A 72,089-nucleotide genomic window follows, 5' to 3' on the forward strand; every position below is an offset into this window, starting at 1 on the left:
CGAGTCTTGACAGCACTGCCTCCGTCTCTCGTTTATGTATTAACTTGCTCTTTGCTAAACTCGAACAGCAGTTTTCCAAAGACTTTAGGCAAAGCGTATCAAAATCAACAACAAAAACAATACTTACAAGAGCACTGATATGCTAGCATAAACTGCAGCTAGTAGTAGTATAATCATGGAATACCTGTGTTGTTACAGAAAAAGATGTACATGCATATTTTAGGGTTTACAATATATATATATATATATATATATATATATATATATATATGTCTAGGAATTTTATGACAATTACGTCCGCGACATATAATAAAATACAAACCAACACTCACTTTACACTGTCTCTCTCTCTCTCCTGCAGGATTGCAAAGGTGAGCATATTTCACATTATTATTGTGATCCACAACTTATCCACTTACATGTGCTCGACCAACACTCGACACGCCAAACCTACTCGATCTCTGATCTTGCTGATAAGACTTACCTTTAAAGACCTTTCATCTCTGTCGTGCCAGAAGACGTCTGTAAGCAAACACGATTCTTGTAGTTTTATAATATCACCAGACTGGGAATCACGCGCACAAGATTTCGCTGGAAAAATGATGAAAATATTTCCTGGAATTTCCGGGCCCCAGCAGCATCAACACTGCCACAGCTGTCGTCTAGTCTGCGTGCAGTAGTTCTCTCCTCCTCTTCCTCCCTCCCTCCCTACCTCCCATTCAAGGTGGGCCCCCTTTGAAATAATCCCAGGTGAAAACCACTCCTCGGTATTTTTTCGCTTTGTTGGACGCAAATGTACACACACACACACACACACACACACACACACACACACACACACACACAAGCGCGCGAATAACCAGTACAAGTATGGCAGTCTTGCATGTGCGGAGAGAGAGCCTGAGAGCCGGGAGAGACGTGGTGAGAGGCCGGGGGAGCCTGGGAGACAGAGAGACAGAGACAGAAAGGGAGAGAGGGGGGGCGACAGAGACAGACAGACAGACTGAGAGGTGCAGGAAGAGAGGTGCAGAGAAAGACAAACAACTCTCCAACAAGTCTGAGACAAGTTACTAAAAAGTCCGGCGGTAGGGAGGTGAGTGGTGGGCACTGTGCAGGTGCTACACCGCACATTGCGCATGTCCCTCGGTGAAACGTGGCACAGGGCGGAGGTAAACTGCTTGGAGCTGGCAACGAGCAACACAGGCGCCTGCTGTAAGACCACCCGGCCAGAGGCACATAACATTATACTTCTCTAGGAGGAACACCCACTGAGCTGAGCTCGAGAAAGTTGTTAACATTTGACGGTTCCCATTGTCAAGGAGGAGGCGTTACTGGATGTAAACAAAGGCGTACACAATGCACCGAATCGCTAAGTGGTTAGAGCGACGGACTCTACATCAGTCGCCATTACGTATGAGCTTATATCACAGATTAACATAAGTTTTCAGTTGAGCCAACAGCAAAGTGAGGGAATTACAGCTTAGTCTTTTGTGAAGGACAAGGCAAACTCGCACTGGCTCTTGGTACTGCGGTCTTGGGGGCTAGTTGGCCTTTGGGAACCATCCCAACGCCGACCGTGTTCCTAAAACCCTCTTGGCCGAGAGAGTGAGGATGTAACTTGTAATCAAATTCTAGCGCAGAGGGACAGCAGTTACCTCCTCTGCTGTTGTGATGGTCACAGTCGAAAACGACTGACTATCATACATCGACACTTGCCGTTGAGAGTGGGGACATCGGGTTTGTTATTGTTGTTGTAGTTGTTGTTGTTTAATCTCCGAGTCGACGTAATGTACATGCTGATCTGCATTTACCACCCTTAATAAACTGAACCCCCATTACCCCACCCAACCCTACCCCTCTTTCGCTTCAGTGTATACAGGGCCACTGTTGCGGATTATCAAAATATGCCCTGTTACGAGTAACTGAAAGACTCCGTTATCGATCGGTTGGCATTTGATGGACGATGCAAACTAAAATACAATAATCAGTTGTACATTTGCATGGATCACTGTAAACCTTTTCAGTCTGTCATAGTATGCACTGATGGATCTGGAAGTTGTACTTTTGATTATTTTGCTTATCCAGTTGAAGTGAATGTGTGTGTGTGTGTGTGTGTGTGTGTGTGTGTGTGTGTGTGTGTGTGTGTGTGTGTGTGTTTAGAGGAGCTGGGGAACACTAGTGAAAGTAGGGTAGGAGAGTGAGCGGCAGTGGTGGGTTTCCCACTCACCCATCACTGTTGCCCCTACCCCACCTTCACTATTGTTCCCCACCTTTTCTAAAACTGAACACACACACCCCTACCCTCTCCATACACACGCCAATACTACCCGTCACCCTTCACCACACCCAGCTTCTCCACTGTTAACATACAACACAAACCACCAACCTTCCATCTCCGTCATTATCCACTGAGGAATCCTGCAAGCCCTTCCTCAGTTGTGTCAGTTCACACCAACCCCCCCCCCCCCCCTCCCACCGCCCCCTCACAACCCCCCTCCCTCATGCAACCAACCCACCTGATATCCCTCTTTTACTCTTCAAACTGGAAAGACTTAAGTAAATTAAAAAAAATTAAGAAGAGAAATGAATAAATAAATTAAAAAAACGACTGGAAAAGCTTTATCCATTTTCAGCATGTCTTAACTCATTGATCAATTATCATCATCCATGAGTCTGACAGGTCATTTCCCCTCAGGTCTGATAACTTTCCTCTAGGATCTTACAAGAGCTTACGTTTTTCCCTCTCGGGTCTGAGTCATCTTCCCTTTGGTCTCATGAGATTGTTATGCTCTGGTCTGATAAGTATTTTTCATTCTGTTGTAAAATCCGCCAATCTTGTCATGCCTTTCCCCTCCTCATCTCATTACTTTTCTTACTTGTCCTCTGTGGTGTTATGTCTTTTCCCGCCAGTCCCATGGGCTAACACTCGTGAAGTCTTAACTCCGCTCCCCTTTCGCTCAGAGCCATCTGTGTTTCCCCCTCTTGTCAAAGGCTTATATTATTTTACTACTTAGTGCAACAAGTGATTACTTTTATTTCAGCATCTGTTCGGAATGCACTGCCCTGGGCTATTCTGCTTTATTTGTCTCTCCTTCCAGATTTTATGTTTTCCCCCGTCTATTTACGTAAGTCCTACACTGTGGTGTAAATTATCTGTTCCCTTATTGTGTAATAAGTTTTTTTCCCCATCTGTTCTTTTTCTGTTTTTCTGATAAGAACCCCTTGCAGGGGAGGGGCGTCCATTACGAACACAGAATTACCCTGCCGTGCTCCCTGGCCCTGCGTGTCGCAAGAGGCGACTAAAAGGATTCCCTTCCCTGTCCTTTCTTCTTGGTTTCTGTCTCCCTCTCTTCTGTCTGTCCACACCTCCTGTCAGATATACCTTTCAGTTATTTTTCAGTACACCTTTTTTTTTTCTTCTTAAATTGGTTTGAGTTTTAACTCAAGTTGGCTTGAGTGAGACAAGAGTGACTGGGTCTTTTTAATTTGTTTTAAATAAACCTTTTAATTTTTTTTTTAAACTAGTCAAATAGAATATAAAATAATCAGTTGCCTCACACGACCAATGATGCCAGCCTTTAAGGATCTCTCTGTGTGTGCATCATGCAGCATTTCAGTTCAGGACCAAACATGGGTGGTGTGCTTGGTGTTCCTGTGGTCCGCGCTGGCGTGGCCTCATCCTGTCAGCTTCCACTGACACGGACACAGCGGAGCACACGTCAGGCAGTCCTGTGTGGCCGTTCCTGTGTGTGTTTTGTGTACTGGGGTCACTGACATGGCCTAACATCTCGTTAACTCACTCAGCACACGGAGCACACACGTACAGCCATGTAGGGCTGTTTTCCAATGTGCTCCCTGTGCAGGTCCCTGGCGTGGCCTGATCTCTCGTAAACTCTTAACACAGGGAGCACATTGGATTCAGTCTTGTGTGGTTGTTCAGTGGCATGCTCTGTGCCTTGGGGTACTGTCGCGGACCTCCTCAACTGCCCCAAGGCACAGGGTATGCTGGATACGGTCTCACGGGGCTGCCTGCTCATGTTGGCACAGCTGCATGCTTCCTGTGGGATGCTATAGCGCATATTCTTGAAGCTCTCGTAAACCCCGCCTCCTGAAGGTAACCTGCAGTCCCCGGCCCCCTGCTCCCCCCCCCCCCACCGCCCCCTCCACACACATCCCCTCACCTTCCCTTCCCTGCCCCACCCTTCTTCCCAGTGCCACGTACGGTCCTGGCCTGCACTGACTGCTTCATGATGCCCACACATGTTGTTGGTTTTTTTGTTTGTTGTTGTTGTTGTTTGGGTTTTTTTTTATCTTGTTTTTGTCTTTTAAGATCGATGTTGTTGTTTTCTCAAATTCCAAATTTGAATTTAAATTGTTTTGGTTTAATACTGAAAGAAAATGTTAATTTGACTGTTGTAATTTTATGTTTTTATGCCTTCTGTTATTTATCTTAATCTTTGTTGTGTTATTTTACAGCTAAATTATATTCTTTTATATTTTTCATTATCGTTTTGTTTGTTTTTTTGTTGTCTTTTTACATTATATTCAGCATTTTAAACTTTATTTTTCAGAACTTTTGACTGATTTTTTTTATTTGATGTGGACTGAACGAGAAACTGGTAAATAAGTCATTTACATTGTTTTTAATATTTTCAATAATTTTAGTATAATTTTCAATATTTTTCACTTGATTTTTTAATTTGTTTTGGACTGTGTGAGACATTGGCAAATAGGTCATTTACATTATTTTCAATATTTTTTTAGTGTTTTAGTTTTCTGTGGACTGAATGAGACAAGTGTGAAATGATTTTTTCTTTCAGTTTAATTGACCTTAAAAATTGATTTTGTTCAGCCCTGGAATGACCACTATGTGGTTGGCTGGGCAGTTAGCAATGCTTTATTTTACCTGACTGCTTTGATAACTGGTTTTAATACTTGGCAAAAAATGGATTTCAAATGAAAACCTTGTCAGGGTGATTGATACTTATTCCTATTGATTAGTAAAGAATTTTGTAAAATTAAAAGCTTTGTTTGTTTTTGTTTGTTTTTGTTTTGTTTTGTTTTTTGTTTTTTGTTTTTTTTATCTGTTATGATTGTCCCATTACGATTGGTCCATCCGATCAACCAAATACTTGGTAAAATTTTATTTCGAATGAAAGGTCCATTTCTTTACCATGCGTCTGTCCTAATACTTTGTAAAAGAAATTAAGTCAAATGAAATAATAAGAAGCTTTGTCTCTCAATTCGTGTGTGTGTGATTTTTTGAAAATGTATGCGAAGGACGTTTTGTTTCTCTTCCTCCCTTTCAATCTGTGGTTTGATCTGTCGACTGCATTACATAACACTGGAGTGGGAGTGTCTGAAAGTGACAGCAGCAAGAAAGATCAGTAATTGTGTAAAATAATAGAAATGCCAAAAAAAAAAAAAGAAGTAAATTTTGATGAGACAGATACATACATGCGATGCAAGATACGACATACAAGAATATTTTATCACGTATACAAAAAATTGTTGACAGGTTTGCTGAATATGAAAAAAAAAGACAGGAGAGTCTCTGTGGGCTTTTCCAAATACAATAGACTGAGCAACACACTAAACGCCACGTTCTTGGCATCAGAGATCTTTTCCCATTCCTCTTGCGGCCAATCAGTGGCAGCCTCTGTGCGTGTGTGTATGTGTGTGTTTGTGTGTATGTGTGGGTCTGTATGTTTGAGTGCGTTTGTGCATGTGCGAGGGTGTAAGTGTACACAAGTGTCAGGAGAGTTCTGTGCACGTGCGTATGTGTGTGTGTTTGGGGGGGGGGAGGTGCAGAGGGGAGGGGGGAGTAGATGATGAGGTATGTGTGTGTATGCATGCCTACACTGTGGGAGCAACGGAATATTGGAACGTGCGGGTGTGCATATATATATCTTTATATATATGTGGGGGGGGTTAGGGATGGGGGATATGGGCGTATGTGCGTGTGCTTGTACATGTAAGGGTTCATCTGCGCGCGCGCGCGCGCGCGCGCGTGAGTGTGTGTGTGTGTGTGCCGTGGAAGCCGTGCGATACGTAGCCTAGAAATGAGTGTGTGGAGGAGGGGGGTAGAGGAGGTGCAGGGTAATGTGTGTGTGTGTCTGTGTGTGTGTGTGTGTGTGTGTGTGTGTGTGTGTGTTGGGGCTCGTGTACGTTTATGTGTATTTGACTGTGCTTTCATATCTGTGAAACTGCATTTTTGGTGCATATCTGCTATGCATATGTGGGTGTATGTGTGAATGTGTGTCTCCATGTTTTTTTTTACATTTATTTGCTTATTTATCATCATTGTTGTCTTTTTTATTTATTTATTTTATTTTTATTATCATTGTTACTACTACTTTTTTTAAAATAAATTTAAAAAAATTATTTATTTATTTATGTACGCTTATAGTTGACTTCATCAGGTTTTTGCGCATTATACATATTGATTAGCAGTAGTAGTAGTTCTTTTTTTATGTATTTATCTATTATTTATTCACTTTTTTTTTTCTCAAGGCCTGACTAAGCGCGTTGGGTTACGCTGCTGGTCAGGCATCTGCTTGGCAGATGTGGTGTAGCGTATATGGATTTGTCCGAACGCAGTGACGCCTCCTTGAGCTACTGAAACTGAAACTGAAACTGAAAAAAAAAGGTGGGGGGCAGTCAAACACAGTTTAATCGTTCAGTACATACACACATACAATCATTCAATAGAAAAGGATTCCAAAACAGACATTAACACTATAAACACAGTATAAGCTCAACATTTTATATATATATATATATATATATATATATATATATATATATATATATATATATATATATATATATGTGACGGGGTGATAAGGTGGTGTTGGAGAAGGTGAAGACAGGTAGAAGGTGTTAGCAGAAGACAGCTGCAGCCAGGCAAGGTAGACTCGGGAAGGCAGTGCGCTGGTTTTCTTCTTTTATTCTTTCATTCTTCCAGGCCAGGAGAGTTCTCTCTTTGTCTGGCACTCGCTCACTCCTTATATTCTGTTCCGCCGAACCGCAAAGCCAGCGCCGCGAAGCAACTCACGAAACCGGCCCTCCGCGAGCCTTGAGGGGCCAAGCTTGTGTTTGTTTGACCAATTTTAGCGGCTTCTGACTTTCGGCTCAGGGAACTAACATAGACATATTATATATCACACAAAACTACAAGAGACGAGCATTTTCTTAAGCTAAACCATTTTCTACAAAATTAATGTAGTTAAAAACTTTAAACAAAAAGAGTCACTGAATGAACGAGCTTTTAACGAGTTCATGTATCATTTTTGTACATTACAACAATTAATACGTCGCAATATGTAATATAATTGCAACAATTAAGTAACTGAACATCCTGAATTTCCAACTATATAAAAATCATCTATAAAATCTGCTTCTAGAGAAAGATTTTTTATGTAAAAATTCAAGAGAAAACTCAGCGGATAGCTCCCGTGTCGGCACCGCTTGGCGGTGCTTTTGGCACTTGTGATCGACAATGAAATACTTCGTTTAAACCAACTACAACACAATTATACATGCACGATACTAATCAGATTGATAACAGAAATGCAAACATCTGCAAGACACGATATAAAAATGTGTAGGTATTGTAAAAACGTATTTTGCTCAAATCGGCACTGACGAATTCCAATAGCTTGAAGAAGAGATAGTTTTGTGGCGCCGAAATGCCGTCAGACATTTCGTACCATCGCATGCCTATAACTTAGGTGTACACGGAAAGCAGTACACGAGAAGAAGGCTTAATCATTTACATTTTAATGCACATTCTAAATTCCACGGCAACTATATCGATTTATAGAAAACGAAGGTATTTTGTATGTTTCAACTGAGTGGATTTCGAAGATCGCGCCAAAACTCATTCACATAAATATTAGTTTAAAAAAGTTATAGGCTTTCTGGCCAAATGATATCATTACAGTTGAGAAGTATGATCGTTCTGAAGTTCCATAACACAAAACTATAATCTCATCTATAAGGAAGTGTTTATAATTTAACAAATTGATGAAAATCATCAGACGGTTCCCTGTAAAGGGAGATAACTTGTGACCGATTTACAACTTCCTTGGTAACCTTCGGCGAGTCACAAAAATCGTCTGCTAAGCTGGCCCAACGAAGATCGTAGCCAACCCGGCTACATATATATATATATATATATATATATATATATATATATATATATGAGCCGAGAGAGAGAGCCAGCGGTTTGAGTTTGAGTTTGAGTTTGTTTATTCCCATTAACTCTTTTGAGTCATAGAGAAACAAGGAAACATGACAATAACAGGATGACGGCCACAGAGGAAGAGCAAGGATAATTTAAAAAGAAGAAACAAAAGGGGGGATGATACAAATGGGGGAAAATAAAATGATATAAAAGGCCTAATGTAATCATCAGTCTGGTACAATGCAATAGAAATGGACAAATGCACAGATCACAACTTAGATTTACAAAACGGCTCTGTATCTGACTAGTTGAGCCTGAACTGGAAATTGGGGTGTTAGTTGGAGCATTAGTAATGACGGCATGGTGTAACAAAATAAAATACACAATAATTTGCATGTTATTTTAGCACCCATTTGCTAGTAATACTGGGATTGGTTTGATACATACAAGAGAAAAAAGACGTATATATATATATATATATATATATATATATATTTACACACATACACATACACACACATATATACACATACATATACGCACATACATACATGATCATGCAATTACAAATGGATATGTACGGGATGCGGTGTCAAGATTAACACAAGTCATTGTTCTAATTCCTATTCAACAAGTACAGTTAAGGCATAAGTGGCATAGAATCCGGACTGAAACTGGCTCCTAACGAAACACATTAAACCCTTCTTTAATGAACTTAGCAAAATTTAGTAACTTATTCTTACTACTAATAGACAGATGAGACTCAATGTTGCATATGATATTTGTGGAAGTTGGGACGTGTAATACTTAGGTAAATACTGATTGCGGAGATTTTGAATTGCAGGACATTCCGTGACAAAGTGGTATTCGTCTCCCACTCGATTCATGTCACAAGGATGACACAATCTTGCTTCTTGTGGTATGTTCATGTGTCTCCCTTTGGTGTCGCGCATGACTTTGTCAAGGGAAATTACTCCTCCACACATTAATGCATGAACAAACTCAGTGTTGCATGCTTATTCAATGATGTTGTTATTATCCAGGTCTTCGAATATAATTAAGTTAGTCTAATTGCATGGATCGACACATTCTTTGGATGCTAGCAACAGACGTCAACAACAACAAAAACGAAACAACAACACGTGACAACCGGCAAAACAAAACCGTGATCTGATGGTGATCATGATACTGAGAAAATAGACAATAATGATAATAACGAAAAGAATTGAAGGTAGCAGTTTTCACTTACAAGTGGAGAGTTTAAAACAAAAGAAATGCGTGGTACAGGGCTGTTTATATTTTTGAATGTTGTGCTCCTCAGTCGAATTGGCTCACGGTGCTGGTCAGTTCCGTCTACTGATGGAATGTGGTAACAATTACTGACGGGATTGTCTGCATTGCCGGGGCTTTGGTACCGGAGATGTGTGTGTGTGTGTGTGTGTGCGCGCGCGCGCGTGTGTGTCTGTGTCAGTGTGTGTGTGTGTGTGTGTGCCGGTGTGTGTGCGTGTCTGTGTCTGTCAGTGCAGTGTGTCCGAGTGTGTCTGTGTGTCTGCCGGTGTAGTCACAGTGTGTCGTGTAGTCCGTCTGTGTGTCAGTGTCAGTGTGTGTCACCGTCACTGTGTGTGTGTGTGTGTGTGTGTGTGTGTGGCTGTGTGTGAGTGTGTGTGTGTCAACTTGACGTGGCTGAGTCTGTACTGACGCCGGTGTGTGTGTGTGTGTGTGTGTGCGCGCGCGCGCGCGAGTGTGTGTGTGTGACTGATCAGAATCCTTACATTTTTTTCAGTTTTAATGAAGGGCGGGCTGGATGAATTGCTTATCCTATTACCCTCAGAAATAAAATTAATCTATTCATCTCTCCCTTTTTTTCCATACCAGCACCCACCGCCAAATTGCCAATAACGGTCAGCGTTTTTACTGGGCATCAAAGTTAAGAAGTAGACGGAAGAAGCAATCGGGAGTGTCTGTGTTCATTGTCATTTCAGGGGCAATAATTATTCATCATATCCTGTTGAACATATTACATCCCCTGGTAAAATGGCTGCGTCCTTGGTTCGCTCTGCATTTGAGGGCGTTAGACTATTGAAGTTTCTTCGCCCAGTTTTGATTCCCAGCACAGGTACTTTTTTTTAGTGTGATTGTGAGCTGATTCTAGATATGGAAAATAGGGTTTACGTGCATTCGCACTTTGTATTCTCCAATCGAAATGACGTCGACGTTGCACACGCACCAGGCGGCGCTGATCACAACAGGACTGAATCAGTGAACGTCTGCTGCATGTTTTATTAATTTTGCTTTGATTTTGCTTCGTGACTTCTCCTGACGAGTCTCGACAAAATCCCGATATCACCGTTTTAATTACACATTCATGCTGATAGCAGTGTATGTATTCTAGAATTTCAGTGTGAGACGTGGCGTTTATGTCTATTGTTGGAATGAGGGCATGTAAGCAAGTGACGCTTTCTCGTAATCTCACGCTTTTCCTCACTTTAAGGCGAGAGAAATCGCGGAGGGGGCACCTTCGCTTCTTCTTCTTCTTCTTCCACTTAACGACCAACATCAGTATGCTGATGAAAATTGTCGTGTTGTGGGAGGTTGATGTTGGGCGCAATTTAGCTGGGCTACCGAGGGATGTTCTGTTAACTTATTGTGGAGATCGGGCGCAGTGCACTGGTGTGTTCGCATCTCCAGCAAGGCCAATTCGGCTACCGTGGCGGTCCCCGGGAATACACCCGAACGGCACAGCCCTACGACACTACTTACCAGTGGGAAAAAAAAATGTGGGGCTGGGTGGACTTGCTGGCTGGTGGGGAGGGGGACATAAACAGACGTGTTAGAGGGTAGTTGTGGAAGAGGTGGGGGAGGGGGGAGTCTACTCCGTTGTGTCACAGGCAGGAGGCGAGTCTAGACTTGAAGCAGTCCAGCCAGTCGGCTGTGACAACCTCCTGGGGCAGTGTATTCCATTTCCGGATGGTAGGGGGGAAGAAAGACATATGTCTGTACTGCGTCCTGCAGGCAGGTATGTCATAGTTGCAGCTGTTGTTTTGGCTGGAGCTCAGCCTGCTGTCTGATGGTGTGGGTAGGTAGACTGAGTTGATGGAGATGAGACTGTTGTGACCCATCTTGCTACTTGGCGCTAGACCTTTTCAATGGCCTGGATGTCACTGGCTGTATAGGGATCCCACTTTTTCTTACTTTCCTCTTATTTCTTACTCTTTCTAGTTTCATCATCATTTTGGTAACATCCAGTTTTATCATTATCCTAAATTCCTGGAGCTACGTGCATGGTTCATTTCCTGTATAGGGAATTAGCGATGACGTAGTATTACTAAGAAAGCGGAGCGATGTCCGCCATGATGATAATACAATGATAAGAGGTCGGTGTTTCCGGTCCTTTCTGGATCTGGATTTGTACATTGCAGGACACATGCAAGTTATGCATTCCTAAAGGCACAGTACTGCAATGGATAGATCAGACAATAATGATGCCCTCTAACATTAGATGGCTGGGTTGGCTGGGATCTGAACCCCTTGTGGGGAACTACTAATGTACTATAAAGATTTTAAACTTGAGCAGCTGTAAAGTTTGGGGAAAAGACCAGTCACATGATACCATATTACTGGATGATTCCCCAAAACTTGACAGAATGAGTTGTGTTTGTAATCCTGCTGGCCTTATACTGTCACATGTCTGTCCGTGTGCAGTGTGATTCATTTAAGATTGTATATATTATTTTGCCCTTGTGCAACTGATCTGTTTACTTTTGTCTGCTTGATCTAGTGATCTGACAGATTTTACCTCGCACGCACACACACACACACGCACACACACACACACATATACATATATATATATATATATTATATAAACACTGTATATTTGCATTTATCATTTTATGACACAGTCTTGACATATTTTCACAAAGGTATTTAAAAAATGACCATTTTGACAATGTGCTGAACCATCCACAAATATTCATTCATTGCAACTAATAACATAATGAATAGTACATGTATTCTATTTTAGACTCTCAGCATGGCAATGTATGTCTAAAAAATAAATTCAAATAGTTTACATTTGTATGTGTTGGGGGAGCAGGGGGGTTATTCCTTTTATTTAGTTTATGGTTTATTGCATATTGCTGTCCGCATTGAGATACAAAGAGACAAGTCAGTCAGAGAGAGGAATTCTTATTTGATTTAATCATATTTCGAATTTGTGAACTGCCTGTTGACTGAACTGATTTAACAAATTACCATTCATTTTATTATGGGGAAAAAAAATCAGATATACAACTATTTTGATTACTGGATTTTTGGTATTTTAAGAAATCAGATTAAAAACAAAAACAAAAAAACAAAAACAGCAACAACAACAACAATATTTATTCCCAAAGAAAGAGAGAGAGATTTCATCTGAAAATCATTTAGACTTGTTCAGAATTCACACACACACACACACACACACACACACACACACACTGATAGGTACACAAATATAATATTGCACAAAAATCCTGTCAAACAGGTTGGGGTTTGCTGCTGTTCAAGAATCCAACTAGCAGATTTGGTGTCACTGTCATATACATGGATTTTTCTGATCACCTTCCATCGTCTTAAAGTAATCAAAATTAATGGTAGGGTGTTATTGGTTTAAATTCAGTTACGTCTCCTTGAGAATCAAACAGAAAATGACATTCGTGACATACACTCGTACAACGCGGACATTCCTGCACACAATACTCATCAGCCACCACGACTCTCACACAAAACACACACAGAGGAAAATTGGAAAATGTAAATCCCCTTAAATACCTCCCTGACAGTGTCTTGAACTATCACGCATACCATCTCAAATGTGATGATGGTTTTGCATGTGATCGCTGCAGTCTGAACTCGATATCATCATCATCTTGTGACTTCTACGTGCTTTCATTTCTTTCCACTTTAGAGAATTGGAAGAATTTCATTCCCACATCATTTTTCAATTCTTTGATCATGCAAAGCGTTGTTGCAATCAGCAAGACATCAGCGAACTCATAGCTCTGAAAGCATCAACAATGCCTAGGATCACGGACGTGCAAGTTTGTTTACAAGTTGCGTGTTACCAGAATGGTGAACGATCCCACAATCCATTGCACTTGACGTCATTCACTCGTTCCCTATATTGCAATACAGACATGAAGTATAACATAAACGATAATCATTCGACTTTGTCATCCACTTTGAGTAGGTGGTGTCATAACCCCATACTAATCTGATAGTGATAACAATGAAATACGCTTTCCTGCACAGCCGCCAAAACTGCAAATATGGGAATGCATGTACTGTCATTATCGGGTTAGTAAGGGGATATGACGGTGGTTTTTCAGGCAATTTACGCCACAGTTTACCTACTCAGAGTGGATGACAAAGATCAAATGAATGTTATTTACTTTATACTTCATGCCTGCATTGCAATATGCACGAAATATACTGTGCATAGAGCTCAAGGAATTTATTATGCTTAAATTGGATGTTAGTTATTACCCATCATTTCAATCATCATTGTGATTATTAAATCACTCAAAACAGGGGACTGAGTCTGACCTTTAAAAAAAAAAAAAAAAAAAAAGGCTGAACCATGACCATTATCTTCTTCAGTGCCAAGCATCATCTTGACTTTTGCTTCCAATTTGCCAGGCAGTTCGGGGTTTCGGAGGGTAATAATTAACAAAAATAATTCTAGCATGTAAACTACCACAAGAAAGTACACATAACCCATACTTTTCTGAAAGGAAAATGAACAGACTATCAAATTCTGATAGAACTTTTAGAGGTTCACTTAATCAATGATATGGATTATGTCTTTTAATTGTAACTCATGCCTTTGCCATGCCCACTTACGTCATGTTCACTTTCAAACATGATCTAAAACGTTAATATAGTCTCAGACATAGCTGTTTGATCAGTGCTACCATGCTTTTCTTAAACCATGCTGTACATCCCCCTCATCACTCTCTCTCTCCCTGCCCTGAATGAGTGGATGGTTTGTATATTTGAGGTCAACTCTGTGACAGCCAAATATGATATAGCTATGCTGGACCTCATGTTCCGCTTTCTCTCCTTTGCTGGCTACATCTAGCTCTTCAGCTTCCCCCACCCTCCCTCCACTCTGCAAATCATCATTCTAACTTTCAGTCAAGCGAACCTTCCGACAAGATTTTGCCATAGCTAGCCCTCAATTCATCGTCAGTGACTTGAAAAGTATCTGCAACATCTTCTATGGCAAAATCTCAGTTTTTGTTGTAACACACTGCTGTTTCAAGCCACAAGGGTAAGGTTGTGGTCAGTCTTCCACCATTTTGAAAGCATCGTGATGGAGGTATTGATGATAACATCCAGAAATTATCACACACAGCATGATTGGCTGTTGCTTCTCATGGATAGTTGTAGTAGACATATTAAGTTTTCTGATTTGTGACTGCTGGAACATTTCAACTTTGGTATAGAACTGTGAAAAATCCAGAAATGAGCTGTAAAATAGAACTGAAAAATCCTGAAATAACGCAGATGAATATATACGTCATGGGGCAAGTAGGGATGCATTTTTCATGACGTATATATATATATATATATATATATATATATATATATACATCATGGGGCACTGTAGAGGTGCAGCACCTTCAGCTGAGCCAGGGGAGCCCAGGCCCCCAAAAAACTGATAAGAGAAAAATGCTGCCCTACTGAAGTTTGGAAGCCCTTGACACAAAAATTTTGAGTCTTTGCCTCCACTGTGACTATGTTTTCAGGTAAACTGTTTCGATCCCTGATGGTCCTTGGGAGGAAGAACTGTAGGTACTGGGTTTGACACTATGGGAGCTTGAACTGTTCTTGTCTATGACCACAGCGTTATGGGAAAGCGTGGGATTTTGAGAAAGAGTGGTCATTCCCTTCCCACACTTTCCCAACACAAATCTTTGAGAAAAATGAGAGAGAGAGAGAAAGAAGAGAGAAAGAGGAGGATGGTGACAACGACAGTATTGATTTATGGCAATGGTGTTTGCAAAGACATTGATAGTGATGATACTGAAACTATATTTCACATGAAACAGATCATTACAATGCATCGACCACAAATTCAACATTGGAATCAATAGCAGACAACAAAATTATGGCAATGTGTATCACTCAGACAGAAATATACTGACTTGAGCCAAATCTTTGTTGAGGCATGTTGGGAATAACATCCAAATGAGTCTACTTTCTACATAAATTGGACAGAAAATGTGTTTCACAATACTGTACCCTTGTGTGGAGAGTGTGAAAATGGGACCAAATTAAGTAATCGTGTTCATTTATGGTGCAGCCATTTCTGACACATTTTTATTTAGAATGTTCCTTCATTCCACACTTGTTCATATGCTCATCTGTTTGTTACCATCCTTGCATATGTAATGTTGCACTGAAAATAGTTTCTGAGTTTCAGAGAAGACACTCAGAACATAATATTTCAAAAACAGAGCAAGAAACATTGTCAATGATCAGCATTTAACAACAGCAGATGTTATAATGCCACCATCTAGCACTGAACAATGTCAGAAGGTTCCCTTTTTTTTTTTTTTTTTTTTTTAAAGAACAACAGTGGAGTGGAGCAGTCTGATGATGATATCAGCTTCAAGTCAGCTGGCTTCAGACGCACCAGAACCACCACCACTAGTCCTACAGGTGTACAGCCTTCTCCCTCCACCCCCTCCACCCACAGTCAATCTTAACTTCAGCAACGTACTTATCCAGATTCAGAAATGTAGGAACTCAAGACTGTGTGTGTGTGTATGTGTGTCTCTCACTGTGTGCATGTATGTCACTGTGTGTGTGTGTGTGTTCATGCACGCATGTGTTTGTGATAGAGAGAAAGTGTGTATACTGATTTGTTCTGTGTTTCTTCTATTTTTCTTCTTTTCTTCTCTTTTGTTTGTTTGTTAAACAGATGCTTCTCTCCTTTTTTTTTCCACCAGTCTCATTTGAGAGTATAAGGGGAGTGAAGCGATACAAGCGGAGTTACCTGAAGGAACTATATCACCGACGTCTTGAGGTTGGGCCAGAGAAGCAGCGACACCGCTCAGAATGGATCAACTGGTAAGTCGGACACTTTGGTATTAAATGGTAAGCGGTTCAGAAATGGGCAGCAGGACAATTTCAACTTCTAGGTGACAGTTGACACATGAATCAGTGCAGATTTTCAGATGTTTAAGAACCACATGTTTGACAAGGGTTGCACAGGTATACTGTCATGCTACTAACCCATGCACACAGATAAACCGACATATAATGATATATGTATGTGTATATAATACACTGGCACACATGCGTACAATCCCATGCCAGAAGAAAGTAATTAATACCAGAATACATTTGACACAAACAGTGTGCCCTCAGATATATACAGAAATGTATTTTGCAAGTTTAATGTTTCTTTTCAAAATTCTTGTCTATATTTGAGTTTGCATTGCCTTAGATCATTTATTATGAATTAGTGTGAAAAGTTGCTTCAATATACTAAGCATGTTTTGAATATATTCCACCTCCATTCATGGATGTTTTTCCCCCATTTGAAAATGAAATGTTGGAGGCTTTTTGCAGAGCAATGGAAATGATTATTTTTCTCTGATGCAGGAACTATGGGGCAGAACTGTATGCCTTTGGGAAGCGTCTTGGGGAAGACTTCTCCACTGACTCCTTGCAGAGAGCATTCACACATAGGTACAGAAACTTTTGTTCTGAAGTGACTGCATATTGTTTCATTTCATCACCCAGACTGGAACAGACAGGGTTCTGCCTTGCCTTGCTATGTCCTGAATCTCTGTAGTGGTCAAGAGGTGATGATTTTATTGATATATAACTAAGTATATAATGTTTGTGTACTGATGTAGATGATTGTTTAATCTTCCTTGAAAGAATACTTTGTATTATGTTGCTTTTGTGTGTGTGTGTGTTCATGGAATTTGCAGAGATGTACATATATGAACTGAATGTCAGCAAATCTGTTTTTAACCAGCAAGATGTTTGCAGGTCTTACATAGAGAAAGAGGAGAGGCGGCGTGAGGAACTTGGCATTGACACAGATACAGTGCCCCTGGGGCTGACAGACAACGAGGACCTGGCTCAGAAAGGTCTCTTCTTTTTCCTCTAGAAAGAATAGAAGAATATGTCTTTATTACCAAGGTCACAAGGAATATTGGGGGGGGGGGGGGGGTGTAGTACAAAACAAGATGCGAACATAAATCGAAAATATTTCACAAACACAGATACAGTAGAAATTAGGATATATACAAGTGCATATCAATATAAAAACTTGTGCATACTCACACATGCACGCACTGCACACACACACATGCACACACATGCACACACACACACAAACTCTCTCTCTCTTTCACATATTAAAAATCCACTATTTTGCTGTTTGACTGTCTCTGCATCTCTCCTGGTCTCTGTCTCTGTTTCTCTCTGATTGTCTGTCTGAGTGTCTCTTTCTCTTTTGGGACTGTTTAAATGTGTGTTGACTTGTGAACATGTATCACATGTCTACATGTACACACTGCGCCCCTAGGGTTGACTGACAACGAGGACCTGGTTCAGAAAGGTCACATCTATTTCCTTTCTCTCTCTGTCTCTCTCTGAATGTCTGTCTTTCAGTCTCTCTCACTCTCATGTTACTGTGTTTATGTGTGTGTGGACTTGTAGGCACATGCATTTATGTGTAGACATGCATGCATGTCACAGTGTGCTTGTACACATGTATACACATCTTTCTGTGCATAAGTAAGTTTATCTTTTGCAGGCTTTGAGTGTGGAACTATCTTTTGGTCTGGGCCGAGATATTGGCCAAGCTACAAGGTTTTTAACCAAATATGAAAATGATTGGCTTTTGTGGTATATTTGTTATACTAGTAGAAATATAGCATAATAATACTTTTAAGAAAAAATGGTAGTTTCATTTCATTTATTTCATGGGTGTTTAAAAAAGAAATTAATCTTCATCACATACTCAGGGGTGCAAGTGGTTCCGTCTCATACGGATTTCCGTCTTGATGAAATTTCGATTTTTTTTTTTTTTTTTTTTTTTTTTTTTTTTTTTTTTTTTTTGTCCCTATGCTTTTGGTCCGGGAAAGCTTTGGTCGGAACTTGAATACTGAACTATTCACCGGAAGATGGAACTCTCTTGACTGGTTGACCAGTGCTTAGCTAAACTGAAGCCAGCGCCAGCTGTGTCTGGCCGCGCGCGCTGTGTACGACTCCCATTTTTGCCGCTGGAATCCGGATGGGACTGTTCGTTGGAAAGCGAGAACAGAGAGAATGTGTGTGTGTGTCTGTGTGTGTGTGTGTGTGTGAGAGAGAGAGAGAGGCACACACACACACACACACACTGTTACTTAGCCATGAAACTCTGTATTTTACCGAGAGAAAAAAATCGCCTAGGACGGAAAATCATAGAAGCAGTCCGTCCCCGGGACGGACAAAAAATGAAAGGGGGAGGAGAGACATTACTGTTTCACCCCCTATTTCGTTCGAGTAAAGTAAACACAGAGTGGTATATCCCACAACCAAAGGAGGCATCACTTTTTTAATGAAACGTCAGTATAGGTGGCTGGCCTACGTGACTCTAAGCATGTGCTTTCAGCGTGCTTACTGCGTGATCGTCAGCTTCTCGAATCTGATTTGCTGTTTTTCTATTTTCTGAAATGCAAGGGCCAGCAGTTTGGCTTCACTTCCCGCGCTAGCCTAAGCTCTGTCTTTGCGAAGGGGAAGCATCTTTGCTTTAATCTTCGGGTAGCGGGAAGCAAAACTGCAAGTTTTTCACATGCCAGAATGCCGTTTTTGGAAGTTTCTGACGAGAGAAAAGCTCAAGAAATCGACAAAGATTGTAAGAACAAGTGGAAAAATGAATGGCTCAACCATGAAGACAAACTGAAACGGAAATTCTCGATGTGGTGCGCGAAAATTGACGCAAGTGGTTTGGCTATTTGCAAATGCTGTAACAACACAAAACTGAACTATGGAAAAAACGGAAAGAGATCGTTGGTGAAACACAGTGAGGATCCAGACCATCTTCAACAGCTCGCTTCCTACTCGCACACCTCCACAATGCCTTGTGCAAAACCTCTGTTTGCTGGCCCTAGTTTGACGGATAAAGTCATGGACCTTAAGATCAGAATTTGTTTGTTTCTCTCTGAACACTGCCTTCCATTCAGTCTCTCTGAAGACCTAGTGGACTTAATAAAGACTTCAGCTAAAGACACAAAGGCTGTAGAAAGCCTTCACATGTCCCGACTAACAGCAACATATTACCTGACACACGGCATTGCACGTGCTTAGTCCATTAAAAGCATTACCTAAAATCCATAAATTTTCCTTGCCAAAAATATAAATATTTTCTTCTTGAAAGGTACTCTGAGAGGCCCTGAGAGAGCAGGAAAATGCATGAAATGCGTTGGCGGCCGGGGCTCCGCCCCGGACCCCGCTGGGGGAGCTTACGGCACTCCCCTAGACTGGACTTCAGTCTTGCCACTTTTTTCCACTTGCACCCCTGCATACTATTACATGTATTTGATTTTGATTTATGTGTGTGTTACTTTGTCTTCAGGTGAGGCCACTGCTTCTCGCTACATCAAAACATATCTGAGACATCTGTATCCTGCTATGTTTGAGGAAGCTGTGTAGTAAGTCATCATTTGAGTGTGTGTGAGAGTGAATACATGAACATTCATGTGTGTGTCTCTGTTTATGCAAGTGTGCATGTGTGTGCTCCTGTGTGTGTGTGTCATTATGTGTGGATGTGCACATTCATCATATCTTCTCTTGTGAGGTTGCACAGCAGGGGTCAAAGAAAAAGAAGAGACAGGTTGAAGGGTCAGAAGGAAGTTGATGAAAAAGTAAAAGAGAGTGACTGAAATAAGACTAAAAAATAACTGTTACTGTTAGAAATTTTTTAATAGCATGCTGTTCACAGATTGCATGTATATCTATTCAAAATCTGTCACAATTTTTTCATTGATTGTTCCTGTGGTGTGCTGATTCAAACAAGTAAATAAAGAGAGGAGTTAACAAACAAATTAACTGATGAATCTATCTCAGAAAAATGTCTCGGACAATTCATCTGCCTTGGTGAAATGGACTGACAATTGGGAGGGTGCAGATTAGAGCCCCAATCAAAGATGGACTTTTGTTTAGCCGATGTCTAACTCCTGCCTATTGTTAAGTGTGCTATGGGCTCAAAAAGGGAAACTGGGACCACTCAGTCAATAGTCATCCACTTCATGGATCATTTGGGGGCGTGTTGCTCAAACTTTGTGGCCAACACTGCAGGTTTCTGTATCGCACAGGCCTGGTTGATGATACTGTGATGTATTATGGAACTGTATTGGAAGGAAGAGTAAAATACAGCCTCGTCACATCAAAAACCTAAATGGCTTCTTCTCAACCCTCATGCACCAGGCCTTCCAGTAAAAGCTTTGTCATCGTCATCATCCATGTTCACATGCTCATTGAATCTTCTTGAATCCTACATATCATTTTCAAGGCTCTTGAATCCCTTGAAATCCAGGAATTGATTGTTTTATTCTTGAATCTTCTTGAAAATTAAATAGTCAGCAGTTGTATTTGCTGCATTTGCAACTGAAATAAGTAAAAAGGAAAACATTGGCCTGGTGTGTGGCTATGGCTTTGTTCCATTTCAATTGAAATGATGTCTTATGATGCCATTAGGAGTCTGTCAGTTGGCCTGTCTGTCTTTCTAAGTTAACTTTAGATTGAAATGAATGTTTATAAATATACTTCAAATAATGTATTATGACTAATAAGTATGCTCCATCTATGATATACAGATAGACATAAGACATGTGGAACAATGATATACGGATAGACATAAGACATGTGGAACAACTTAATAACTGACAATGCCAAAATGTAGGATGGAATGGTGTGGGCCTGTGGACATTGAAGATTGAACTCTTGTGTTGCAGTGCAATTCACGATCACCTGATGTCAGAGGACACGCTGTCCTTTGTGGCCCGTAACATCGGCATTGGAGACCTCATGCTATGTGCTGTAAGTACCTGCCTCTGCTTGCTAGATATGATATGTTAAAAAGTTAAAAGGTCCCATAGCCTATTATAGCCATCAGGGCAGTGAATCCATATCCACTGTGTCTAGGGCTCGGCTTAGGAAGGTGAGGTCCAGTCTTCTTCTGCCATTTTAACCGCCCCAGTCTATGTCAGGTACCCATTGACACCTGGGTGTAGTGAGGAAAATCCGAATTAAGTGCCTTTTCCAAGGACAGCACAATACTGAAACTGGGAAGCCTCAAACTGATAAACTGATGAACACTGGTTCAGAAATCAGTGCCTGACTGCCATGGTGCCCCATTTTAGATGTTTATGTTGATGGATTCATTGAAGACCTAATTTTCACTGAGATTATGATTCCCTGTGATGTACTTCTTTTTTTTTTTTCTTTTTTTTTTTTTTTTTTTTTTAACTTTAAAACATCAACAGAAGAAACAAAGGTATGCAAAACAATCAACATGTTTCTTTTCATTTTTTAACTCTCTCCGGACAGCGGAATGCTTGAGCATTCCTACATAAAATGTATTTGGATTCAGATGACGGAATGGAATAGCATTTTCCAAAAATAAAAATCCATCATGCGCTGCACACATGATTTTGTGATTAGAGTGCACTATTCTGGATCACTCCACAACCGAATGGTATGATTAGCCAGCCTGTAATGTGTGGCCTGTCTCACACACATGCTGACAAAGTCACTGACCCGCCTGTTTGCATGCCAAACTGTTAGCAAAGTGGTTCTGAAGCAGGTTCTTCTCAGAATGTTGCGGAGCGAACAAGGCAGCGATAGCAATGTTTTAGTGTTGCTGAAGTACTTGAAATGCTACTGACTTAAGGGTCGGACATCGAAGAGATGGATGATTACGAAGAAGAAAGTGAATTAAGTGCAGAAAGCAAGCATTGGTATGGTGATTCGGGGTGAAAAATTGGCATTATTTTCTACATAATGGCAAAACTGTAAAAATAAGATGAGAAATATGATTTTTTTTTTTTTTTTTTTTTATGTAATGGCCCAACACGTAACAAACCATTTCTTAAAGTTTCATTTTCTTACTCTGTATTTTTTGTAATTTTTTTTTTCCAAACCCTTACAAATGGGCCATCTGTTGAGAAAAGCAAGGGAGAAAACTTGCCATCCCGAGTGAGTTAAACAATGAAAGTCAAGTGTACTCTTTTAGGGAAAAAAAGAAACATTTGAAAATGTTTGTGTTATCCCCAGTCTTCTGTGTTCCAGGACTTCCCTCCAGAAGCCTCCTCTCTGAGGAGGAATTTCCTGGCTGTTGTTGGTGCCCTTGAAGCCGACCAGGTGGGTAGCCCACACCTGGTGGTGTAGGTGAAACTGTATTTTCTTAGTCCCTGTTGACTGTTGTTCTACTGTTGCCCTAAATTCCCCCATTTTCTCTCTTGTCTCTCTCTGTCTTTGTATCTGACTGTCTGTGTCTCATGTGTTGTATTTATTGTATTTTTCTATTGTTTCAGCAGATTAAAAATTTTGGATATTTCATATTGTATTATTTTCTCTCTTTTTTTCGTTTTTTTTTCACAAAACAGTTTTAATGTACGATTTCAGACTGCTCTTCCCTTGTTGTTTCAGTGCAACTGCAGTAATTCTTGTATATTTTCCTCTTTGATTGAACTATCATTCTTAATCAACAACATGGATGAAAGTACAGGTGGTTCTCTGGAAAGTATAACACAAGACTGTTGCGTCCTCATTTAACATTAATAGTGAAAGTGAATGTAAACCTTACAATTCATTATTCCCTTCCCAATAGGCCTCACATTTTGAGCACTAACACAAGGACTGTCAGTATACATTGCTGTGTGTCACATAACTTTTTTAAGGGTTGCACATTCATGAACATGCGTGCTTTGTTTTCTTGTTATTGTTACATACAATAAGGATGTTCTTTAATCTACATATGTGTGTAAACATAAAACAGACCTGTAGCAATATCAAGTATGTGTTAATGTTGTCAGGATGAGAGGCAAGCAGAGGACCTGGTGCACTCCACAATTATTTGTGTTATCAGGATGAGAGGCAAGCAGTGGCACTTGTGCATTACACAGTGTATGTGTGTGTTATCAGGATGTGAGGCAAGCAGAGGCACTAGTGCATTACATGGTGTATGTGTGTGTGTTATCAGGACATGAGGCGAGCAGAAGACCTGGTGCACTCCACAGTTATGTGTATGTTATCAGGATGAGAGGCAAGCAGTGGCACTTGTGCATTACACAGTGTATGTGTGTGTGTGTTGTCAGGATGTGAGGCAAGCAGAGGCACTGGTGCGCTACACAATTATGTGTGTGTTATCAGGACGTGAGGCACTGGTGCACTTCTTGGTGTGTATGTGTGTTGTCAGAGGCACTGGTGCACTACATGGTATATGTGTGTGTTTGTGTGTGTGTGTGTGTGGTTAGGATATGAGGCGAGCAGAGGCACTGGTGCACTACAGGGTGTGAGTGAGTGTGTGTTGTCAGGACATGAGGCGAGCAGAGGCACTAGTTCAATCCAGGGTGTCTGTGTGTGTGTTATCAGGACAAGAGGTAAGTAGAGGCATTAGTGCACTACATGGTGTATGTGTGTGTGTGTTGTCAGCACATGAGGCGAGCAGAGGCACTGGTGTATGTGCATTTGTGTGTGTTAGGGTGTGAGGCAAACAGAGGCACTGGTGCATACACAGTGTGTGTGTGTGTGTGTTTGTGGTCAGGATGTGAGTTTACTTGAGGCGCTGGTGCACTAGAAGTTGTTTATGTGTGTTGTCAAGACATGACGTGAACAGATGCACTGGCACACTGTTTGATGTGTATGTGTTGTCAGGACGTGAAGCAAGCGGAGGCACTGGTGCGAGACCTGGTGGTAGCCCAGCTGATAGGCAAGGATCTGGGGGACCTGTGGACTGTGGTCAACCCCATGGGTCTGCTGATGGCCCTGCTTCACCTGCACAATCGGGGACCCCCTGAACCCAGGTAATTACTGACCTGCACCTGAGAGCTGTCATGTTTTGTAACATCAACAACAAACTGTTGCTCCTCAAAATAAGGGTTAACGAAAAAAAACAGCTTCACCCTCAGATCACAGCAAAGTGCAGACATAAACTGGAAAAAACAATCTGCACCCAGTAGTTTTATTTCATTTTATGGTAATGATTTACACTGACCTATCCATTTGGTGTATACATCAGGCATCTGCTTCCTTTTGTTTTTGTTTTTTTTCCAAAAACAGATGTGGAGTTGTGTATATGGATTAGTCCACACATTTTGACTTGAAACTGAAACTATATTTGCTGGCTGAAGGAATGGTGCAAAGCTCAAAAGTTGTGGACTTTACTTCATCCTGAACCTGTGTATGTTATTGAAAAAGTGGTGGAGGTTGGGCAGGGGAGGGAGGGAGCAATGCACGGCTTTCCACAAGGATTTCAGACAGTCACTCACCAGTCATGCATGTTCCGTGCATTGAAATCTTACCACAGACAACCCAGAGATTCCCACTTACCCTATGCATGTGGTTACTACATAGTTACTTGTAAGTAACATCTGTATTTTGCAGGTGTGCGTAACATTACATAGTTTTATGAGGAACAGCTAAATGAAAACTGAAGGGTGAGGAAAGAAGGGGCGTGAGGGGGTGGGGGATCAGCATGTTGTACAAGTTTATAAAAAGAGAAGAAAGCAAAGATTATTCTTACGCACTCAAGATTGTCAACACTTATACTGTCTTGCCACCATTTATTCCCCTTTGTTTTTATGACAGAAAAACAATTCTGTCTGAAGGAAAGTTTGATGTCTCTGGATGTAGGCACAGCATGCGGTTCCATCTTGAGTATAATGAACAGGTAGCAAATGTCAGGAAGTGCAGTGAAATGAGTGTGTGTGTGTGTGCAGACTGCAGTGGCAGGCAGGGCAGATGACTGTGATGTCGGTGTACCAGGTGGGAATCTATAGTGATCAGCAACTAGTTGGTCAGGGTAAGTGTGCTCAGCTGCTCTGTTGTCTTTGTCAGTGAAATGCCTGTCATCTGAGTCATAATGTTTAACTTAGTCCATCATCACGCATCTGATTGTGTTCTTTTACATTGTTATATTTTAATCATGCTTCAGTCCTTGTAAAAGGTTCGTTTTTTTTTTTACATTTTTAGATTTTTATGACTTATGTTTAACTAATATACAACAGAAAAGAGGGGGATGAAAAAATAATTATTGGAATTATTGGATGTTTGTTTTTTTAATCATCAGCTCATACATTTTTACCAAAACTGAGAGCTGTCAGGTTAGACTATACATCCACTGTCCCCATTCTCAGTTTTCCCTCTTTTCATGTTTTTTTCTTTATCATTAGACCCTACTCTTTTGAGGCTTCACCTAATCTTTTCCTGTGTTGAAACTACTCTGTGGAGAACTGCAGAGCAAACGTTACATGCAGATATAACCAGTGTTAATATAAACTATATTTGTTAGAATCTAACATCTTAATCATTCCAGTTCAGTTAAAGAATGATATCCCAATAATAATACTGTTGGTGTAATACACATACTTATTACTTTAGTGGCAGTTCTTCACAATCTTCATGTTTAAATTACACATACTTAACCGTGACTCACTAGTGCAGACTCCGGCAGGGGTCTGACATTCCTGTCCTGCGTAAACTACTATCCGCCTATGTGGAGAAAACGAAAGTAGCTACGGCCGATAACTTCCCGGAAGTAGGTAACCTCCCCTTTGCCCCCCTGATTAGCGCCCTCTTTTTCTGGCAGCCATCATGACTCCTGTTCCTGTGCTCTTCATACGGCTAAGTTTTTTCTTATCTTCACACTCTTGTTTTTTCCTGAGCAGTCTAATCTTTTTTTCTTTCTTTTTTCTTTTTAATTGGTCAGTCTTGATTATCTCAAAAGCAGAAAGATGTTATTTTGTTATGATTTGAATGGAATCGTCAAAAAAAAGCTTCTTTTTAATTTTTTTTTAAACGTAATTATACATAAATAAAAGGAAACAAAATTCATAATTTTAACTATCTTAGTGTCCAATCTCAATGAGTCAGGTCAGTAAATTAGTCTCTTTATTGTCTGAAACACACAGTGAAGAAATTGAGAAAAAAGAAAGAAAAAAAATCTACAATCATTCCCCCCAAAAATAATTCCCATAAAACCACCAGGACAAATCATCCACAGGACGATGTCGTAGAATCACCATCACAATGAATTCAGTTTTCAGAGTATATGGTGCAGAGACACTCAACATGAATAATTATCAATTTACACCCTCCAAAATGAAAGTCTACTTTTAATTTTTACCATCCAGTTGTCTGATAAAGGGGATGGGGATGAGGGGATCTTTCTAATACAACAGCATTCACTGACATAAATGTTTACCCTGATTTGCATTCTGTCATGCCTACCACTAATGACTGTCAGTGTCCGCTTACTGAAAATAAGTAAAACGCACAGTGTGTTCCTGAAATACGGGTCTGCACTGTCCTGATAATACTGCTTTTTAGACAAACATATTTGTGTCATCTTCTGTTTCTGAAAAAGATTCTGCTGTATTCATGCTGTCAGGGATTTAGGTTCCTGTAAAACATATTTACATCTGCTTTTGTTTCTGAAAATAGTGCTAAAAAAATACATTCATGCTTTCAGTGATTTAGTTTCCTGTAAAACAGAAAACCTGGTTGGGATGTGTGTGCACTTATAAAGTTTTTTTCCCCTGACAGCTGCTGGGGAGACGGTGACCATCGCAGAAGAAATGGCAGCACACAACGCCTTGCAGAAGCTGATGGGCCTGGGCAGCAAGCCCCTGGCCTTCCAAGCACAGGCAGAAAAGATGGAGTTAGATTACAGCAAGGAAAACATGCGGGCAGAAGATGTGCTGAAGCGGTTTGAAACAGCCCAGAAACAAAACTCAGTTGTTTGAGACTTCAGGGAACTGAACCAGGGGTCAGTTTCATGCATGGCATGTGCTTGAAGACTGGATAGTTGTCTGAATGGTGGTGGTTTTTTTCTGTGTCACAGTTGTCAGTCTTTTGATGAACACTGCTTTTTTGGTTTGACGATTGCCGTACAGGTTAGGTCTGTTGATCAATACTGCTTTTGGTTTGATGGTTACAGGACAGGTTAGGTTCTTTTAGAAAAGGTTGAATGTAGATTCTAGACTCCCTTGTTCAAAAAGAACTGATCAGAAAGCTGTACTGTTGTTTTTTTTCGGATTGTTTGTTGTTGGTTTGTTGAGTTTTTTGTTTGTTTTTTGCTGTATCTTAATCTGTGCAAAGTCAGTTGAATTACCCCTAAGCTGCTCTTTCCAATTCCCCTATACTCAGCCACACCTTGATTTGTTTGACAGTTCAGCAACAGCATTCTGTCAGGAACTATCAATGTTTGATCACAAGGAGGCCATACATCAACATACGCAGAACACTACATACTAAGCCTCTTACCAATGACAATAATCACTTCTACATACTAAGCCTTTTACCAATGACAATAATCACTGCAAGTTGTAACCCCAATCATTTTGGCATATGTAAAATGGAGAATATTGTCTTAAAAATTGATGCATTACTGGAAATATGTCTTGGAAACCAAATTATGGGTAATAATTGATGCTTTTATTATTGACTGGTCTGAATACTGCTTAACCTAACACCCTTAGTCCTGATATGGCCCTTCATGGTCGGCTGGACTATCAGTAACAAAAGATTTTAATTCCTTGGGTACTTCGAAAACTAGCGGCGGAATGTGCCTTAATTTGCTGTTTTTGGGTGCACTTATCTGTTTGTGTTTTATCTGTCTTGTAATTCACAGCACAACAAGAATGTGCACATTTAAAAAATCTGTTTCTCTTAACACAAAGTCAGTCTGCAGCAAACAGTGTCATCGGTCTTTTCTTATTGGTTTGGTTACAAAGGTGTGTTACAAAAGCATGCTACAGAAAGAGTCAGGAGTGTGACTAGCTACAGACTGACAAAACACTTCAGGCCTTCAGGTATCAGCCTGCATCAGCATTCCAGATGACTACATATAACTTTTCACTTCACCATTTTACACGATAGCAAGTTGTTTTTCACATCTTCATGACGAGGACTTCTGGTGGCTATGAAGCAGTAGACACCAGCACAAGAGAGATGAGCTCCCCTGTGTTGGTGTCAAAGCCGCCACCCACATGGCTGCTCCAGGGCGGTGGTCAGTGTCTTGAAAAGAATCACATGCAACGTGTGTGGTTCAAAGCATATTATGCAAACTGTGCCCAGAAGAACTTCCGGCTTTGAAAAAGCATAACCTGCACTTACGTCACCTTTCTGTTGGTATGTTAGCAAAGTATGCAGCTGAAAGAGTTAGGAGGAGTGTGACTGTGTACATACTGACAAGACGCTTCAGGTATCAGCCTGCATCAGCATTCCAGATGAATACATATAACTTTTCACTTCACCATTTTACATGATGGCAAGTACTTTTTTCTGCGCATCCTCATGACAAGGACTTGTGGTGGCTATGAAGCAATATAGGCCTGCATGGGGAGAAATGGACTCCCCTGTGTTACCATTTACACGATGGCAAGGACTCGTGGTGGCAGTGAAGCAGTATAGGCCTGCACGGGGATAGATGAACTCCCCTGTGTGTCATAGCCACCGCCCATGTGGCTGCTCCTGGGTGGTGGTCACTGCTGCCTTTGGAATAATCGCATGATTGTGTGTGGTTCTAATTATATTATACAAACTGCTTTGCTTTGCCTGGTTACAAAGGTGTCGAACAAAAAAAAAAAGTTTCCAGTCTATCCTACAGTTATGCCACTACACTGTTGGTCTGTTTCATAAGAATGCAGCACAAAGAGTTAAGTGTGTGACTGTTTACATACTGACAACACTCTTCAGATGTACAGGCATTGGTCTGCAGCAGCAGCAGATGGCAAGTATTTTTTCTTCACATCCTCAGTGGAGAGGTGAACACTCCGGTGTTGCTGTCATAGCCACAGCCCACACAGCTGCTCGTGTCTGGTGGTTACTGCCTTTGAAAGAATCGCATGGATTGTGTGTGGTTTAAAGTGTATTATGCAAACTGTGCCCAAAAGAAATCTGCCGGCTTTGAAAAAGCAAGAGATTGTCATGGTCCTCATCTTCAACCACCCATAAAAATATGGTTGAAAATGTAGCATTGTTTGGTTCAATGACAACTGTTTCATCTGACTGACATTTTCAGCATTGATGTTTATTTAAATGTCTTGGATTAGAGCAGTGACAACTTATCACAAGCACTGAAGTTCTACTGTTCATGGTTGGTCATTACTACAAGCGCGTTGGGTTATGTTGCTGGTCAGGCATCTGCTTGGCAGATGTGGTGTAGCGTATATGGATTTGTCCTGAACGCAGTGACACCTTGAGCTACTGGTAATGATACTGGTCATTCCAACACACAGTGCATGCATAGGTCTAGTGTGTGAACTTGCAGTGTCACGATTTTGACTTTAAGAAGAATTTGGCATACACTAGGGGTATAACCCTGATGACATTCAAGCATCAGAATGTGCCTTAATTTGTCTTTGGATACACTGAGGTGTGGGTTTTATCTACCTTGTATTTCAAAGCATAACAAGAATGTGCACATTTACACAACCAGTTTCATTGAGCACAAGTCAGTCAGCAGCTAACAATGTCATAAATCTTTTCTTTTTGCTTTTTTCTAATTACAAAGGTGTCAAACAACAAAAAACAAAAAGAAACAGACAAAAAATTTCAAATATATCCTACAGTTATGCCACCTGGTCTGTATGCTCACCATTGTCTGTTACAAAAGTATGCAGGAGAAAGAGTTAGGAGTGTGACTGTGTACATACTGACAAGATGGTTTAGACCTTCAGGTATCAGTCTGCAGCAGCATTCCAGAAGACCACATATATCTTATCACTTCACCATTTACATAATGGCAAGTAATTTTTCTTGACATCGTCCAGACAAGGACTTGTGGTGGCTGTGAAGCAATAGAGACCTGCATGGGGAGAGATTAACTCCCCTGGGTTTCTGTCACAGCCACCACCCACACACCTACTCTTAGGTGGTGGTCACTGCCTTTGAAAGAATCACATGCAGTGTGTGTGGTTCAAAGTATATTATGTAAACTGTGCCCAGAAGAACTCCGTTCAATTTGAAAAAAGTATGAGATCATCATGATCCTCATCTTCAACCATCCATAAAAAATATGGTTGAAAAAATAGCATTGTTTGGTTCAGTGAGATGAAACGTTTCATCTGACATTTTCAACATTGACATTTTATTGAAAAGTCTTGGATTAGAGCATGGACAACTTACCACAAGCACAGAAGTTCTACTGTTCATGACTGGTCATTCTAACACACTAGGTTTAGTGTGTGAGCCTGCAGTGTTCTATGATTTTGACTTCAAGACTGTTTATTGGCTTCAGCTAGAAGAATGTTATGCGAAAGGGGTGTTAAGATAATGTTGAATCATCAGCCACTCTGCATCTAAAAATCACAAAAACCATGGTGGCTCAGGCATGCTCCTTCTTCTCCCCCCCAGCCCCCTCTCCACCACCCTCCCTGAACACACCCCTCCCCGCCCCCCCACCACCCTCTCTCTCTCTCTCTCTCTCTCTTCAGCCCCATATGACTTGAAGGGGGTTGCAAATTAGTGTATCATACAGTTCTGTCACCCCGAACGTGTATCTGGTTTTCGCTATCTTGGGGTGGAAGTTACATAATTAGTTGTAACAATCACAGGGATGTTGCAAATATATCCTGTAAAACGTTCAGCATAAATACTGGGTTGATATTGTGGACTAGTGTTCGGTTGTATAACCCATGCTCTTCAACAAGGGAATAATTATGATTGAGTTATTTGGGGAAGAATGTTGTGTGATGGCAGGAAGATACTGTTATTGTTAGCTGAGCATCTGTGTGACTGCATATGGGAGATTAAAGTTAATGTAAAAAAAGAAAAACTGAGCCCGTGTAACATGTGCAGGTGCTTCTGTTTCATGTATTCCGTTGCTTGGTTTTAAAACTGGTGAAAGTATGAAAAAAACAAGTAGTGCAGTTGTAATCGTTCTGTTTCACATTCATTGTGTGTCACATCCTGCACTACATTTTTTTTTTTATTTTTTTTTTTTTTTTATGTTTTCTTCATGTGTCTCAAAAGTGCACGCAGGTTTACAGATAAAGAAAAATAATTTTTAAAGCGCAGAATGTAAGACTTACATCTACCAGGTTGTTATCATTTGTAATCACATCAGGCATATAAATACATTTCATCTTTATTCATCATTTGGAAATTGAATTGTGCATCCACAAGCTTGTCACTTGTGCGTGCGCGCACGCACACACACACACACACACACACACACACACACAAAATGCCTGTGGGCATTTAGCATGTCCTTAGCATAAAAACAGAATACAACATAATCAGAATGACCCATTATCACATTCAGAAAGAGACAAAAAATATTGAGTTTTCTAGAGTAAGTCAAGGTAAATGGATCAGCAAGGCAGAAAATATAAAAAAGAAGCGATGACAGAAAGAAAATAGACCAGAAACAAAAAGAGTGATGGAATTAAAAAAGAATAAATAAATAGATAAAGCTATCACATGATTTACAAAAGGTAGGGATACTGTAATTATAATGAAAAAAATCCCCTGAACCTCACAGGATGTTACGTTTGTAAGACTTGGGAGGGTTTTTTGTATTTGCTGCCTCTTCATCTGTGCCAGGTTAGTGGCATTACCCCATAGCTTCTCATTCTGAGTCCCCCTTACACAACTGCATCCACATTTGTTTGACAGTCCCAACAGCAGCATCCTTTGAGGAACTATTGATGTGTGGTCACAAGTAGGCCACACACAACATACGCAGAACACTACATACTAACCTAAGCCCTTTACAGACAATAATCACGTTGAGTTGTATCTGAAATCATTTTGATTCATGTAAAATAAAGAACTTTGTCTTAAAAACCAATGCATTACTGGAACCATGTCTTGAAAACCTAACCCAAGGGTAATTGTTAATGCTTTTATTATTGACTGGTCTGAATGCTGCTTAACCTAACACCCTTAGTCCTGATATGGCCCTGCATGGTCGGCTGGACTATCAGCAACTAAAGGTAAACTTTATTTCTTGGGTACTTCAGAAAGGCAGAATGTGCCTTAATTTATTGTTTTTCATTTACATTTAAAATAAAGTCAGCTAACCACTAACAGTGTCATCAGTCTTTGCCCTTTGTCTAGTTACAAAGGTGTCGAACAACAAAAAACCAATCCAGTCTAACCTACACCAATGTTGCCTTTCTGTTGGTCTGTCAGAAAAGCATGCAGCAGAAAGAGTCAGGAGTGTGACTGTGTACATACTGACCAGATGCTTCAGGTATCAGCCTGCAACAGCATTCCAGTAGAACCACATATATAACTTTTCACTTCACCATTTTACATGATGGCAAGTATTTTTTCTCCACATCCTCATGACCAGGACTTGTGATGGCTATGAAGCAGTAGACACCAGCCAGAGGTGAGATGAACTCCCCTGTGTTAGTGTCATAGCCACCGCCCACACAGCTCCTGTGTGGTGGTCACTGCCTTTGACAGAATCACATGGAATGTGTGTGGTTCAAAGTATATTATGCAAACTGTGCCCAAAACAACTGCTCCAGCTTCGAAAGTATTTTTTCTCCACATCCTCATGACAAGGACTTGTGGTGGCCATGAAATTGTAAATGCCTGACAGAGGCTTGACGAACTCCCCAGTGTTATAGCCACCACCCACGTGGCTGCTCCTGGGTGGTGGTCACGAAAGTCAAACACGAACAAATTACAGGCCTTCACCACTAGATGCCTATGCCATATTTCAAATGTCAGTTGGCCAGAAACCATATCAAAGACAAACGCCTGCCTCTGGGGAAGAACCAACCAGGTGCCTATCAGTGAGAATGTTAGCAGGAGGAAATGGGGCTGGATAGGTCATTCCCTTCAAAAGCCTCCAGACGACACCACAAGCATTTGAATCGAACCCCCAAGGAAAGAGGAAAGTGGGCAGACAAAAGCACACCTGGAGATGAAGCACGGAGGATGAGATGACGACAACTGGATGGACATGGCCCGGACTGAAGAGGACAGCCCCAAACTGAGTCCGCTGGAGGAGTAATGTTTCAGCAAGGAGTCGAGAGGCATAAATCAAGTCTGTCAAGTCACATTAACTTTTCACTTCACCATATACAAGATGGCAAGTATTTTTTCTTGACATCCTCATGACAAGGACTTGTGATGCAGGAAAGCAGTATAGACCTGCAAGGGTGTGTTCGTGTCGTAGCCTCTGCCCACACAGCTACTCCTGGGTGGTGGTCGCTGCCTTTAAAAGAATCACAAATGACATGTATTGTGTGTGGTTCAAAGTATATTATGCAAACTGTGCCCAGAAGAACTCTGCCGGTTTTGAAAAAGCATAACCTGCACTTTTGTCACCTTTCTGTCGGTCTGTTATAAAAGTTAGAATGCAACTGAAAGAGTCAGGAGTATGACTGTGTACATAATGACAGGATGCTTCAGGCCTTCAGGTATCAGCCTGCACCAGCATTCCAGATGACTACATATAACTTTCACTTCACCATTTACACGATGGCAAGTTGGGTTTTTTTTTTCATATCCTCATGATGAGGACTTGTGATGTAGTGAAGTAGGAGAAACCTGATCAGGGAGAGATTAACTCCCCTGGGTTTTTTTTAATAGCCACCATCCAACAGCTACTCCTGGGTGGTGGTGTTCACTGCCTTTGGAAGAATCACATGCAATGTATGTGGATCAAATTACATTATGTAAACTGTGCCCAGAAGAACTCCACCAGCTTTGAAAAAGCATGAGATTGTCATGATCATCATCTTAACCATCCATAAAAAATATGGTAGTGTTTGGTTCAGTGAGGAGAACCGTTTCATCTGACATTTTCAGCATTGACATTTTGTTGAAAAGTTTTGGATTAGAGCATGGACAACTTATCACAAGCACAGAAGTTCTACTGTTCATGGTTGGTCATTCTAACACACATGGTATTGGTAGGTCTGGTATGTGAGCCTGCAGTGTGTCATGATATTGACTTCAAGACTCTTTATAGGCTTCAACTAGAAGAATTTTGTATGTGCAAGGGGTGTTAAGATAACATTCAATCATCAGCCACTCTGCATCTAAAAATCACAAAAATGCTTCCTCCCCCCCTCTCCCACACACATGCGCGGAAACACACACACACTCTTCAGCCCCATGTGACATGAATGGGGTCACAGATTAGTGTAGCATACAGTTCTGTTACCCTGAACATGTCATCTGGTTTTTGCCATCTTCTGATGTAAAGTCATAAATGGTATCACATGGATGTTGCAAATATATCCTGGTAACATTGAGCCTAAATACTTGTTATTGTGGCCTTGCGTGTGGTTGTATAACCCATGCTCCTCAGCAAGGGAATAATTATGATTGAGTTATTTAGGGAAGAATGTTGTGTGATGGCAGGAAGATAATGTAAGCTAAGCATCTCTGAGATAGCATGAGGGAGATTAAAGTTAATGTAAGAAAGGAAAACAGCCTGAGTTGACATATGCAGGTGCTTTCGTTTCAATGATTTCATTGCTTGGTTTTACTGGTGTTAGTATGAAAAAAAGCAAGTTATGCAGTTTTTGTCGTCATTCTGTTTCACATTGATTGTGTCACATCATGTACTACATTTTTCTATTTTTAAAATGTTTCTTCATGTGTCTCAAAAGTGTACACTGGTTTACAGATAAGAAAAAAGAATTTTTAAAGTGCAGAATGTAAGACCTAAATTTAACAGGTTGTTATCATTTGTGAGCACAACACACTCTCTCCCTCTCCCTCACCCTCTCTCTCTTTCTCTCTCTGTCTCTCTCTCTTGGATATGCTTGAAAAGATGATTACAAGTATGCAAGCTCAAATGCAGATATACCCTAGTATTTACTTATCATCATTGCTTATAGCCCAGCCATTACACAGTGGCACAGCAGAACTGAAAATACTTCATTATGGACACCACAGAATCTGAAAAGGAAAAAAAAAACTAAAAGCAAAAAAGACAACTGGAAAGAAGGCACAAATAAAGTCATATGCCATGTAGGTAGACTAGGTCCTGTCTAATGTTGATTTTTCCATCATTTATTTTGTTAGTGGATTATAAAATAAAATAATTTAATTAAAAAAAATAACTACCGAAAAAAACTCCCAGAATTGCACAGGGTATCATGTTAGTAAGACTTTGGTGGGTTTTGTTTTTGTTTTTGCTGCCTCTTCATCTGTGCCATGTTAGTGGCATTACCCCTGAGCTGCTCATTTTGAGTCCTCCATACACAACCAGACCCACATTTGTTTGACACAGTCCCAGCGGGAGCATTCTTTGAGGAACTATCAGTGTTTGGTGTCAAAAGAGGCCACACACCAACATACGCAGAACACTACATATTATGCCCCATACTGACAATAATCACATCAAGTTGTATCTCAAATCACTTTGGCTCATTTGAAATAGATAACTTTGTCTTAAAATTAATGCACTGCTGGAACCATGTCTTGAAAACCTAACCCAAGGGTAATTGTTGATGCTTTTATTATTGACTGGTTTGAATGCTGCTTAACCTAACACCCTTAGTCCTGATATGGCCCTGCATGGTCGGCTGGACTATCAGCAATAAAAGGTAAACTGTATTTCTTGGGTACTTCAAAAACTAGTGGCAGAATGTACCTTTATTTGTTGTTTTTCATTTTCATTTGACACAAAGGCAGTCTACAGCCACCAGTGTCACCAGCCTTTTGATTTTCTTTTGTATGGTTAAAAAAGTGTCAACAGCAAAACAAAAACAGAAAATACTTATGCCATCACTGTGTTGGTCTGTCAAAAAAGCATGCAGCTGAAAGAGTCAGGAGTGTGACTAACTACAGACTGACAAGACACTTCAGGTATCAGCCTGCATCAGCATTCCAGATGACAACATATAACTTTTCACTTCACCATTTTACGCGATAGCAAGTTGTTTTTTCTCATCTTCATGACGAGGACTTGTGGTGGCTATGAAGCAGTAGACACCAGCACAGGAGCGATGAACTCCCCTGTGTTGGTGTCATAGCCGCCACCCACATGGCTGCTCCAGGGTGGTGGTCAGTGTCTTGAAAAGAATCACATGCAGTGTGTGTGGTTCAAAGCATATTATGCAAACTGTGCCCAGAAGAACACTGAAGATTATAAATTAAAAAAAAGCATGACATACACTTATGTCACCTTTCTATTGGTCAGTTAGAAAAGCATGAGGCAGAAAGAATTAGGAATGTGACTATGTACATACTGACAAGATGCTTCAAGCATGCTCCATTATTTGCCCCCCTTCAACACACACTCTTCAACCCCACATGACTTGAAGGGGGTCGCAAAGTGGTGTATCATACAGTTCTGTCACCCTGAACATGTCATATGGTTTTTGCCATCTTGGGGTGTAAAGTCATATGAATGGTTGTAAAAATCACAGGGATGTTGCAAATATATGACCCTGTTTAATTTCAGTGTAAATACAGGTTGATATGTGTGTGACTGAGTTCGTATTAGAGGAAGAATGTTGTGTGATGATAGGAAGGTACTATTATTGTTAGCGTCTGTGTGATTGCATATGGGAGATTGAAGTTATTGTAAGAAAAGAAAAACTTGAGTATGAGTTTACATATGGATGCTTTTGTTTCGTTGGTTTGGTTGCTTGGTTTAAATTTTTCCTTTGATACTGTGTTACTTGCTTTGGTTTAAATCTTTACTCTGACAAGGTGTTACTTGCCTATGTTTGTTCTACATTTTCTTCTTTCAATTGAATCAGCACCACGTGAGTGTTACCCAACAAATGAACAATAAACTACATTCACTTGATAAGTAGACTACACTTGCAGAATTAAAATATGAACATGTACAATCAGTCAGTACTTGGAATATCTAACACTAACACTATTTTTTTCAAATGCTTTTTTCATGTCTCAAAAATGAACGCTTTGGGGGGGGGGGGGGGCAGGCAAAGGGAAAAAAGTGCAGAATGTAAGATTTAGACTAACATACTAAGGTTGTTATCATTTGCGAGCACAAGACACACACACACACACACACACACACACACACACACACCCCTCGTGAGATGCCGGAGGTCTTTCAGAAAAAAAGCATCCCTGCCTTCCGGAAATACGTTAGAAATTTCTTCCATTCTATTGCGCTCTTAATTTCTGCCTTTTTTTTTTCTTTTTTTTTCTCACTGTTATGCCCTTTTTCTGTCTTCCCAGGCCACTCCCCTTTCTTTTTTAAAGCAAACCTTGACACTTGTTTTCTTTTTTTCCACAGACTATGATGTATTATTTGTACTGCTTTGCTCTATTAGGTGGTGAAATTATAAAGACTGGGATGGGCACTAGCTGTCATTTCTGCTGTGTTATTTGCCTATTCAGTATTTGGTCTTTTTATGTATTGTTTACTGGCTTTGAAGCATTAGTGTTTTTGGGGGGTATTTTTTACAATTTTTTTGTAATTTGGGGATAAAGGAAACAGAAGGGCTGACGTCCTCAACATGGACTAGTCTTATTTGCCCAAAGGAGCTAAATGGTTAAGATAATGTGTCATGAACTGGATTTGTGGGTTTGTCTTAATGAAAAAAAAAATATATATATAGATCTGACAGTTTTGTGTTGATGCGGTTGAGCATTTGTATCGTTTGATAGTCCTGATATGGCCTTGTACAGTCGGTTGGACTGTAAGCAACATCACACACACACACACACACACTTCTGTTTGGATATGCTAGAATTCATGTATGCAAACTCAGTGCAGATTTACCTTTGTATTTGTTTATCATCATTGCCTATTGCCCAACCATTTATTCAGTGCCATGGCAGAACTGAAAATACCATGATATGGATACCCACGGAATCTGAAAAAGAAACAAAAACCGAAAAGGAAAAAATGGGGGGAAAAAGGCGTAAGTAAAGTCATATGCATGTACATAAATTTAGGACCTGTTTGACGTTGATTAGTCCATCATTTATTTGCCAGTGGATTTTTAAAAAAAAAGTACTCTGGACATAATCATACAGATTACACAAAAATGTATGCAATAAAAGGCATAAAACATCACTACCACCACCACCAACAACAATAAAATATTCTTGCAGACATCTCGAATGTCCTAAGCACAAAAACAGAATACAACATAATAAGAATGACCCATTATCAAATCCAAAATAAGACAAAAGCATGTTCAAAGTTGTTGTGTTTTTTTGTTTGTTTTTTTGTGTGTGTTTTTTTATAGACAACATCAACATGAATGGATCAGCAAGGCAGAAAATAAGAAAGGAACAGATGGCTGGGGGGCTGAAAAGAAATGAACAGATGGCTGGGGGGCTGAACATCTTAAAATTCTATCACTGAATTTACAAAAGGTAGGGATACTGTTTATTGTGGAAAAATCCAATGAATCACACAGGGTGTTACGTAAATAAGAGTGTGTTGTTGTTTTTTAGAATATAATCTTCAAGCTAATTAACTGTGCAATTTGTCAAAATTGGATTCCAGCCATTTTAGAAGTTTGGCATCATTTGCTTTTCTCCGCTTTTCCATGACAGTGTTGAAGGTATACATGAACGGATTGAGGGCAGAGTTTAATGGCAGTGCAAATACGGTCAGTGCCACGGTCACCTCCCCAGGGATAGGTGTTCCTGCCAGCGCCAGTATCCCACACATTCCAGTGGGAAACCAGCACATGAAATCTGTGACAGCGACACTGATTAACCTCCGAGCTATGGTCATGTCACGTGACTCTTTCGTGGTGTTGGCTGTCATGGCGTTTTTCTGTACAGACCAGTAGATGAACGCTTGTCCTATAGAAATAAGTATAAACAGAATAAAATTCAGTATTATTAACACGCTGAAGGAATACATTCGTCCTTTGAACTCACGCCTCGTAACTGGTAGGGGAATGCACATTCCTGTCTGGCTGAAAAACTCCCAGTGTGACGTTGCTGGAAGTAAAGGCAGTGAAGCAAGCAAGCAACCAACCAGCCACGTCACTGCGCAAGCCGTTACTGCCGATTTTCTCTCAAATCGTACGTTACTGAAAGGAAAGCGGAGAACAAGGAAACGATCCAGTGTGATGAGCCAGATGATCAGAGCTGACACTTCACTGGACAATAGTGATAGAACCCCAGCCATTTTACAAGCCACACTGGTTTTCCATGTGTCATCATAATGGAGATATCTGCCTCGGTATCTTTCATCAGCCGCCCCGATGATTGCAGTGTAGACACCCATCAGAAAGTCAGCCATGGTGAGGTTGATGACAAAGGCATTGAAGCCACTTGAAGAGGAAGTCTTCCACGCATACAAACGTACAACGAAACAAAAAACGTTGCCTGTGATTGACAAGCAGCTGATCAACCAGAGGAATGCCCGGTATGCCCAAGACTGCAATAAATCTTCACACGATGAAAGTTCGTCTTTCGGGGAGTGGCAGAAAGCATCATCAAAATTTTCTGGCAGGATCTCATTGCAGCACAGTTTATAGTTTTGTGCGGATATTAAATCTAAATAGAAAAGACCTTTCAGTATGTCCGGTGGAAATGTTTTCACCGGACTGTCATCCAAAAGCAATTCAACCAATTTTGGTATGAAGTGAAAACCACTAGGGCCGATAGTGTGCACGTCAGTGTGTGTTAAATCGAGCTTTTGCAAGTGTGAGAAACTTTCAAACACTTTTGAATCAAAGACTGTCAGTTTGGTGTGTGACAGATCTATCATTGTGAGTGTGTGTTGTTCAACAGTAGCGTCATCAGCGTAGAGTGAGGTGATTGGATTGTTGGACAAGGACAGTGTCCGCAGGTTGTGTAATTCCACAAAACGACTTGTATTGATATGCTGAAGTGCATTGCCAGAGAGATCAAATTTCCTTAGATTGAATAATTTCATTACTGGCAAGGTCGTCAGTGAACAGCGAGCGAGAATCAAGTGAACAATGTATATATTATCACTGACATCAAACAGTGTCATTCCTGTGCCCGAAGCGTCCAAAGAGCGTAGGTAAGGAGAACGCACAGCAGAAAATGGCTGAAAGCATAGGAAAACGTGAGCTTGACAAAGACAGCCAAGAGGACACGTCACACCACAAGCGAGTTCATCATCATACAGGGGGCACTGAGGCTGGCCATCACACAGGTGATCACCATGCAGACATATCTGGGAAGATCTGCATCTGAAGAATCCTGGACATTTCATTTCGTCACAGCCTTCTTCGTCTTTGCGGTTGATGCAGTCATACATTCCATTGCATCGTGTGAAGACAGGGTGGCAATCGCTGAAATCATCGGGGCACATATAATGAGTATCAGGACAGGGTTCATTGTCATGTTCTTGAGGTTCGTGTGGCGCTGTCATTGGGGCCATCAGTTTAAACGTTGTACAAGTGCTTTCATCTGATTCATCGTAACAGTCAGATATTCTGTTACATACATTGTCATAGGAGACACACTGACCGTTAGTGCAGGTAAATGAGTTGACACACTGAGGATGGCTACAGAAAGATTCATCACTATTATCCTGACAGTCGACTATGAAATCACACACCAGGGTATATGACAATGTTGTGGAGCCACCATCACATGGGAATGTGGGGACTGGTGACATTTTACTATCTGGTCTTTCATGGCTCGTTGAATTAGATCCCTTGTTCACGTGGAGCAAATAATCAGAAAACATACAAGGCTTTTTATCCTCCTGACTACACGCGCTATTCTGGTTAGAACTGCAGGAAAGAAAAGTAGGTATCATATGGCCACCAAAGCATGTTGTCAGAGACCCCTTTTCTGTATGCAACAAAGAATGTGTCCTGGTCGACAGAGTCACTTCAGAACCACGAATGTTCTTTTCCGTGTCGTTTGTCTTGAATTCACATACCACTCCGTATGATAAAGTGCGAGTGTTCATTGTACACTTTTCTGTCCTGTGGGAATTAAAGATTTTAGAAGTGCTGATACACAATTTTCTGTCTGGGTAGACGTTCGTGTTGAGTTCACCATAGTGATAAAGAACCGTCCTGTCTCCGTGCACTATGCGGTGTCTGTACATGTTTGGCAACGTCATGTCACCAAAGAATGCATTCACCCAAACTTCTCCAAGACGAGGCAGACGATATTTTGTCAAAGTACGGAACTTTCTTAGCCATCTATATGTACACTTGGGGGTCCCGAAAAACCCTCCAACAGAATTACAGTATGCATTCGCTCTTTTGATGATGTCAGTTTCACCACTCTCAAAACTGTGCAAGCCATGGAATATCTTATAACAACGGTTGCATAACGCAATCAGTCCCCGACAGCCAGGACTGCTGAAGGGACAGTGTTCCGTTTCATCCCGCCCATCTTCGCATTCTACATACATGTTACAATCCAGATGGTCCTGTAAACTGGGGTAATGTTTCACTGAACAGTTGAACAAACCACTTGACAATTTTTGCAGCACTTTATTTGGAGAGTGAAAGGAATATATGAGTCGAAAACAAAGTCTTCCTTCGCACTCGCAGCTTGAAAATGTGATATGAAGTTTATCAACTTTGTATATGAGAGCTCTGTTTGATGGAAGGGAGGGAGAAGTGCTCCACAGCTTTGTTTTGGATCCATTGGCGCTGATGGCATGTAACTCGAGACTCTTGATAGCCAAAGACCACTCCCTAAAACTAACCATTATTGAATGGTTAGCTGGAATATTCATAGTCCCCCACAGTCTACCGCATTCCTTTGAAACTGTGAACATCATAATTTTTCCGGATGACGGGGATGACTTCATGCGAAACAGGCGGTCTGTGCCATTGTTTGTTTCAAACAGCCGCCCTGAACACAGTGTATAATGACTGAAATAGATGACAACCGAATATCCATGCACCAAATCATCAACAACCAACCGCACATCCAGTCAGCAAACAAACCAACCATGCAAGCAAGCAATCAACTTAAAGAAATAAATAAACAGATAAAAAGGAAAATATATCGGGAGAAAAAACAACACCGTCACAATATATTATGGTAACAGCACAAAATCATTCATTTGAAATTTATGCCTTGCTCATTGAGTGATATATCAAATGACTGTCGTAATTCATTAGCACAGCACGGTTGAATTGTGCTGTAGCCGTTTTTTGTTGTTGTTTGTTTTTTGTTGTTTTTTTTGTTGCTTTTTTCTTCACGAAAACAGCAGAATTGCATGTGTGATGCGATGACGGATGTTTTGCCACAGTGAATAAAATGATGTTGCTTGGCAGTCAACAGTTGTGAAAGTTAGATAAATATTATACAATAAAATGAAATAAAAATGTTCGCGTCGTTTACAATGCTAACACGATGGAAGTTTTCGCTCCAAATATGGCTTTGCGGAGAGCCTTTATTTGTTTTTGCGACACAGAAGAACAAACACCTATACGGGCCACTATCTACCATATGTTGATCGACATCGAAGTACAGAAAGATACATCAGAAAGTTGCTAGGGTAGCATTTATCGGGTATTATACAATGGCACGACAGAAAAAGATGACGACATTGGTGTAGGGATTGCTGTTGATAGGAGCAACGCACGCTGTTAGTAGCACTACTATGTGTCGCAAGCATTGTGATACGTATCATGGCAAAAATTTAACATTGCGTACTTTTCTTTTTCTTTTTTTTCTTTTCGTTTAAAAAAAAAAAAAGAAAAAAAAAAGCAAAGCTCAGTGCTGCCCACGCAGGGATGGCTTAACGTACCGACAGACCTACGGTTACTGAGCGATCAGTAGTGCTGTCGGCACGTTGCTAGTACCATTGCTACGCCTTTGAACTGATTGCGACAGTTTACTCACACCTCCAACCCCACTTCTCTCTCTGTCTCTGTCTCATTTTGTCTCTGCGTCTATCTCCCCCCTCCCCCCCCCCCCCCCCCCCCCCCCCCCCCTCTCTCTCTCTCTCTCTTTCTCTCTCTCTCTCTGTGCTGCGTCAAGTAATCTTCATGTGAAATTTATTCTAAACAAATATATAAACAGCGTCCAGGTGTGTATAGATGCTGTTTATTGTTGGCGTCGGCTGAAGACAATTTTATTATACTTAGTTACATGGGGAGACAGTACAGCCTCACATTTCTCAGTCCACTCCCTGATGCGAAGTTGTGAATTCACTGTCATCTGCAAATTTGGTTTTCACAGGTTGTTCATAAAGGGACAACGACCCTACAAAAATAAATCATTTGGATTGATATGAATCTCAATCTCTCTCTCTCTCTCTCTCTCTCTCTCTCTCTCTCTCACTCATTGTGCTGTTCTTTTCTGGAAGCCTGTACCCCTCTTTAGGGCACGAACCAGACGTTTTTTGGGTTTTTTTAAACACACACACACAAAAACGCCCCAACTCATCCATTAGTTACCCTCAATAATACAGATGTTATCTTGTGTCTTGCATCATTACCATGTGATCACATGCATGTGTATGGGTGTGGGAGTGCACGTAAAAACAGTCCAGTTATAAAACAGCGCACGATCAGACAACGCTTTTCCATCTTTGTGAACCTTTAAGACCTGAAATAAGACAGGCTCAAGTTGTTTTTTTCCCCCAATTGCATTTAAAAAGACTAGAAAGCACATGATATAAATAACATGAGCCTACGTTTGTTTATTTTTAAGTGGCATTTAAAAAGACAAAGCATATAATGTCAATCTTTAATACTTGCTCGAAGTGGTCTTATGACACTGACACCTGCTGTATGCTCTCTTACATATTGTGAAGCTAAAGCTGACTGGACAAGGGAAAAATTCGTCATCCAAGATTTAGTAAGAATCAATACCATCCACTTTATTTTAAAATCTGGTCAAGCCTCTGGAATTTCGACAATCTTTCATTTTCTAAACGGAACAGTCAGTCCCATTTCAAACAACGCTGGCAACACACACTTCAGATGTCATGAGTGGTGCTGGCATTGCTTTTGAAACTGATTGGGTGTCCCAAAAAGTCTTCATCTTTTAAAACACCTATGGTGGAACTCCTGAGAAAATAATTGGATATACTTGTTGGTTTCTTGTTGTTGGTTTTTCTAACAACATAAGACTATCACTGTTAAGGATGTTGGTGTTCATCAGTGAAATGTGACACTCTATGTTGCATTCACTGGAGCGCGGAGCGCCCTTTCAGCGTAAACAGCATCCACATCCTCCAGAAATTCGCTGCTTGAAAGTTTTTCTTTTCTGTCACTCCCTTTCTATCAGGACACACCGTGGCAGAGTCTGTTAAGCGCTGGACTGCTATACAAGTCATCAGAGCTTCACGTGTCCTTTACACAGACACTTTATATTCCGATGTTCCTCACTCCACCCAGGTGTGAATGGGTGTATGAGTTTGGTCAGAGAAAGGTTAAAAAAACGGGAGGATGGAGAGGATTGGGCCCCGCCTTCCTAAGCCGAGCTCTTGACACAGTGAATATAAATTAAGTGTCCCTATGACCGTAAAAGGCTATCCAACCTCTAACCCTTTCTGTCTGACCGTTTCTTTTCTTTCTCTTGGCCCTTTGTCTTCCCTTGCTTCTGTGCTTTCATTTCAATCCATTTTAACTATTTGTAGCCCAACAGACTGCAGAGAGTAATCAAGGCTGAAAATACGCGAGAAAAGGGGACAAAACAACGTTAGAATATCCGTGTAATCGAAATGATCAAACGACAAAGAAATTCGAAACTAGGTATGTATCTGTCAACCTATCAAGATAAATGAAAGATACCCACTTCCTTCAGAAACTGAAACATTGTCTCACGTGGAACACCAAACAAAAGGAACTAGCAGTGGAGTTTAATTTGTATCTGGTATCGTGCCAGTTCCAGCAGTCAATTACAGGTGTTTAATGGGCCACTGGGAGGCGTGCTATGAGGCACACTCCATGCACCGTGTAACCTCGAACTTTGCCGTTATCTTCGAAAAAACGTTGAACTTCACGAATCGTATGTCTAATTGATGAGGAATCAATGTAGAACTTATCTGCACGTCTTTTTAAATTTTTTTTTAAATCAAAGTTAATATAAACGCGACGAAACAGTGTGAAATAATTATGAATTTAAATGATAAAACCTCAGTAGAGACTTCCAAAAGAAAATGAGCACTCCCCGGCGAGCACTCCCCGGCTGGCACTGCGTACACGGAGCTGGTACCGCGTCACACGGCGGGAAATTAATTAGTTTTATTACTTATCTGTTGATTCGTTTATTCATCATTACATCATTGTATCTTATTGTATTTTCTCTCAGTGCCTGGACTGATCTGAACTTTCCTGACTCAGTGCAGAACGCCTACATTTACTTTACACTGATCTTTTCTTGAATAGATCTCGTCGCTGAGGAGAATCTGAACTATCGCCTCCATGGAATGTTTTAGAATGAGTGTTAACGACAAAGACTATTGCATCGACACTTTATGTCACTCGGCTGAGGGTTGAGCAGGGGATCCGTTATCAATTCTGTCTGAAAGTGAAGATAACACTGAGCAGTTCGAGGATAACGGCACCACAACCGTGTCCGTGCTTTGAAGTCGGAAGTGCGTAGGAAGTACGCACAGCCTGCAGATTTCAGCCTGATTATTTCCAATCCGCATGCAGCCTGCAGATTTCAGCCTGATTCTTTCAGATCCGCATACAGCCTGCAAATTTCAGCCTGGTTCTCACAGATCCGCACACAGCCTGCAGATTTCAACCTTTTTCTTTCCGATCATCATGCAGCCTGTAGATTTAGATTCGGTCTTATTTTCTCCTTGACTGTGTACCTATAGATTTGGGTGGATCTGGAAGAATTTATTGAGAAACCCATTCTGTTTGCCAGATAGAAATGGAAGCATGGTGCGTGAACGTTTTTGATTTGTGGTATTCTCGGAAATTAGATCAACCGGCTCGATCATTTCCTCGAATGCCAACATGACCAGAAATCCACGCGAGAACAAAGTGAGAACCACGACTTTACAGAATAGTGTGTGTATCACGCAGTTCATGAAATTAATCCAGCTTAAGCGGATTGATTTCTGGCAATAATGGCCTAGAGAGTGCAACTAGTCAGAGGAGATCAGATTTTTATCTGGTGAGATAAACCATTCATTGTTCGTTTCAATATCACGGTGAAGGTGCCCTGATATATCTTCCCAGTTGTTTGGAGTATGTGCATTTGCAAAATTAAAATTATAGCTGTTCTATTTGTGACTGAGAAACCGGCCAGGATTGCGCCCGGCGTCGGTCCTTAGTAAATATACTTTCCAGCATAACTTCTTACCGGTTTCTTTTTCAGTGGTAGTTCCTTCGCAGTGAAAAATTTTCCCTCCTTACTGTTTTTTTCTATAAAGGTAAGGTGTGTGTGTATGTGTGTGTGTGCGTGTGTGTTTAAATGAGCTTGTAAGAAACTTACACTCTGATGTTTGTCATTTAGATACTGAAATGTCGTTATTCCGGAATCTCTAAGTTTTAAAGTCCTCTAACATTTAGCTGTTCATATTTTATTCATCTAAAATTACTTCCTTTTTTTTTCTTCTTTTTTTTAATTGATAGTTCTTATGATAACTCATGTCGGTAACAACATGCTTATTCATAACAATAATCACAGTCCAGATACATAGTAAATTATAGCGAGGTAGTCAGGGGAGAGAATCTGAATCATATCAGTTGCCTCCTGACTGGAGGAGACTGGCAGCGGACAGACAGACGGCCTGTGTGCCATCATGCCTGGTATGTTTGGTGCCAGAAGTCTCCGGGCTTCTAGTTTCTCCTGAACGACGATGTTTGAGCGTCTTCGAGCGACGCCGAGGGAAGCTCCTGAGTGGCATAGACGAGCGGAGAGTCGTTGTTCGGTGGACGTCCTCAGGCTTCTTGAGCAGAGATTTTTTCCTGTTTTGTTTTCCTCTTCTCTCTCACAATACACTCTATCACCTTTCTCACCTCCATTCTCTTTTGTCATTTTCCCCGTCACCCGCAATCAGTCTCGGCTTCTGTCCTTGGCTGGCCTGCAGCAGCAATTTCACAAAAGGGATCACACGTTTGTGCCCTGTATATCGCTTACAGACCCCAATGGACACGACGTCTTGTGTGTACTGTGATGCTTGGTGATCTGTCTCCAAGCACTTTGAGTACTCTCTCTCTCTCTCTCTCTCTCTCATTTTCCATCAATGAACTTGCTAAGGAGCGGGTTACCCAAAAAGGAAGACATGGTATTCAACTGATTCCTGGTGCTGTTGAGATTTTGAGATATTTTTGCTTTTGTTTGCTGATGACACAATTCTTTTGTCGGACACTGTAGTTGGCTTACAAAATCAAATAAATGCTTTAAAAGAGGAAGCTGACAGATTGGATCTTTCTGTAAATCTGGACAAAACAAATGTCACGGTTTTTCGTAAAGGAGGGCATCTCTCAGTGCATGAAAGATGGTTTCATGGCAACAATGAGATTAACGTTTCAAACTCTTATAAATATTTAGGTCTTTTATTCACCACAAAGCTGAGTCTTCAGAGCACATGGGTAGAATCCTGTAGAAAAAGGAAAAAAGGAACAATAGAAATTATAAAATTCTTAAAGAAACTAAACTGCATTGACTTTTCCATTTTTTGGAAACTATTTGATTCACAGGTTGTACCAATGTTGTCATATGGGGCAGAAGCATGGGGTTTATGTAACAATAGTGAAATGGAAAAAGTACACACATATGCTATAAAACGTTTTCTTTCAGTACCACTGCATTCATCAAATAAAATGATTTATGGTGAAGTTGGTCCTTACTCTTTATTTATTACAACTTGGATTGAATTAAATGTATTAAATACTGCCTTAGACTAACACAGCTTCCGTCTGAAAGAATATGCAGACAAGCGTACAACGTGATGTTAAATCAACTTGAATCTGGAAAGTATAACTGGGCATACTATGTGCAGAATGTTTTGAATGTTCACGGTTTCGGGATCGTTTGGATGTGTCAAGGAGTTAGTGATGTGAAATTATTCTTGTCTGAATTTAAATTTTATTTCTTCATACAAACAGGATTGGCATTCTCATTGAGAAAATTCGGAAAAATATAGCTGGTTTCTTTCATTCAAGAGTATATTTGAGACGGAAAAATATATTTCAGTTCTAAACAATAAATGACACAGACTTAGTCTTGCTCGGTTCAGGCAAAGGGTATTGGGGCTGAATGCCAGTAAAAGATGGTACTCCATTGACACATCCATTCGACCCCCATGCCCTATGTGTGGGGCGCAGACAGAAGACGAAATTCAGTTTCTTCTTGTGTGTAACGCCTATAGTGATATCCGTAAAAAATGTGAAGTTTTTAAAGAAAGTGTTTCAGTTGAAAGGGACATCATTCATCTCCTTTTGTCAGATAATGTAAAGATAATTCGGTCACTTGCTAAATTTATTGCCCTTGCTTGGCACGTTCGTAGCAAGAATTGCTCTACTTGTAAAGGCATACACAACAAAAGAATTGCAGTCTCGGAAGTTAAAAAATCACACTAAAGTTTTAACTGTCATAGCGTTTAGGTTGGATGGTCGACTCAAAGAAGCCGACTCTTGTATCGTTTTCTAATATGCACGGAGAAAGTACAAATTAACTGAATATACATAGGTTTACTTTTCTTTTTTCATGCTTTTCTTTTCGGTTGAGCACGCCATGGGTTTGTCGAACGTGGGTGAAATCGTTTTCGACGCAAGTGTTTTTATTGTCTTTAACAGACCTTGGGATTTTCTTTGCAGGGTTGTTGCTGCGACTTTGATTCATGTATTCATGCTGTTTTTGTTTTGTTAGTTTTTATGTTGTTAAACTATTATTCTGATATGCCCCATGACAGTAGGACTGTAATGTCAATGGCATTAAAACATTGTTCAGTTTCTCTCTCTCTCTCTCTCTCTGCGTGCGCGAGAGCGCGCGCGCGTGTGTGTGTGTTCTTTGTGTTGAATCCTGGCGCTGAACATACTGTCCTTCAGCGTCCTTTCCAGAGACTCAGTAGTTCCGGTGATAAACACAAACCCCCTCCCTGTTCAAAAACGGGTCAATTGTCCGTGTGATTAGCGCAACTCACAACATGCTTTCACTGACGAGAGTGTATTCATGCAAATTCTTAGTCCGCCACTGAAATTGGTACACAATCGATCCAGACTTTTCCGTTTATGGTTTTCAGTGCTTATCCAGAACCTGTCCTGAGGATGAAAGGGTTATTATATATATATATATATATATATATATATATACATCCTCCTCCTTCTCTCTCTCTCTCTCTCTCTCTCTCTCTCTCTCTCCATCTTCTCAGGTGGATGGATGTCAGTATTGACACCTTTCCATCAATTCATACAGCTGTGCTGGTGCCAGACATATCGCTCCGCTCTGCTCTCCTCTGAATCGCATTAACAAGGTCAAGAGGGAATCCCTGATAATTGGCCTGGCAGGTGTCCATACTGTATGGCAGAGATGCGAGAACAATGTACTTCAGACAAGACAAGAAGCTTAACTCTTAACTGTTTTGTCTCGGACGCATCCTGGGAATATCCTCACAAGACGGGGGTTCCGTCCACACCCTTGTGATGTCAGTCACCAGCAGCAGCACTGATATGTCCGATGACTGGGCCATGTCCATAAGATCAGATCAAATCGGATGACATTCGCCGTACCTCGTGGGTGAACTTGAACTAGTATTCACACTCTCATTTGAATCTTCATAATAGTAAATTTTGCAGATATTTTGGAATTTGATGACTTCATTCACTGTTGATTATTTTTGCATTTTCCACCAAAAATGACAGTGTTTGTTTGTTAACAAACAATGAATTCTATGTATCAAGATCAGATCAGATAAGAACTTAATTATCTCTTAAAGAGAAATGGATGAAGGAACACGTACCAAAAGACCTTCTGTGGCTTATTGAGCTTATCAGACGTTCATACCTTAACAATTAAGACGGATACAAAAGAGACCAAATCTTGACTACCACTCAGCATTGACAGATCCGAGAAGTAAAATATTTCCGATGGAGACGGACTGTGAAAGAGGGGAACACGTCGGCTGAGGAGAGATGAACCACACGGGCCGTTCAGAAAAGGTGACGAAGGAGGGTAACAGCCTGCTGCCGATCCAATTTCCCAATGCGAGGCCTGCAACAGAGACTGCTGTTTCAAGACTAAACAGTTCAGTCAACGCATATTATATATGCCGGTCAAGTTTGAATACCAACAAGCACAGTCAAAAGACAAACGTTGAAGCTATTGCAAAGCTAAGTGAGAGAAAGCGTGGGGTCGCCCAACCGCTTTCTCGTACAACCACACTTATGAAAGCGTGGGATTGCAAAAATAAAAGCAAAAAAAGCGTGGGCTTACAGACCCTCATCATTTGTACCTGAACGAAATGAAAAAAGGGCACATTTTTACAAATCTATGCCCAGCTCAAGAGCTACAAAGGAACTCCATTGCTTCTTCTTCTTGGTGTTCATAATACTGTGATAAATGCATGATAACTTGGTTTGTTAGAGAGCGCACGCTGGTCAGGTATACCTACTTTTGTCTTCAGCCCTCTAAAGAACATCGCAAAATACGTATTCTTCTCATCTTACTATTAAATACTGATGGATCTCTTCTTGGAAGCAATGAAGTTGGTGCTTTTTTGGTCATTCCCTTATGCATGTAGAGCAGACAACATCTTTCATTCTTTATTGCCGTGTTAACTGCCAAACAGATGGCTTTGAATAGCCTGTTTGGTGTTTCTAAAATCGTTTCATACATTTTCAAATGCGTTGACTCAAAATCATTAACACAGCTCTTGGCAGTTCTGGATTTTATGGAACTTGAAATATTTCCTATATTGCATCTGACTTGGTACCTTCTGACCATAGATCGTAGTTCAACGAGATGATTGACAAAGCAGCAATATATGAGCAAAACAAGCAAGCAGTTCATATATACATATATATGAAAAAGCAAGATGTAACTGGATGCCCATGTGTGACATTCTGCTCATGACTTTGATGCAGTCGAAACATTCGTGTCTAGATGTCAAAAGCATTGTTTCACACTACCGTGTTTCTTTCATTCACAGGATTAGACTCAATGCAATTAAAATAAATGAAATAAAGTCACAAGAATTCATAAAATAACTTATATATCGTTTGAAATAGTTTCTCCCCACCATTCATGGTAACTCTGGGTAATATTTAAACCAGATATGGGTAATTATTAAGCACAATTCTTTGCCTTCCGTGAAGCAGCTTTATCATCGATGCAAACACCAGTTTGTTGTACCTTGTAAAAAACATAGCAATCTGTGTCTGAAGAGCGTTACTTTTCAAAGGAACGGGGACGTAGAGGGGTCGGGGAGGGGCTCGGGATAGTGATGGTCAGGAGCTCAGTTAAGATTCATTTCATTGTTGCAGTTTCCCTTTTTCGTTATGACAATTTTTACTTTGGCCTACTTTGATTTATTGTCTCATATTTTATATCTCATGAAGCTGACACAAACACACGTCTAAAGGAAGGACACACACGCGAGCGCGCGCGCACGTACGCACACAAACCGTTACCCCACACACTATTAAAGAGCAATAAATAATTTCTTCCGACAAGAACAGATGATTAATGACGGATGGAAAAGGCTGTAAGAAAACCTTTCATCTGAATGACAGTTTCTGATTTAGGAGAAGTAGCAAGAGGAAGAGTTATCGATTACGTTATAAAATGTAAACTAAACCTTGTGCTGACTGCAACTGTATTGACGCATTGCACTCATGGTTGGTTCGGTTTAAGCGTGGCGGTCTCCACGGTGTTCATGCTGTAGCAATTCGTTTGATGTGTTCCATTGTCTCTTAATTATGGGCACTATTCACTCGCAAATGTATGCTCGAAGATTTTTTTTTTTTTTTTTAAAAGGGGGGGAAAAAAAAAAAGAAAAAAGTCTTTGATTAAATGTCTTTGCTAAAAATATGAAAGTAAAAACCGGACTGACGTATTTATTTCTTGAAACCAGTGAAGATTTACCACATTCACCGAACTCCTGGTGGTCTGAAGCGGAGACCAGAACACACACTCCAAGGTTTATCGCCGGACCAGATGTCAAACCAGCTCAAGTTGCTCAAGTAAAAGGAGAGAAGAAAAAAATCGAAGGCAGAAAATAACCTCATGAGAATGAAATTTATCAAACTCACCATCCTTCTGGGGGAAAATGACTGAAATCGGAAGTGGACGAGTATTTTTTTTTTTTTAATTTTTAAGAAAAAAATATTAAAGTAACATCAGTTATAATACCAGCATGGAAGAATGGCATAAGTATTTCATATAAGGGTGTATTTTCCACGGATAAGGACAGCGGTGTTAATTCTGATGACTTCGATGAGTACTTGGACAGACATCTGATGATCTCTTCGATGACGAAGAATATGTACTTTAAAGTGACATTTAAAAAAACGACGAGGTATTGTTTGGTCTTCACACGTTGAAGATGGGTAAAACACGTGGACTTGATGTGAAAGCCATAGAATTGTTAAAAACTGGTCATGGAATTCCTATACCATTTTTAGAATATCTAATGCTCTGTTTGTTAAAGGACTCATGGAATTCCTATACCATTTTTAGAATATCTAATGCTCTGTTTGCTAAAAGACTATCCAAAGTCATTGGCTAAAGCTAAGTATACCTATTACCGTTCCCTTTATAGTGTTTTTTTTTTTTTATTTTTCAAGGCGATATTGATAATGTAGATAGCTATTGATAGGTTTCTCTGTTTAGTATTGTTCTAAGTGCTGTTCAAAAGTGTTGGACTGTCGATTGATTAATGGCTAGAATAGAACGGGATGGTTTCAGAGTCACGCCGGCTTCTTGAAAAAGAAGTACTCAATCGTTGATCAACCCTTGTATTCAAAATGTCTATATCAAAGAATGAATTCATACGTTGCTTTTGTTGATTTTAGAAAAAAGCATTTAATTCTGTAAGACATGACATGATAAATTCTGACAGTATCAGAGACCATAAAGTATCTGTCGGATACTTGATATTAGGTTTCTGGGAGCGATTATAATTCATTTTTAGCAGGTGTCAGGGCTAGCTGTCGATACCCCTTTTTTTTCTTAGTCAACATTGGTGTCAATGTCCGACTTTAGTTTGTATGTTCATTACTTAGAGTGCTGAGCATATATCTCTGTGTCAGGCAGACATGCGGTTCAACTGCTACCAGATATACTATCCACACTGGTTTTTTGCTGATGACATTAAATGGTTAAATTCTCATTGCCTGTTACGGTCCTAGGGGTTGTGTTCATCCTGTCTAGTGCTCAGCATAGGCAGGCGTGGCTCAGCCCTTCCCTTTCGCCGCTTTAACCTCCCCGATCGAGGTCAGGTACCAGTGCACACCAGGGCGGCGTGAGGAAAATCGGGGTCAGGTCCTTTCCCAAGGATACAAGACCATGCCGAAAATGGGCCTCAAACTCACTGGTGAAGATTTGATCAGAAGTCAAACGCCTGACTCACTGCCACAGCGCCTCAACTGATGATATCGTTTATTGTAATCAACTCTCATAGGACTCCAGAATCAATCAAATAGTCTTAAATCATACGGAGATGTGATGAAAATGAAGGTCAATATTCACAAAAGAAAAAAAAAAAGATGTTTACAAAAGGTGGAGTTTTACGCACGAGAAGTCGCTTTTTGGAAACAAGGAAGAAAAGAGGCAGTAGATAAATACTGTTATTTGGGATATACATCCACATCAAAGAAATATATAAATTTAATTCGCAACAATCCACCTCCTCTTTTTCAGATCAGTGTCCTACCATCTTAAATAGGTCTGTCCATCTGGCATCGAATCAAGCCAAACCATACTGTAAATATGCCATTTCAGAGCAGTCAGTCAACAATATTTTCTGTTAACAATCTGAATGAAACATTTCAAGATCACAAATTAGCCACTATGCACTCTGGATGCCATCGTGAACGTCAGGAACTTATTTCATTGAAGGCCTATTTTACACACACACACACACACACACTAACACTAACACACGCGCGCGCGCGCGTGCGCACACACACTGACACACACTCACACGCCCCCAACACACACAGCAATCCGACGTGATATGTTCAAGCCAGTATAACACTACAAATAACGCCACGCCTGGAATGTCCCCTCAGGAGACGCTTGGTGACCCAGATCGTCCCTTGGGGGAACTTCCTGCAGTCCAAAGGGTCCTCCATAGGACATTCTGGGTTACAGTAACGTGCCCCAGATGACGTACATGGGTACGGGACGTGTGTGACTCGACTCGGCTTCATTTGTTGTCATGAAATCCTTATGGATTAAATTAACAGACACAACAGAAGAACAAAAGGAACAAAGAAAGAAACGGTCATCTAAGACGCATGCGATGAAAATATTTGGCGAGTTTTTTTTTTTTTTTTTTTTTTTTAAACTGTCATCGCAGTTTGAATATGTCAGTTATGTGACGTATGTGTGTGTGTGTCTGTGTGTGCGTGTGTGAGTATGCGTGAAGAGTGGTGAGAACTGTTAGATTTATATATGCGTTTTATGTTTTTAGCATGTGATCGCTTTTCTTACAGGTTAATATCTTGCATAAATATTTTATAAGACTGTATTTCAAGGAAGAGATGGGATTCTTGAGCAAAGTGTATGAATGTACGGGAAAATGTATTAATGAAAGTTTTAAGGGGAATCCAATGGCCGTTTTTATAATTCTGATTTTTAACTGCTGAGAAGAGGTCAAGAAGAGGTTGTTAAAAGGAAGTCTTAGTTTCGGGAGGATAGTTCCCTACACATACTGGAGAAAGGTTGACATTCAATCAAGGAAATACAAAATTCCAAATGAAAGAATGAGTCACCGCGACAAAAGAAAAAAAAAAAGAAGAAAAAAGAGAGAGTGATCAAAGGTAAGAAAATCGTTTTCTGACAAGGTGTGTTTGGGAATTCAGGTTGTGACAGGCATGGGGGAGGGGGGGGGATAGGGGGAGGGGGACCCTGTTGTTTAATATTCCCATGATTGTGCTCTTGAAGGTTCGTCCATCCCTAACGTTGTCTAATTCAGTTAAAGCTGACAACCTGGTCTAGTAAAGAGAGAACCCGTCCGGACTTTTGTGTTGTAAACGCAATGAAAACTCAGATTTCGGGATAAAAATACAACTGTGATAACAAACAAGAGAGGCAAGGCCTTCAAGATTCACCTGTGATACACTTTAAAAAAATCTATTCGTTAAAATGTGTTCTGTATTTGTTATTATAAAGCTTCGGGTTTAAATTGTTTTCCTCGCTGCACTGTTGCGGATCCATCCATGGCGTTCAAAAATTAACATTTGAGCATGCTTTTTTAAAGGCGATAAATCGATTGCGGTATTCAAAGTGAGAACGCTGTTTAAATCATATTATTTTGGTGTATCTCGGGCATTTGAAAAATCTTCAAGGGCAATTAAGAATTCTTCAAAGTCCGCAGTAAAGGAGACGTGGCTATCGCCGCAATCACACTGCAACATTTACTGAGCTGTTTTTTCTCTGGATCTAGGTAATACATATATATGTATGTATATGTGTGTGTGTGTGTGTGTGTGTGTGTGTGTATATATAGATAGATAGATAGATATATATAGAGAGAGATCCCACTGGATGCTCCATACACAGTCAATAATGTTGTGAAAACAAACATGCAATAAAAGATCTACCAGCTTCCAGGTACACACAAGCGCGATGTGCATGCAAACAAGTTATACAATGTTATGTGCTCTTGTCTGAATACAGAATTAGACCATTGCCTTTTCTCTAATCTTTTCTGGTGTATCTGTGTACATAATGAAGGGGACTACCAATCCTCAGACAGAATTTTTTTCAAAGATAACGTTAGTTGTCCTGGTCTGGATTACTTCATGAAACGAACCAACTCAAACATAGCAACGAGTATCTTGAAAATCAATGTGTCAGACTGTAAAAGCTACCGACGGACATTCAGACAACAGGAAACGGTTGTGTACGGTGTGTGTGATGATTCCACAAACTTTTGTCACTTGCATGTAAACTTGCCACGGGATGTGTTTGTGCAAGTTCATGTTCACAGGTCAGTGTACTGGTGTGACGGCAAGTACTGGGAAACAGAAATCAACGATTTGTTCGATGGAGATAGTTTTTCTTTGGATGCCTTGCAGTGCAGTTATCATTCTCTCGAAGACAGTATTTATGAATCGTCAGAAAACCACATGTCTGTTATGAACTATAACAATCCTGCAGTTGAAATTAATATCACTGCTGTCACAAAACGTACAGTTGTTCTTAATTATGCATCGTCACAATATGGATGCATGGTGTTGCCATACAGACACGATTATCAGTATAAGCCCTATTTTGAATACTTTAAAGTTCCCGTTAATTTCGTCATGTTGGTTCAAATACGGCGATCAACACTAGAGACTTCAATAGGGAAGCTTAGATTGATATACACGAAACCAAACGACACTATCCAATACACACAATTTGTTGATGTGTACATGCGATGCCACAGGCACTGCATGTATTTCACAGTAATTCCCGCGTCAGACCTGGAGGTATTTTTTGAAGTATCGACTGAGTGGTCCATCTATACCAAAATGACAATCACGTTTACTTTCCTTTCTGCAACCAACGCACCACAAATGCTGAGCAGGCAGTTGTTCAACTGTTCTGTGCACTACTACTCAACATTTCGGCATCACCTGGACTGCGATCTTCAGCGACAATGCGAAGACGGACAGGATGAAACAGAACATTGTCCCTTCAGTAGTGCTGGTTGTCAAGGCTTGGTTGCGTCACGCAACAAGTGTTTCGATATAATCGTAGTACAGAAACGTGTGCCAGGAGCACTCGCATCATATACGTGCCTGAAAAGGAATGGTAACATAGCTTCCATAAAATCGAGGAAGGAGCAGGAAGATTTTCTGAACATTTTTCAAAACTTCAGCTCATTTTCTGTTGTCATAGGTTATATATCTGGCTGGTACCGTTCACCTTTTATGTACAGTAAATTTCACAAATGGTCTGACAATTCTTTAATCTACAACATAGATCTTTTTCGGAAAGATGAACAATACTATCCTTCAAAAAAAATTGAAAATGCGAATATCGTTTCAATGATTTTGACATTTGATATGTTACAAAGTAAGAGGAATTTTTTTCAAACGCTGATAGTTTGTGAAATGAAACCAAAATCAGAACATATCACTCAGGGAAACATTTTTTCTCCTCGTATGCCCTCGCCATTTTCCATCTTCAGACAGACACAGCAGATCCTCGGTGTTAGTTCAGAATCAAATGGTCAAATAACACACAGGTTTTTTACATGCGATCCCAACTCTCATCGTGGAAAATCTGTGTATGCCAACATGTGTATGTTTCTTGAAGTGACTGATCTAAACAAGACTTCTGTTCTAAAGACTACTGACAGCAAAGCAATGTTTGGATGTGATGACGTCTCTGCAGTGCATTATTCTCAATTGTGTAATTTCATACAGGACTGTCCAGATAACAATGACGAATCATTCTGTGAACACAAATCATGTGAAGGTTTCCATTGCTCAAACGATCAGTGTGTATTACACAGCCAGCGTTGCAATGAACTCTCAGACTGCGTGGACAATTCTGATGAAGTCAATTGTCCTGAGGACTACACGTTCCATGAGGGGACAAGAAATCCTCATAAAACCCAGAGATTTGTCATCAACTTGGACGGCACAGGTTACTTCACCCAAAAGCTTATGAAAGCTGACGATGTCTGTCCAAGTACTCATTACAGCTGTGCATCTGCTTTCTTGTCCTGTCTTCCGATACACACTCGATGCAATGGATTTTCTGACTGCATCTATGGTGAGGATGAAGAAAACTGTGTGAATGTGACTTGTCCTGGTTTGTACCATTGTCGACATTCCGGAGTCTGTGTCCATGGGGATCATCTTTGTGACGGCTGGGCTCAGTGCCCACAAGGGGATGACGAATGGCTGTGTGACAGAACCTGTTCTGAAGGCTGTCTCTGTGAAGGTCACTCTTTCCGGTGTCGGGATTATTTCCGGGCTGACCTCTTTCCTGAACTCCGCTACATGGACGCTGCAGGCTCAAGAGCTACGCTGACTGATTTCGGAACAAATATCTATACTGTTTACCTTGATATGTCATATTGTTCTCTTGTTAACATTTCAGCAGTCAAACTCCCCAATTTGCTGTTCGTTGATCTTTCTAATAATTATCTGAGATCAATCGATATACATGTAGTGTTAAAACTACCCAACTTAAGGACTCTAAATTTAAGAAACAACCCTTTAAAATCAATAAGAAAAAGTTCGGATAAATATGTTCATTATACACTCAGACGACTAGATGTATCAAAAACTCATCTCAGTTTTATTGACAACGAACCATACTTTTATTTGCCTCAACTCCAATATTTGAATTTATCATGTTCCTTCATTACAGTTGTTGATTCTGTAGGCTTTAAACATATGCCACGGCTAACTGAAGTGGACATACGAATGAATCCAGTGAACAAATTTCCTTGGGACTTGTTTCTCGTGTCAAGTCATTTAAACGTCGTTTATTCGTCAGATTACATGTTTTGCTGCTCACACCTACTTCCTAGACGGTCAAGTAATCTGCGGTGTTATGCACCAAGCGCCGTCCTTTATTCCTGTCAAAATTTGATGCCAACTGAAGTGCACAGATTGTTCTTTTTCACAATTTCCTTTTGTGCTGTGTGCGGAAATACAGTTTGCTTCATAATTTCATTTTTAAAGAAAGACGTATTTGGCAATAATTTCGGCACATCTATCGTTAGTTTACATCTTGCAGATATATGTATGGGAATCCAAGTAGGTATAACTATGGTAGGTGACAGAACATTGCATGAGAAGTACATTCAAAACGAGAAGATGTGGATCCAAAGTTTGAACTGCAAGGTGGCTGTTTTTCTCTCCTTGCTGTATAGTGAGGTGTCAGTGTTCATCAGCTGGTTCATCACTGCGGACCATGTCATCTTCCTTTGCTGCGGGTGGAGATTCAGCAGACGATCCACCACAGCAGCTTGTTCAGTGGCGTGGTGTCTGGGGGTGGTGTTGTCGTCAGTACCTCACCTTCCTGGTCAGTCACACCTGGGGCTTGACGGTCAGTCTGGGCTGTGTCGCCTGTCTCCGGCTGACCACTATGCTCCCCAGCAACAATTTACGTGGTTCCAGGTTATCGTGGTCAAAAACTTTATAATGTGCACACTGATTTTGGCAGGTCAAGTTATCTCGTACAAGAAAGTGCCCAAATACCGACTTCTAATCGATCCCCTTAACAGAGGCATTTATTCATCAGTCCATCTGTTGATAAAAGTGGTTGTTACAGACACAGTTTGCTGGTTCACACTGGGCGTGACCATGAAGATGATCAAAATCCACCGAATTCTAGTTGTGTTCATGTTCCCACTCAACTGTGCGCTCAACCCGCTCCTGTACATGTGGACAACTGCGACACTGCAATGGCGGCAAGAAAAGGAAAACAAGTTGCTGAAAATAATCAAATCACGACGTTTGCTGTCACAAAAAACATTAGCGTCGTCTTAGAACACTGATACAACTATTTTCAGATGACACTGTCAAACATTGACAGCTGTACAGAATAACATAATTCTGAGAAACCTGGACATGTACTATCTCGAAAAGGCTGGGAATAAGGAGAAAAGAAGGAAGACTAACTGCACAGAACACACACACACACACACACACACACACACACAGAGAGAGAGCTCGGAATTTTTAAGTGTACATCGGCCTTGGGTCACAATACAAGTGGGACCAGGTCGAGCAGAGAGGTCATGACAAAAGGTTTGTTTCAAATCAAGCAGAGAGTTGACAATGGAAACCACGCTGTCAAATTATTCGTACACTCCCGTAAACATACTCATACATAATACAACCTGTAATGCCATAATACAAACTGAAGCTGTAAAATACCACATAAGACTGATGATAAACATATCATTTAAAAGAGAGAGAGAAAAGAAGAGAGAGACCCAACGCCAGCGATACAAAGTGAATATATCCATGTTAGGCCACCATGAAGCCACCCATCAGAGGAGACCCGCACTGCTGTGTCACTTTGGTGGTGTTCAGTGGTGCCTGATATAGTTCAATGCACGCAGACACCACCTTCTTACCACCATACTGACAACAGCTGTCGCTGAGTCTCGCAGACAGTCTGAGTGACATTCCCCATGAATCTGCCAACACAGAGGAACCTAGTGCAAGGCATGGAAGAAAGAAAGGAAATTGAGGTCATCAAGACAGCTGGGCTGAAGGCCACACGATTGGGACGATGAGTGTTTTATCTTCAGTTTAACGTCTGTTCACTATCAGTGTTTTTAGACGGAAAGGAGTAAAGTAGTGGATAAAGGAAAGGGAATGCATGTGAATATTAGTGTAAAAAAAAAGTGTTCATGTTATGTATCAGAGGAAAAGTATAATTATTATAAGAAATCAAAGTCTAAAGAGATTGTGGTGTGTATTGAATGAGGTGTCATGGGAAGGAGAATATGTATATGCGTATCAACAAGTATTAACTTACAACATTATAAATATAAATAACGACATTAATTAATACATCAAAGGAGGATACCAACTGGACTGGGGGGCGGGGGGGGGCGGGCGGGGAGAGGCGGGACGTTTGGAGAGATGATAATTTATGACAATATTTGATGATGTCCAGCAAAAGAAAAATAAAGGGGGGGTCAATATGATATATCTTCTTGTCTTTATTCACAGTTCTCTCTGTCAGTCTTCTGTCTGTTTGTCTCTAACAGCGGTGACAGACGAGGCTTGCACTGACTGCTTTGGCCATCAAGCTGGATGCATTCTCATGTTTTCCGCCCAACATGTTAGAGGATGAGCTGGCATTTCATAAGCGTATGGCGACGAGACGTAGTGTCCAAGGACAAACGAAGAGAAGACTCAGAGCACGATGGTGGCGATGGCGAAAAGCAAACGACCGCACAATGATATTCTTGCAGTCAGCGCTTTCCCGGCGTGGAAAGATCAGAGCTGAATCCTGTGTATCAAGGTTAATTTGCACTGTCTTGCTCATTAGGATGTTGTGACAAAAGCTGTACTCATCATGCTTAATAAGCAGACAAGTGTACCTGTCAAATAAGCAGACAAGTGTACCTATCAAATAAGCAGACAAGTGTACTTTTCACGGATGTAGCGTATACTGATGCCCCCCTTCCCTTCCCCGCCCTGCCCCCCATCCCCTCGTCACCCCCCCCCCCCTCCCCAACCTCCTTCCCTTCCCCGCCCTGCCCCCCCCCCTCCCCTCGTAATCCCCCCCCCCCCCAACCTCCCTCCCCCTCTTTCCCTTCTCTCCCCCTCCTATCCGTGTTATAATCTCGGTTGTTAGTTTAGCTTTTTCACGTGCACTACGTATTCCTTGCGCAGGCTCGCGCTTTAAGTTATTACTTCGCTCAGTTAGGAAGTGAATGCTCACCAAACACACACACAGCAAATACGTTCGCTTCCAGATCTTTAACGGCGTCTGGTCGCCTGGAGTTCCAACACTATGTAGAATGGATCGGGGTATACTACATGTTCATTCAGGTATGCCCGAAAGATCCCTTGTATCTATCCGTCCCTGAGGTCTCTCTTCACTGAGTAGAGTGTAGAGAAGGAAGAGTTCCATATCCCATCTGGAACTGGAAAGGAACCCCAGTCTCTTTCAACAGTTTCCCCCCTCCCCCTCCCCCCCTCACTGGCCAGAGTGTGGCACTCGGACTCGTCACCCGGTCTCTGGGGCATGGTGGTTCTACCCATCGTCTCACCAGCCGCTGAGGTAAGCAGGTAAACGATTTGGAAGCTAGGTTCGAACTCAAAAGCTATTCCATCGTTTTCATACCAGTTATGAATAATAATATGTTACTTCAGTTATCTCTTCATTTAAGTATTGTTAGTCGGTTCATTTTCGCGGTAGGCCGACCGTTCTCACATCCCTATGTTAGTTTCGGGAGACGCGTCTGATAATTATGTGTGTATATAAATTGTGAATATGTTCCCCTCCTCCTTTTGCCATAGAATGATATAATTACTTTGCGCGCGTATACGGGGATCCTGTCCTCTCGTTAATATACTTTTTCTTCTTTTCTGTTATTTTGTGCGCGGAGTTTTCACACGCCAAGACGTGTGTGTTCCTGTTGGGAAGGATTTCGTCTTTTTTTTTCTTTTCTTTTTTTTTTTTTTTTTTTTATCTTGTCCGTGTTTTTCATGTATGTGAGCACACATTTAACTTAAACTCCGAGTAAAGGTTTGTTTTCTTATATTCGTGTCATCCAAGTTTGAACCTCGAAGCTAATAATTTTTATCCCGTTATTTTCCTGTGCATTTCATTTACTTCTTTAGCTCATTAAGAAAGTAAACTAACTCTCGTGCGCGTTGTCGTATCGTATCGTAAGCTAGTCACTTCACTTTTTCATGTTTTTCTGAAGTCGAGGTTGGCCCGGGTGAAGTAACTTGTGTGAATGCGTGAAAATGTTATATCCATTGTTTTGCTGTGTTTTTTTTTTGAATACATAACCCACCTGAGGAACAACTTGTGTACATTTTTTTAAATGAAATACTTAGGTGGTAGTGCTATTGTAAGTCCCGTTGAGGTCACAACTTCCCTTATTTTAGATACCCCTCTTTAGCTCCATTTCTCTTTTGGTGGAATCTTAAGCAAACGCAATGTAATATGTTGCAGCTGAGCTGATGTCTGACTGTTCTACCGATGTTCTCCTGCAGTTCCCTTGTTCTCCTGGTATTCTGCTGGTGTTCTCCTGGAGTTCTCCTGAAGTTGTTCTGAGGACCATGCCCCGTCGAACCCCGTGCCGCCGGATCTCTAGGATGAGTGGACTTTGTTTTTGAGGGAGAGGGTCGAGGGAGCGTCAGCGACTTCATTGGGGCATAGTTAGTTAGATTTGTTCGTTTCTTCGTTGCTTTGTTTTCCTTAACTCATACATTGTCGTCCATCACCCCTTGTCTTTGGGATCCCCCCCCCCCCTAAATTTTCTTATTGTTTTCTTCTCCTCCTCCTCCTCTTTAGCGACTGCAATTATCATTGTAATCATTCTGTCACTCAAAAAGGGGAGGAGTCTGACCTATGGAAAAAAAGCAGAACCACGACCGCTCAGCACCCAGTTCAGCCAAGGGAGCCCGGGCCCCGGAAAAAAAAAACAAGAAAAAAAGAAGAAAAATGTGCTATCCTATTGAAGTTTGGAGGCCCTTGACACGAAAGTGTTGATGGTCTTAGCCTCCAGCATTTTCAGGTAAACTGTTCCAATCCTTGATGGTCCTTGGAAAGAATGAGAACTATAGGTACTGGGTTCGACACCGTGGGAGCTTGAACTGCTGGTCATGACCACAGCGCTGTTGAGGCGGAGCAGGAATTAATTTGCTCTTGATGTAGTCAGTGTGGACCAGGTTGTGGTGGGTTTTGTGAAACACGGCCAGGCGTGCTGTCCGTCTCCTGGCCTGAAGGCTAGGCCACTTGAGATCCTCTATCATGTCTGAGGGGCTGGGCGTGTCTATTGCACCTCATTACGAAGCGGGCTGCTCTCCGCAGGATGGCCTAAAGTCAGTCGATGTTCTGTTGGGTATGAGGATCCCAGACTGAGCACGCATACTCTAGGACGGGACGTACAAAGGATTTGTAGGCCATCTATTTGATACTTCTGGAGGCTATCTTCTGATTTCTTTTCAGGAAGCCCAGGGTCTTGTTGGCTTTTTTGCACATGGTGTTAATATGGTAGTTCCACTTTAGATCTTGGGTGATGGTAACTCCTATGTACTTGATGCTTGATGAGTTTCCAGAGTATGCCGGTGCAGTTCATAGTCGGGAGTTAGGACTCGCCTGGTGCGGGTCACTGGTAGTGTGGAGCACTTAACAGGGTGGAAGGTCATGTCCCATCTCTTCTCCCACTCAACAAGCTGGTTGAGGTCTTCTTGGAAGTGGTCGTGTTGTACATGGCACTGTCATCTGCAGACAGACGTGTGCTGGGCATCGGGATTGCCGGCAGTTCGTTTATGTAGGCCAAAAACAGACATGGGCCCAAAACTGACCCCTGAGGGACTCCTGATGTCACGCTGACGAAATCTGAGCGCTCTCCATTCACAACGGCTTGCCTTCTGCCACCCAGGAAGTCGGTGATCCATCTATTGACCTCTTCTCGAATCCCATAATAATGGAGCTTGTGTAGTGGGAGGCTATGGTTGACCTTGCTTGTTAAAGGCCTTGGCATAGTCCATTATGAGGATGTCTGTCTGCCATGCTCTCAAAAAACTCATCTGTGTCGAAGTCGAAGAGTTGTCTCACAGGATCGTTTCTTCTTATGCTGTTGGTTACAAAGAATAATGTGCTGTTCTAGGTGGTCCATGATGGTGCTTGTCAGGATGTGCTCCAGCACTTTGCAGCAGGCGCTTGTCACAGACACTGGTCTGTAGTTGGCGGGGTCGTAGTGTTCACCGAGTATAGGTATAGACTGGGAGGTTGGGTGGGTGCAGCACTCATTTCTTTCTGTGGGTTAGCTAGTACATGTTTTGTCCCGTTCTCTTTTCAGCGTCTTCTTTCCAACAGTGTGATTATGCGAATAAAAGTTGTCAAATTTATTTCATTTTAGTGGTCTGCTGTAGTGTACGAGGGGGGTTGACATGAGCGAATCCCGGGTAAAACTATATATATATATATATATATATATATATATATATATATATATATATATATATATATATATATATATATCACATCCCTTGAACTCCACAGATGTAAGGATTTTCGAGATGTCTGAGGACGTCGGCATTCCTTTCGTGTGGAGGGGAGAACAGACCAGGGAAATAAGTAAATCAATAGAATAAAACAAGGTAGATAAAAAAACAAATACAAAAAATAAAATAGAAATTACAGACCTCGTTCAGCGAACTTGCACGCACGCACGCACGCACGCACGCACACACATACACACGCGTACACACATAGTGATACACACGCGTACACACACGAGTCAAGTTTGCCACTCCACCCACCTCCTCCAGTCAACTGTTTTGGGGAAGGCCCACTAAGTGTTCCACTTTGAAGAAGTCTGTGCATTGATTGCTGGCTTGTGATGATGCCAGTACTTGTTTAGTCATCAATACGGCTCTTGCTCTTCCTTTCAAATCAAATTTGCGGCTGCATGCTCTGTCCCCAATTTTTTCTTTGAAGTGATTGAGGGTGTGGTGGCCTTGTTCGAGGTTCTTTGTGTACTTTTACATCTCTTACGACTTTGATCTTCAAAGCTGATAGCCGCTTGTTGTGGCTGCACTACCAATAAGTCTCATTTCTCTTGAGTGCATTTTCTGAGCGGTCTTCTCCCTCAACGCTGCTGTGGAGTATCACTTGGGCGCCGCAGAGCCTGGAACTGTTCACCAGATTCCTCCATGTCTGTGTTGAATGCCAAAGCCTGGCTCTCTGGAAATGTTCTTCCTGTCAGCTCCTGCAGTGTTGTCAGTCCATCATTTTTACTGTCTCCCCCTCCGTCTCCCTCCATCAACAGTTCATTGCAATATCGTTCTGGTAAGGCCATTGGATTTTGTTTCGTGGTCATACCAGTGTAGCTTCCTTTTCTTGACTGATGTCAGACCTTCATAAGGTCCAATGTGCTGCTAATTGATGGTTTGGAGCACTTATTCATTGGTGATGGGAGCTGATGTTTAGTGTCTTGCGATAACACCTCATTTCCATGGCTTTAATTCTGTTTGTTTTCCAAATCGGCCGTGAGGGTCCATGTCTCGCATGCACACAGGAAGATGGAACATACCATGCAGTGCACGCAGGAATCTGATCTTGTGTTTCATGGAGATGTTGCTGTCCTTCCATATAGGTTTCAGTCTGGACAATGCTAATGCATAAGAGCGAGTGAAAAGGCTGTCAGATGTTTGGAGCATTCAAGGTATTCCTCCCATTGTTTTGTTTGTTTTAGATTTTTGTAACCGATATACAAGCAATACAGTGTCCCCTGCTTGTCCCATCCACGATTTCCACTCCCTTGATGACCGCCTCTTGCTTCCTTCACGACGTCATGTTGTGGTTTTTCTAGTGCTTTGAAATACCTTGTCTTAACTTGTCTTGTTTCCACTGAAGCAGAATTAAGCAGGCGTCGTTTGGTGTCATTGGTGAGAATTTGTTACTCGGGAGGTTGCTTAGAGGGGTTGTGAGTTCAAGTCCATAATCATTCATACTGAGAAAAACGGCTGGCATGAAGGATTGGCGTTGTTCAATGCCTTTGGCTACCATTGCCTTGTAAGACAGACCATTTTTGCGTTTCAGAACTGTGTTTTCAACGTGTTTTATGGGAGTCAGCACCCCTTCAGAGATTAGTCCCAAGCAGCGTAGACTGTCGCCTTTCTCAATTTGCATTCCTCTGAAACAGCTCAGAATCATTTGCTTACAAGTTTGTTGTTGAGAGTGCACAGCAACGTTTGTGTTTCCGTTGAGCTGATGGTACATCCTGTGCTCCAACACAATGGGGCATTTAATTATATGTAGTTAAGACTTAGTTTGAAAAAATGGAGGGTTCTAGAGATCCAAGTTAAAAGTTGTGGAAATAACAATGAAGGTGTGTGGTTTTGCATGGCTTTGTGGCTTAGAAAAACTTAATGTATAATAGTTGTGTCCGACAAAGGGTAGCAGATGAGGCATCTACTGTCCAGACTATCAGGGCTAAAATCTTAAAATAGAGGGCAAGAGGGTTTTAGCACAGTTGGAATGATTCCCAAAGGCCGACTAGCTCGAAAGGTTGCTGCACTTAGAGCCAGTGCAATTTTGCCTTCGCTAGTTTTTCATACTGGTATCCTGTCTTGAGTTAACTGCTGCCTGGTTTGCGTGTCATCCTGCTCAAGCAATGCAGGCAGTACTTAAGAGGGCCAAGAAGTTCAGGGCTGCAAAACAAAGCATAGCTGATCAACATGGACACTTTAGTGTGTCAGCCTTTTTTACACATGTGTGGAGCCTGCACTTGTTGATCATGAGGACAAACATGTTGAAATTCACAAGACCATAACACTAATGGTGGAAGTGACAGATGTCTGGGCAGGTGTAAAACTCTACCAAAGCCACCAAGGTAGTCATTCAGGTTTATAAATCATCATATTGTAAGCAAGAAAAACGAATCAAGATTGATTTCAATCTGCACAATCATACACACAGCAAGAAAGAAATGTATATCTCACTTGAGTCCGAAGTCTCAAATGAAAATAATGCACAGGAAACCAGTTATTTTCATGTTTTTATTTATGTTTTGCCAATTTACATTCCACATTTATGAATATGGCATATATTTCTGTACAGTATTACAGTATTATTTCTGTAGTTTACTTTTATGTTCAATCAGAGTCAGAAACAGACAAAATAATTCAGTACACCACCAGTCAACCACCATCAATTTGTCATATCAAACTATTGGAGATAAAAAAAAAGAAAAAAAAAGAAAGAAAACTAACAGAAGAGAAATACAGCATTTCATCAGACTGACCAGTAAAAAAGGACCAACTGTTCTCAGGTTGTGTTGCATTTTATGTGAAAATACTCCAGGCATAATTTCTCAAAGGAACATTTCAGACGTTTCAACAACAGCAGTGACATCAAATGCCAAAGGCATCACATCAAAAAGAGAAAAGTTAAAAATATAAAGTGTGATGCTTCAATTGACCACAAACTTAAACATTTTGTGATAAGTGAATAAGAATGATTAAATTCACAAGAGAACACATGATACCCACTTCACAGGGAAATGTGTTATTTATCAAATTTGCGTTCCAAATAGTAATTTGTTTTGTGGAAATGAATGTTCACGATGCAGAACATTCAAAATAAATATGAGTAAATTTCTATCGAGTATTCTATGAAATGATTCAATAATCTGGTTTTCATATGTACAGTATTATATATATATAAACACACTGTGAAAGCAGATCTATGAAGAAATAAAATCCATTATCAAACAATGAGAGATTCAATGAGCAAGAAATAAGAAACTGGTGTTTGTCTATTTACAGACATAAATAAAACACAACACGCAAACACCCTTTTCTTTCATGGAGAGATCAGTTTTCAGCTACAACACACATTTTCAGGTTTTACTTATAAATTCATTAGTCATAATACATATTTTGTTGTTCTTCACAATTACGATAAGGCAACATCTGAGTTCCGAATGGTTTGGTTACTTTAGATGAAATAAATATTACCTAGAGTTAATACTGCATGTGATGCAACATCCTACTGGCAGATGGTTTGTGTGTACACCACTAAGACATACACCATCCTCAGTCATCATTTCTCAGGATATGTGAATATGCCACAAAGTTAAACAGCTGTCAAGTTTTGACTACAACAATTCAGAAGTTCTCCTTTTTGGAATCATATATTCAACACAAACGTTTTTAAGAAATGCTCGTGTTTAGCTGACAAAGTGACTAGATAGCTGATACCAAACGGATCTTGATGAACGCACCTTTCAATTTTAGGCAAGAGTGATGCACACAGTTGTACAGGACTGTAGAGTTTGCAACTGATGCTGATAGAACGTTTTCACACATGTCTTAAGACACCAGCAGTATTTAAAAATGCATGTGAATATGTGTAAATGTAGCCAAATGATGAATTCACAAGCAAAATACATCTATGCTACCAACATCATTGAAAAATAAAAAGAAGAAATTAAACCAGGGAACACATTGATCAAAAATCAAACTTGCTTGATTTGAGATATTATTGCACTTTTCGCTGTGATTAACACCATAAACAGGAGAGAGAAAAAAGGTTTCTTTCTGTACAAGATTTGATTTTCTTTACAGAAATAAATACAAATCCATTTTCCATCTGAGAGGAAACGTGAAGATATCCTTGGTCCGTAAGACAGCACAATCACAACAGACCCCTTCCCCCTCAGGTCACATTCAATAGTAAAAAATATTTCTTAGGAAAAAATACCAAACCCACCACATCTCACACATTTATCCACAAACTACATCAAAAAAAATAAGCAGCCCAGACTAGTCACTGAAAACCAGAGTATGAATTGGAAATCAATTTCAAGAATCAATGCATCGGTTAAAACTTTATAATTATCTGGAAAAAACAACAACAAAAAACACCTACTGAAACTACAGTCAGAATAGTTGATCTGGCAGCAGACATGAAAACAGCTCACTGATATTCCACACCTAGCTTTGAAGAAGGTGGAGTTTTGCGCACATGGTTTTGATCAGAGTTTTCACAATGAACGGTAGGATCATACTACAGATCTACTGAACGCTGCTAGTGTCCTTGCGCAATGTTGTCATTCTGGCACATTGTAGCATCATATCACAGCATGGCTAGCAAACTCAGCAGTGCACAACTTGAAGTAAACAACCAACAGAACCTAGCATCAGCAGTCCTTTCACAGCTGAAACGTATCTGTGGTACAAGCGTAAGTAACCCTGCCATGCAATATACAAAACAAATGATTATTGCAAAAGATAGTTTTTACAACATAAACCAAAGCAATGGCCAGCATTATCTGACTAAATACCTTCTGTTCTTAATAGTTTTGATCGTTCATCATGCTTAAACCATAGGCTGAAAACTTGATTGCCACAAGGTGATTTGCCAGAAGACAGCTCAGCAGTGGGAAGAGACGGTTAGTTTGTCTCTGAAGGAGATGGAACCAGCAGTGAACGACAGCTGGAGGACACTAGTTTTCAGGCGCAGTGGGAGAATGGTGGGTCTGACAATAATGCATCCAAAATGACAAACGTTTGACACTTGAACTGACTTTAGTAACACCATCAATTCATTGATTGTTTGAAATTTATCTTAAATAAAAAAAAATATAAAAAAATAAAAAAAAGGCATGGAAAAACAGATTTATGATTGCAATATGTTTCATTTTTAGCTGTTCAACTTTTGCAGCAATTTGAAAATAAGATTGGAATTGATTCAAATCATGTAAAAAAAAAAAAAAATAAAGGAACATAAATAAAAGAAAATCAAACGACTTACACATTTAAAAATCTTGGACAGAGACAGTTAAAATCATAACTTGCATCCTTGTAAAAAAAAAAAATTAATAAAAAATCACTGGGTACACAAGAAAATGTAGAAAATAAAATACGCTACCAAAACAGCACAAAAAACAATACTGAGAAAAAGAAAAAAGAAAAAAAGAGTAAATGGACAGGCACTCAAAAATTGTCATCCGTGAGGCAGTCGCACACACAGTACCACTCGTTTCCCTCAGCCCCCATTCACACTCGGTCCGCATAGGCTTCCACAGCTTTCAGCTCCTCCTCTTCCAGTCCTGACTTCAGCGTCCGTCTCACTGCACATACAAGTCACACAGAGACAGTTAGTTCTCTTCTTCTCTCACACAGGTGTGCAATGCTAGCGTAGAAATTTTCTCTCTCCCCTTTTCTGCAAGACAGAGGAACAGAGAGAGAGAGAGAGAGAGAGATTTGTAAAGACAGATTTGTAAAGACAGATTGAGAGAGAGAGAGAGATGAAGACACAAAGAGAGATTGAGAGACAAAGATTGAGAGATGGATGAAGACAGAGAGAGAGAGAGAGAGAGAGAGAGTGTGGGTGGAGTATCTATTATCCACCAATAGTTACTATTTGACTGTTGGTGACATTTCTGTATCCTACAATGTGCTTGATTCGCTCTGTCATTTTGATGTTTCTCATTTTTTCAGATCATGCAATGTATCAATACAGCAATTTCAATTTTTCTCATTTTCATATCATGCAGTTTATAAATATAGCTTTGTTCAATCAGTAGTTGATTGTCTCCTGTTGGTCGCATCATAACAGAGCAATTCTTTCAACACATACACATTGTCAACAAAATCATTGCACTTTTCTATCTATATAACCTTTCCTTTCTTGTGTGATATCAGGTATAGTAACAATAATACTCTGTTGTTTCATTGCTACTGGAAAATAAAATAGAACAACAGAAATGATATAATAAATCCTTTTTAAGAAATTCTTATAAACTAATCATTTTAACATCATGTATAAAATACATTTAACAATTTTGTGTATGCAATGAAACTGAAAATCAGATAAAATCTTAAAAAATCACACAGATTCTCTTCATCCCACAAACACTGACAAGAACTGTAGAAGTACACTTGTCTAACACATCCAAGGAGAACAAACTACATGCAGGTAAACTTCACTGGCAGGACCACCTCAAACTCCTATTGAAAGAAAAATGAAAATGAAAAAAAAAAAGTGCATGCAGAATGTCAGACTGTCATATGAAATCTATGTTTCATGAATACAGGTGTATGCTATCAGCTTTCACACATACAGTGCAGGGATCATTACTGAAAACATTGATGATTGATGCTTCAGGAAATGTGCGCGCACACACACACACACTCACTGAAAACACTGATGAATAATGGTTCAATACACTCGCACAAACACACACAGAAACGCACACACAGAAATGAAACTTCAGCAATTATGCGCTGATACACTATCTGAAACTGATGAAATAATGGTTTTAATGCACACACACACAGACACATCCACAGAAGAGATTGACAATGATGCTTCAGCAACTGTGCTCACACACACACGCACTCATTGTGAACATTGATGAATAATGGTTTTGTGCGCACACACACACTCACAGAAAGTATCCGTGAATGACGTTTCAGTAACTCTGCTCACACACACACTGAAAACA

General features: G+C 40.7%; 3 protein-coding genes across 8 annotated transcripts in view; 1 reads left to right on the forward strand and 2 right to left on the reverse strand.

Annotated features, from left to right (window-relative positions):
* The window catches only part of LOC143285376 (uncharacterized), a 34,789-nt gene extending 34,149 nt beyond the window's left edge, over positions 1–640 (reverse strand). Inside the window, exon 1 of one of the 2 annotated variants that reach the window (XM_076592601.1) lies at positions 485–640. The gene's annotated coding sequence lies outside the window, so the exon portion shown is untranslated. The remainder of the gene's footprint in view (positions 1–484) is intronic. The other variant, XM_076592602.1, reaches the window with a different exon arrangement.
* A 9,558-nt stretch (positions 641–10,198) lies between these two features.
* LOC143285377 (large ribosomal subunit protein mL44-like) lies at positions 10,199–37,366 on the forward strand. Its single transcript, XM_076592605.1, has 10 exons — positions 10,199–10,304; positions 16,186–16,306; positions 16,844–16,930; positions 17,240–17,340; positions 19,815–19,890; positions 21,193–21,277; positions 22,529–22,600; positions 24,116–24,264; positions 25,180–25,262; positions 27,005–37,366. Exons 1-10 carry the CDS (start codon positions 10,223–10,225, stop codon positions 27,202–27,204), a joined length of 1,056 nt encoding a protein of 351 aa, XP_076448720.1. The 5' UTR covers positions 10,199–10,222; the 3' UTR covers positions 27,205–37,366.
* Positions 37,367–67,621: 30,255 nt separating this feature from the next.
* The window catches only part of LOC143285378 (FH1/FH2 domain-containing protein 3-like), a 203,444-nt gene continuing 198,976 nt past the window's right edge, over positions 67,622–72,089 (reverse strand). For all 5 annotated transcript variants that reach the window (XM_076592606.1, XM_076592607.1, XM_076592608.1 and 2 more), the window contains one exon: positions 67,622–70,712. In XM_076592606.1, the coding sequence (XP_076448721.1) occupies positions 70,639–70,712 (74 nt within the window). In that variant the 3' untranslated portion in view covers positions 67,622–70,638. The remainder of the gene's footprint in view (positions 70,713–72,089) is intronic.

Source organism: Babylonia areolata, chromosome 9, assembly GCF_041734735.1.
Source record: "Babylonia areolata isolate BAREFJ2019XMU chromosome 9, ASM4173473v1, whole genome shotgun sequence".
Classification (NCBI taxonomy): domain Eukaryota; kingdom Metazoa; phylum Mollusca; class Gastropoda; order Neogastropoda; family Buccinidae; genus Babylonia; species Babylonia areolata.

Bases quoted from the DNA above. Each gene is read 5' to 3' on its own strand.
- LOC143285377 (XM_076592605.1), top strand. From the start codon at position 10,223: ATGGCTGCGTCCTTGGTTCGCTCTGCATTTGAGGGCGTTAGACTATTG. The intron at 21,278-22,528 runs GTAAGTACCTGC...TCTGTGTTCCAG, and splicing joins GAGACCTCATGCTATGTGCT to GACTTCCCTCCAGAAGCCTC. The intron at 22,601-24,115 runs GTGGGTAGCCCA...ATGTGTTGTCAG, and splicing joins GTGCCCTTGAAGCCGACCAG to GACGTGAAGCAAGCGGAGGC.